The sequence below is a fragment of the Sphaerodactylus townsendi genome, linkage group LG07 (genome assembly GCF_021028975.2).
Source record: "Sphaerodactylus townsendi isolate TG3544 linkage group LG07, MPM_Stown_v2.3, whole genome shotgun sequence".
In the NCBI taxonomy this organism is placed as follows: Eukaryota; Metazoa; Chordata; class Lepidosauria; order Squamata; family Sphaerodactylidae; genus Sphaerodactylus; species Sphaerodactylus townsendi.
Genome location: NC_059431.1, coordinates 22,113,697 through 22,185,785, shown reverse-complemented (window position 1 = coordinate 22,185,785; position 72,089 = coordinate 22,113,697). Strand labels below are relative to the sequence as shown.

The window sequence follows — 72,089 nt, the reverse complement described above, 5'->3', positions numbered from 1 at the left end:
AATGTACTGTGTGCTGAATATTCGAACTAGTGATTTTACTTAGTGAGAGCTAGATTTATGTGTCTGATTTCCCATACAGCGTCAAATCATCCATGTATAGCAAAATGTGAGATTTTTTTTTCGAGTCTCTTTGGCCATTTGATAGCCCAACTTTGTTTTCTTTAAAAATTACTGTTAGTGGGATCATGGCACTGATAAACGAGTAAAGTAGGTGATAGTGAATCACCTTGGAAAATTCCTAAACAATGTTGACTGTTCCAAAGTTTTCATTTCCAACTGTCAGTTCAGTTTTCCACTGTCTCCATAAGCTTTTTTCAGTGAATACTTTCGAATGTTTTGTGGTTGATGCCAATTGTTTCCAAGCACTTCATGATCCAACTATGGGGCAGTGAGTCAAATGCCTTCTTGTAATCAATCCAGACCATATGCAAATTCGTTCTTCGATTCTTGCAATTCTCCATTATCATTTTATCTATCAGGAGTTGATCTTTTGTACCCCTGCTCCTTCTTTTGTTCCCTTTTTGCTCCACTGGCAGGATGCTATTTGCTTCCAAGTATTATCATCATCATCATCATCAATAATAATAATAATAATAATAATAATAATAATAATAATAATAATAATAATAATAATAATAATAATAATAATAATAATAATAATAATAATAATAATAATAGAAGGTGACAACCAGAAGGCTATATCTAATGGATGGGGGAAGATGGTCCTTCAAATATGTGTGTCTGACCATGAAAAATGAAGAAGAGTTTGGATTTATGCCCCACTTCTCTCAACCAAAAGGAGTTTCAAAGTGGCTTGCAAATTCCTTCCCTTCCCCTCCCCACAACAGACACCTTGTGAGGTACGTGGGGTGAAGAGAGTTCTGGGAGAACTGTGACCAGCTCAAGGTCACTCAGCAGGCTTCATGTTAAGGAGTGGGGAATCGAACTTCGTTCTCCAGATTAGAGTCCACTGCTCTTAATCACTACACCACACTGGCTCAGATGATCTTGAAGATCTGTGTACAGATCTGCAGACATGGTATAGCTGAGCTGTGAAAAGCAGATCGAAGATGGGACAAGGCAGAGTATAGGTCCAAGAAAAATGCTGTGGAAGGTGATGTTCACTGTAACCCTATGCTGTTTCCCTCAAAAAGTCAGACATAATATGCCTGTTTTGTTTCCCATTCCAGGGCTTAAAGCAATCCAGGGAGGGACATTTCTGAATAAAAGAAATGTCACAGTGCAAGAGTTACTCTTCTTTTCCCCAGAGTCCCAACTGCATTATGGATCATTTCCCCTCATGTTATTACATTGCTGGGGATTTAAACATAGACCTCCAAGTACCAAATCTGCTTTGGTCCTGAGCACCTTTTTCAAAAAAGGTCACTGCCTCTCAGTTTATTCCAGTTCCTTCATGTGTTTAGCTGTAGCCAGCAAAAATGATGGATACTTAAAAAAAATGTAATTGCTCAATTTTAGATAACCCTCAGCCCTCTGGGCGAATCCGATCTGAATGTGATTAAATTGAAAGGGGGTGGAGTTAGAGTTGCATATGGTTTCCATTTCCAATCAGTTTAAGATACAGCAGAGACCTTCAGTAACACTGGAAGTCTCCTTTCAAATCTTATTTAGTTCATTACCAAGAAAGCAGTCCTTAATTACTAAAGAAATGCTTGTTTCAGATTTCTTGGCATTTGGAGGCACTGGGCCTGTAGGCATTTTATTAGCATCCAAAGCTGATTTGCACCAGTGATAAGGTTGATCTTGGCCATACCAACTTGTGCTCAAATGTTTTCAGTTTACCAACATTTTTAAAAATGAAATTTATTATGTAGTTCCAATGTCAGTTTTTCTTTGTTGATTTTCCCAAGTAACTTCTCTGTGTTTAAATAGTGATAGTCTCTTGAGGTTTCAACTGTTCCTCACAGAGATCGTTTCTGCACAGGCGGAATATGGCGCCCTGGGGACGGCAAAAACGCCGTCCCCAGGGACCGATTCCGCGACAGGGGGGCATACAGCTGCTTCGCGAGTCAGCACGCCCTCAGCGCCCATCCACGACCCGGACATCAAGCAAGAGTCAGCTCGCCGTTTCCCAACCTCACTTGGCAAACGAGGTTTATGGAAAATGGCAGCTTGGAGCCACTGCCATTCACAGGGCAGCGGCTTCCAAGCGCCTTCCCTCCCCCCACGACCGGGCAACTTACCTGTCCTGCGGCCACTGGCGTAATGCCCATTGGGCAAGGTGGGCAGCTGCCCAGGGCATCACCTTGTGGGGGCATCAAAATGCTGAGTTTGTTTTTGGCGCAGTTTTTAGGCTAGCGGCACCAAAGTGTCAGCGTATCATCAGGAGACTGTCCTTATGCTACCCCCCAAGTTTGGTGAGGTTTGGTTCAGGGAGTCCAAAGTTATGGACTCCCAAAAGGGGTGCCCCTATCCCCCATTGTTTCCAATGGGAGCTGATAGGAGATGGGGGCTACAGTTTTGAGGGTCCATAACTTTGGCCCCCCTGAACCAAACTGCACCAAACTTTGGGGGTACCATAAGGACAATTTCCAGATGATACCCTGAAATTTTGGTGCTGATACATCCAAAAATGCGTCCCCTACAGGAACATCCAAGAAATTTGCCCAAGAATCTTTGTTCTGCATTGAGTTTTTTGTATTGCTGTCCATGGGGGTTGCAGGCTGGGAGGGGGGGACATTTCTGAAGGCACAGTCTCAAAGCTTTCAGGGTCTCATCAGAGGCGTACCGGGAGAAAAGGATGCCAGGAGCAACATTCTCCTCAAACACCTTCCCTCACCATTCCCTGCGTGCCCCCAGCATCCCCCTCACCCCCTGTAGGCACCAATATCCTGGTGCAAAAAAAAATTTGGTCGTGGTGGAGTGGCCGCCCGGGGGGGCATCCAACTCAGGTTTTGCCCAGGGCTACAGTTTGCCCAGGGCTGCCTCATTACGCCCCTGCCTGCGGCCCTCCAGCGCGTCGCCGAGGCCTGGGGACACGCCCCCTCTGCCCTGCGACTCCGGAGCGGTCGCGCAGGGCAGGGGGCATGTCCCCTGGCCTCGGCGACGTGCCGGAGGGCCGCAGGACTGGTAAGTTGTTCTGACGACGGCGCAGCTCTGCGCCATCGTCTCGGCCGATTCTGGGACCGTTCATGCAAACGGTCCCAGAGGGGTCGAGTCAGCGTGGACTACACCGACCCGACCCCTTCTGCCTCCGTGCAGAAGCGGCCAGAGATACCTCAGATGTCAACACCTCTGTTCGCCACATCTCAATAAACTGGCCTGGTATTGGCTCTGAGAGCTAGCATGTCTTATGACCAAAGACCTCAAGTAAAGTAAAAACCACTGACAAGATTCTGCAAGAGCCATTCACTGAGGGTCCAGATGTGAAAAACATCAGCATGCTTCCAAGGACATTTAAAACTGCCTATGCTTTGAAATATCTGTAATATTTTTGTTCATTTTGCTCTTGAAAATGAGACAGAAATGTTGACTTCAGCACTACCAGAAAAATACAGTCACTGGATCAAAATACCAGTACTCATGAAAGCAAATTAAATGTGCTGTGTGTTTTGTTCAGAGCTATTTGTTTCTTTAGATTCAGAATAGATATAGAGACATGAATAATAGGAATATTTAACTTTTACAGCTATCATGTAGCACTGCATTAGATGATAATAACCTTCCCCCAGCAGGAGTTATGAGAAATTGGAGGTGTTCTGTTTGTTGAGCAAGTATTTAATATATTTGATTTTGGTACACCAGATGCACATAATGGAAGCACACGAACCTCCTATATGCAAGGTCACCATTTTGTATAAAATAGAGTAATGTACATATTTTTCCATGAGTACAGGCCAATGGACATGGTCCTATTCACACAGTGGCAACCATGCATCTCAGGAGGATCACAGGTTGTGCACACTCCCTTTATGTGTAGTCAGAGGACTGAATTCAAACATCTGCAAAAGACTTATCTGAAGAGAACATCCAAAAAACTCTGCCCCCCACTTGCAGCCTGCAGTGGACCGATGATATAACTTGCTCCCCAGAAGCAGTGAATAAACAGCAATAAATAAATATTGCATAATGTCTGTGGATTCTTGAATATTTCCTACCTGGTGCTAATAACACAAACGAGGATCATACTAGTGCAGCTGGCCTGTTGAGGTCTGTCTGTTTTTAAATTCCTAATTTGAAGCTGCAAGTTTGTGGCAAACCTCCGGGATCAAATACATGACAGAAAAGAACAGATACAAGGAGATCATCCAATATTTGCACTCGACCCACTGTGCTACATGAACCAAGTGGCTCAGAAAAAAAAACACCTGCTGATCTAAAACCTACAAGGTGGGACTGAGTGTTTTAGCAAAGGAGACAAGAAGTCTGTGATTGAAGCTGCCATCACTACAAAGAAAAACACTGAGAGAGAACAAAGACGGAGGATAGCAAAAGATCAGAAACTTTGCCCTGGAGTGCAACCGTTGTGGAACAATAGAGTAAACTCATTTCCCATGATTATTGGAAGGATCTCCAAAAGTGTGAATGAGCAGCTAAGGAATGTGGATCAAAGCCCAAGATTATGATGACTGATAAGGACAAGAATTCTGTGACCATCCAAAGACAAATGAGAAAAATTTGATAGCCAAGAGAAGCAAAGATCCTGGGCTTATGACCAGGAATTAGGGTTGCCAACTCGAGGTTAGGAAATTCCTGGAGATTTAGAGGTGGAATCTGTGGAGGGTGGAGTTTAAGCAGGAGAAGGACCTCATATAATCAGAGTCTACCCTCCAAAGCAGCAATTTTCTCAAGGAGAACTGATCTACGTCATCTGGGTGTACTTCCAGGGTATCTACAGGCCCCACCTGGGCTAGTGTTCAGGCAGGTTGAGGAAGGGTTATGGACCCAAATCATTTGAGGGTTGCCTCAAATATACATGTTACCAAAAACAGCTGCTGTTTCCTTATCCCTGTCCTTGGTCAGTCATTTCCTTGAAACTTGATTTACTCTAGAAGAGACAATCCACGGGCTGAGGTTTTATAGAGTCTGAGATACCTGACTAGTTCAATTGTTGATTTCCACCAGATGCATTTCACAGGGTTTGAGATGCTAGGGACCCCAGACCCTACTTGTGAACCCCATCACAGCCATAGGTTACTTGAAAGTTGTCTTCTGTTCCTGGTAATGGAGGAGGAGGATTTATCCATCCCTTCTCCAACCTGGTACAGTTTGCCCAAAACAGAATGGGGGAATTATTTGCCCCATTACAGAAGATCACATGGCTGGATCAACTTTCCTTCCTACATGCAGTCGAAGAGGGCAATGATTATAATGATTAATAATTAAGTGCCGTCAAGTCACAGCTATCTTATGATGACCTTCCCATGGGGTTTTCAAGGCAAGAGACTAAGGCTCATTCCGCACATGCAGAATAATGCACTTTCAAACTGCTTTCAGTGCTCTTTGAAGCTGGTTGGAATGGCAAAATCCACATGCAAACAGTTGTGAAAGTGGTTTGAAAACGCATTATTTTGCGTGTGCGGAAGGAGCCTAACAGAGGTGGTTTGTCATTGCCTGCCTCTGTATAGCAGCTTCAGTCTTCCTTGTTGGCCTCCGATCCAAGTTCTAGCCAGGGCCAACCCTACTTAGCTTTTGAAGCTCAGGCTAGTCTGGACTATTCTGGTTGCCAGTGGCGTATCTGCCTAGGGACAAGGGGTACCCCTTGTCCCCGGGCGCCACTCTTCTGGTCACGTGGGGGGGCGCAAAATCGGCCCCCCACGTGACCAGGAAGTCCTGCTGTCTCGTCATTTTCGCGAGCTTCGACCCCATCCGAGGCACACAAAAATGACAAGACAGCAGGACTTCCTTCTGCTTCCAAGCCCCCTCAACCCCGCCAAGGTGGGCAGGGCAGGGGCAGAGCCTGGGGGGGGCGTCCTGGAGACAATTTGTCTCCGGGCGCCATTTACCCCTGGTACGCCTCTGCTGGTTGCAGTAATTAAAGCTCAGTGGAAATCATGGAAATTAACCGCTTGCCTTAAATTTAAACCCAGCAAACCATGAGATCAACGTGGCTGCATCATAGCACTGAAGAGCTACAGAAGCAGCAGCTGTAAGAAAAATACTTAATGTAAGCACGTGCTGTACAAAATGTAAAATCCAGTCATTCCAAACGTAGCCAATCTCATGCAACTGCCAGTCATCCGGAACGGGGATACGCATCTTTATGCAATCAGTTTAATAGAATCTGGATGAGCCTTGCAATATGTCTCCAATTGTACATCCACACCTGCATCACCTGTGCATACAGAAGGCTTCTTGCAAATGCAAATCTTTCTTGCTCAATTGCAGCTCACGTGCTTTGAATATCCAGCTTTTCATCAGAAGGAGAGCTCTTCTTTTTTCGAATGAAACCCACCCACAATCCAGTTCTAGCTGCACTTTAAAAAGATATGTATATCATAGGTTGCAAAAAAGCCTCTTGCTAGCAGACTCTTTGGAATGGAGGAAGGCATTGCCACAAGCAGAGCAGAGCTGCAGAATACAACCCAGTATTTAGATATCTGAGAAACACAAACATCACTAACTGCACCCGTGTTTCTGTATGAAAGAAGAAGAAGAGGAGTTTGGAGTTATATCCCCCCTTTCTTTCCTGTAGGAGACTCAAAGGGGCTTACAATCTCCTTTCCCTTCCCCCACCCCCACAACAAACTCCCTGTGAGGTGGGTGGGGCTGAGAGAGCTCCGAGAAGCTGTGACTAGCCCAAGGTCACCCAGCTGGCGTGTGTGGGAGTGCACAGGCTAATCTGAATTCCCCAGATAAGCCTCCACAGCTCAAGCCGCAGAGCTGGGAATCAAACCCAGTTCCTCCAGATTAGAATGCACCTGCTCTTAACCATTACGCCACTGCTACTCTTAAAAAGCACATTTTCCAGAAGGAAAACGTACAACGAAGATTTCACATTACATGCTAAAAGAAAAAGTGAAAAACCATGCTCAGCCATGCAATATGGGAGCAGCAGTGGCAAAGTGGTTAAGAGCAGGCGTACTCTAATCTGGAGGAACCGGGTTTGATTTATGCAAAGACATACACAATAGCTTGTACAAAGTCTTGCGTAGGGTGGGTGGGTGTTTGTGTGTGTGTGCGTGCCAGTGCTGAGTACCAGCACTGTTCTGGGGCACTCTCCTAAGTCATTAGAGGAGAATTGGTGGAAATGGGCACAACGTTATATGAGTACCAGCACCTTTTTTCCCCAAAAAATAAAAATAAACACTGTCTTGCACTAATTGAAGGTGATTTCCCCGATATGGAGGAAAAACACACACACAAGCAATCCAATAGTCTTTTTTAAAAGATTCAGAGTTTTTTAAATTAAATGTATATACCACCCTTCCCAACCAAAGTTGGCTCAGGACGGCATACATACTAATTAAAAACATTCAATAGTACAATAAAATTGTCCATAACACTAATATCAGGATCTAAACTTTAAATTCATAGATGGTGGACAATCAGCAGCAACTCCCCAATTCTATGATATAGATTCTCTCCCTCTCGGCATAAGGAAAGAAAGAGGGAAGGTGCACAATTAAATGTGTGATGTTGCCTCCCCGTCAAATTAGAGAGGCCGACAAGATGGAATCAGACAAGCAGGTGACATTAACCCAAAAGCCCCGTGGAACATCTCTGTCTTGCAGGCCCTGTGGAACTGGTTAAGGTCCTCCAGGGCCCTGGTGTCAGCTGACAGAGAGTTCCACCAGGCTGGTGCCAGGAAAAAAAGTTTCAACTTCTGGGTCAGTCTCAAGGGCAGGCCCATGCAGAGTGAGTGACAGTAATCCAACCTGGAGGTGACCATTGCCCAGAACACTGTGGCCAAGTCAGAATGGGATAAGTACAGAGCCAATTACCTAGCCCAGTGGTGGCGAACCTTTGGCACTCCAGATGTTATGGACTACAATTCCTGGCATGGCCAATTCCAGCATGGCCCATGGAAGCTGATAAGTGTAGTCCATAACATCTGGATGCCAAAATTCTCCCCACTGGAAACCTAAGGTGGGAAAAAGTCACTCTGCTGTTTGTGTGACCTGGGCCTCCATACACAAGGAGGAATCCAAGGTCACACCCAGGCTCTTGATGGATGAAGCAGGTTGTAAAGTTGCTCCATCTAAAAATGGCAGTTGAAAACCCTCCACCAGTACCCCTGACCCAGCCACAAGACCTCCCTCTTTGATGAATTCAACCTTAGTCTCCTCCTCCTCAACCATCCAGCCATAGCCTCCACACCCTGGGCCAGAACTTCTCAGAGCATCTGATTGGTGAAGAAAAAACAAGAGCAGCAATACAAACAGCTGTAATCTGGCAAATGTCCCAAGAAAATGTCCACCCCCAAAACAGAAAATAATATGATTTTAAAAGCTCAGTTGCCCACTACATTAATAACCATAAAAGCCAGAAGAATCAAGAAAGGTTGCAAAGAATAATTCCCTTCCTGAAAGAACCTACAGATCGATGCAGCTGATCTAGTGGATAAAATGCCTATGAAATATTTCAGATTCTTAGATTTCTTTTTGCTATTGACTATGTTTATATTTGTTTTTGAATTTTCATTTAACTGTAAAAGTGTTTCAATCTGTGTTTCAGTGTAGGACTTTCAAAGCATTTGATTCATATTACAAACATAAATAAATGACATCCTAACATATTTTATTAATTTTTGCCACAAAGACATACATACTCTATCAATCCAGTCTCCAGTAAATGGAATTTGTGTTGGTTTCTAATATCCAAGAAAAGTAAGAGATCATATTATAACTCACATCCCACAGTTCTTTCCATTTCATTTTTTATGTTACTGTTCATGTCCTCAGAATAACCCTCCACTTTTTAACGTTTCCAGCAGTAAGAAAGCAATCCTAAACTGGTCTAGTCAGAATTCTATTCAAGCCTGTTCAGTGGGGCTTACTTCTGGTAACAAATTCTTAGGATTGCATTGTTAGGATTATAATATTTATTTTACTTGATATGGATAGGGTAATCAGCTTTCTGGGAGGGAAGACAACATGGTATACCCCATGGGTGTCCAACGCAGGCCCTCTAAATGTTCGTGGATGAAGATTCCCATTAGCTGATGGGAATCGTCATCCATGAACATCTGGAGGGCCAGAGTTGGACACCTCTGGTATACCCCAATCTTGTCAGATCTCCAAAGCTAAGCAGGGCTGGCACTTGATTTGGAGAACACCACCAATGAAGGCTCTGCAAAGGAAGACAATGGCAAACTTGCTGCTTCTCACTTCCCATGAAAGCTCCTTGCCGGGGTAACCACAAGTCAATGACTGGACAGTACATACATACGTAATCATCTTCCCTACTGTTGTAGGTTCCCTGTGATATTTCCACTTGGATCATATCTACAATGCAGGTTTATCATCATTCGAAGTCAACTGAAATTAGCAGGTTTAGAAAGATGTATCACTGCCTGTGATGTACTCTTAAATTCGTGCCCATGAGAACTCCAGTCTGCTGGAGGAGAACAACAGAATCTCTGCAACTTCAATGACTTCAATTGATTTCTTTTAGGTATAAATCCGCTAAGGACAATCTCCTTTCATATATTCCTGTTATTTACAATCATCAGGTAGCTATTTTGTTGACTATCCCATCACTTAGGGTGGCCTGTCTGGCATCGACCAAAACCAGGACCTCTTCCATCATGGCTCCAGAAGAAGAATTTTGGATGTATACCCTGCCTTTATATATCTCTTTTTAATAATAATAATAATAATAATAATAATAATAATAATAATAATAATAATAATAATTTTTACTAGAATTACATAGTTAAAATCTTTACAATTTCCACATTTCATAATTTCAACTTAGCTTTACATTTTATCTCAGTTATAAAGAGAAGAAGAAATCACAGAGTTTGAAGAACTGTAGCAGATAGGAAGTGAAAATGAATAAGACAAAAACAACCCCCCATAACCTATTTGTGAAGTTAAAGAGAGGGGAAAAGAAAAAAATAATTAAAAGAAAATGTATATAAGACTCAGAAGAAGAAAGAAAAGAAAAAAAGAAAAGAAAAGATTACTTAGGAAAACCTCCACTTAGCATCATTCTATTCTTTAGTTAATTTCCCCATATTTCTTGGCATCGTATTCCTGCCTTTATATATCTCAGATACAAGCATCTGTTGCTGTAACATTCCTGGGACTGTGAGTCTTCACAGAATCTGTAAAACAAAAGAAGATATTGTGGGATGTTCTGTGGTTTCCAGGCTGGCATCTTCAGAGGATCTGATGGCAGTAAAGCAAGTGGAGTATATGTGGAATGTCCAGGGTGGGAGAAAGAACCATTTGCCCATTAACAAGTGTAAAGGGTGCAATTAGCAAGCTTGGTTTGCATGTGTTGGGTGGGATCCACCCATTTAGCTTGTGAGAAACCATGAAGAAAGCATAATCAGTGAGGGCATCTGCATTGTAGTAGCCTGGCCTTTTGATCCCTTTGCTTACTGCCTAGAGCGCTGGTTAAATGCTGGATAAGCAATCAAAGGGATCAAAAGGCCAGGCTAAATGGGTGGATCCCACCCAACACATGCAAATCAAGCTTGCTAATGGCACCCTTTACACTTGTTAACAGGCAAATGGTTCTTTCTCCCACCCTGGACATTCCACAGGTATATATACTCCACTTGCTTTACTACCATCAGACCCTCTGGAGATACCAGCCACAGATGCAGGCAAAACGTCAGGAGAAAATGCTACTAGAACACGGCCATACAGCCCAGAAACCACACAACACCCCAGTGATTCCGGCTGCAAAAGCCTTCGACAATACATTGAAGATATTGTGGTTTAGTACTTAGATAGGTTCCTCGGCTGTATTGTATTACTATTTTGTATATTTCAAACTACACAGGTGTATCCAATTTAACATATATATTGCGACTACTTACTACATGTAGTGCACAGTAATTGACAAGAAGATATTACTGCTGCCCAGCTCTTTTCCTTACTTCTCTGGGGAAACTTTTGCAAGTCTCTTTACACTGCAAGTTTATCATGTTATTTTTCATATAATTGTATTTTTTTCATGAATTATTTATGTATATGCTTGAAACATTATTCATAACTGTCTAACATTGGTTAGTTTTGCTACTTATTTATTTATCTATTATTAACTGATCTGTTACTATTTAATCCCATTTATATTTATTACATAAAGACTTCTTTATGACATTTTACGTAAGAATTATTATATAATAAATATGAAATATTGTACAAAATATGAAATATTGTACAAAATGTTACAAATATTGTAACATTTTAAATATGGTGTTTAACATGTATATAAAATATTGGAGCTTTTGTGAAATATTTAATATTTATTATATAATAATTCTTACATAAAATATATTTGTAGCTACATTAGCTTGAATGCGCAAATCCCTGCATGGGCAAAGCATAAGACTACAGAATACTGACAAAGCTGTACGGGTGAGCTCCGGATTTTTCTGTCTACCCCTTACTCGAGACTTACCTGCTCCTTGTGCACTTCAGAGCAATGTACATATCCTGCTTTGAGACTGTTATGACAGGACTTGTGCATTCCTTCGCACCTCATATTTTTCCTGTGCTGGCCAGCTGGCTTGCACATGTGTTATACATTGTTTTCTTCTTGTTGTATGTAACATGTTTGTTTGATGTTCTAGATATGCTGCACATCTCACTTTTATATGCTAAGAAATGCCAAAATATCAATTTATTTTGTTTGCTGTGCTGGTTTTCTTTGTAGCCTGCAGTCTGGTATAATAGGTTCTTGGTTTATTTCCTGTACCATAATTGCACCACATTCCTCAAACCAAAGGAAGATAAGCCAGGCATAGCTGCATTCTCACCCTGAGACACATTTGCCTCCTCTGCCTTTTCTTCCTAGTGCCCTTCCCTCATATCTTCGGGACCGCATCTCCCCATATTGCCTGACAAGGCAATATGCAATCCCTGGCCCAAGGGATATATGGCTGGCTTCGACAAGAACTGATTGTCTGAACTTACTATAACATCTTTCAGTCTCTGGGGAGAGGAAAGGAGGGTTGGCAGGAAGGAGATACCATCTTAGCATGATTTTAAATTATTTTAAATTATTTTAAGATTTAATTGGTTAATTTTAGATGTGGATTTATATTTTAATATGCAGTGTCTGATTTATGCAATGTCCTTCGGGGATTGGGCAGGATATAAATCCAAAGTAAGTAAGTAAGTAAGTAAGTAAGTCGGTCAGTCGGTCGGTCGGTCGGTCAGTCGGTCAGTGACAGACAGACAGACAGACAGACAGATGATATGTCCTCCTTGTCCTATTAAATTATAAACTTAAGGGCAAGGCCCTTTTCTTTGTTGATGTGGCCACTTTGGGAGATGATTAACAAAAAAAATGGTTGATAGCTACCTAACAAATATATTGTCCAGATTTACCATGTTCTCTACTCAGGTTGGGAACCAAAATTCTGAATGTGAAATTTTACCTTTCAAATGGGTAGCTTTTTGATCGGTGTCTGCCAAAACACGAATCCGCAATCTCATAAGCTATCCAATACTAATTACCTTTCCTTTATCAAATTCCCCACTGCACATCAAGGGTTTGAATGCTGCCAAATAACAAATATTGAAATTAAGCACCATCCAGGGCAGATATCAAATACAGAGCAAAAATTCAATAGAGGATATTCAACAATAAAATATGCAGAGAGGAATTTCTAAGAACTCAATGGGAGGCATTACATTCCTCTGGGTCTTAGGAGATGAATTGGAGACAGCCCAGTAACGTTTCTATTTGGATTTAAGTTATTTGTCAAACATCAAGTTTCTGTCCATTTTTTTAGGATGAGAAAGACAAGATAATGGTGCCAGGAACAATAGACTATTCCACCTTTTACTCTGCCTTTTGTTTGACTTGTCTGTATGCATCCACTGTCCTAAACAGCTTAAATTGTATTTCAGCTTCCTCAATTCAAGTGCCATGCAACTTTCACCCAGCGGGACCAGAAATGAATCATCACTATAATATTACAGCAGCTGTCTATCTGTCACATTTTTCCCACCCTTCCTCCAAGAGGCAAAGAGATATGTGGTTCTTCCCTCCTTCATTTTACTCTCACAACAGCCTGTGAAGTACAGTGAGCGATCCTGGCCCAAGATCACCCAGCATGCCCCATGGCTAAGGGAGAATTGCATCTTATTTCTCCTCAGTTGTTGCCCAGTACATTACAGTAGCTCCCAGTAGAGAGAATCTGAGAGAACCCATCACTTTTTGAAGTATTAGAGCTAGATAAAGACAACAACGTTCCTGAGATCAGGCGCGTCCCAATCCCCACGGGCGTTAAAATTCCTCACCCAAGATGGCGGCTTCTTGTACTCATTGTTGGCAATTAGCCTAGTGTGTGAAAAACATACTAGAAAAAAGGTTCATAACCTGTTGCCTCACTGTACTCATCCCTGCCAGCTCACACAGTTGACATAAATTAGCTCTAAATTGGCATGCACTGTGCTGCCAAACTGGGCAACTCCCTGCAGAAAGGCATTAAGTACCCAACCTTTTTTCTGATACATTTCCCATGCAATAGGCGAAGAGCCAACAGGGAGCTGCTATCTGGAAATGTGGGCATGGCTAAGGGACAGGCAAGGGGGTCATTACTCCCATAATGAATTGGCTATGAACCGATCGGTGATGCCATGATTGTGAAAAGATCAAATGAGAAATGGCATTAAGATCCTTTAATTTCAGTGAATTTGCACTTCAATTGTTTAAAAACTCTATGGGCATTGCAGGGGATAAGGGAGTAAGATAAAGCATGTTTAATGGGAGTCACTGAAATCAATGGAAATCATTTGAGATGGTGGCCCAGAAGGGGTGGGAAGACAGGGTACAACTTTGTAAACAAACAAAAGGCTTTTGAGATTTGGAGATCAGCATGACGTGGTCATGCATACAAGTCCAGATTAGCAATATAAGTAATAATAGTGTCCAATAGCCAATGGACACGTCCAAATTTAGATCACCTCCAATGGAATTCTAAGCAGTTGATGTTGCCATCAAGTTGCAGCTGACTTATGATGACCCCAAAGGGTTTTCAAACCAAGAGGTGAACAGAGGTGATTTGCCATTGCCTTCCTCTTCATAGCAAGAGCCTGCTGGATCAGACCAGAGTCCATCTAGTCCAGCACTCTGCTACTCGCAGTGGCCCACCAGATGCCTTTAGGAGCTCATACACAGGATGTGAAAGCAATGGCCTTCTGCTGCTGCTGCTTCTGAGCACCTGGTCTGCTAAGGCATTTGCAATCTCAGATCAACATTGGTAGCCATACATCGACTTCTGCTCCATAAATCTGTCCAAGCCCCTTTTAAAGCTATCCAGGTTAGTGGCCATCACCACCTCCTGTGGCAGCATGTTCCAAACACCAATCACGCGTTGTGTGAAGAATTTTTTCTATTTATTGGTCCTAATTCTTCCGCCCAGCATTTTCAATGTATGCCCCCTGGTTCTAGTATTGTGAGAAAGAGAGAAAAATTTCTTAAACCATGGTTATGTCCAATAAAAGTGGGTGGCAGGGATTCATTTTGTGAAAGGGAACAGGAACCTGCAAGCTCAGTCACAAATTCTTAATCCTGGTTTCTTTCCTGCTCAAGGCTTCAAGTTATGCAAGGTCCTCCCAAATGGGCATTGTTCCCTACCCCCCACCCCCCACCCCCCACTGTCTGGGGAATAGTGTGTGGCCTTTCTAAGAAATGTAAAGCCATTTTTTCCATTTCTGTGGTTGACACTTGCCCAACCATAATCTTACTCTATTATTTCAGCTTTCAGAGAAATAAAGGGCTTGTATTCTCTTCTCTGAAAAGAGGACAAAAGTTTTCAGCTAAATAACTGAATCCCTGTTAGAGCCAAGGGAGTAGCGGGATCAGGTCAGGATGGAAACAGCTTTTTGCAGAAACGTATGCTCTGGGATATTTCGAGGCAATTCAGGAAGGTTTGGGATTCACAGGGTGAATAGCAAGAAATGTAAAGGCCAGGACTCAGAACAGGAAGAAACACTAAAGACAGGACTGATACGGAAAGGCCAGCATCACTGGAGAGTAACCACTGACCAAGTGCAGGTTAGGATGATAAACCTACCTGGGAACAAGTTGAGTCCAAATGGTTACAGTGCAGGCCCATTCAGTTTGGACCTGACCAGAAAGAAACAACAATGAGCATCAACTTGTCCCATCTCAAGCTAAGGTTGGTAGCACCACTTTAGCACATGATGGGAGATTTTGAGGAAGAAGAAGAAGAAGAAGAAGAAGAAGAAGAAGAAGAAGAAGAAGAAGAAGAAGAAGAAGAAGAAGAAGAAGAAGAAGAAGAAGAAGAAGAAGAAGAAGAAGGAGAAGAAGAAGAAGGAGAAGGAGGAGGAGGAGGAGGAGGAGGAGGAGGAGGAGGAGGAGGAGGAGGAGGAGAAGGAGAAGGAGAAGGAGGACAAGGAGAAGGAGGAGGAGGAGGAGGAGGAGGAGAAGGAGAAGGAGAAGGAGAAGGAGAAGGAGAAGAAGGAGAAGAATTAGTTTATATTCCTTGCTTTTTCACTACCTTTAAGGAGTCTCAAAGCAGCTTATAATCACCTTCTGCTCCCTACAACAGACACCATGTGAGGTAGGTGGGGCTGAGAGAGCTCTGAAAGAACTGTGGCCAGCCCAAGGTCACACAGCTGACTTCTTACAGAACAGCAGGAAAAACAAACCTGGTTCACCAGATCAAAGTCCACTGCTCAAATGGAGGAGTGGGGAATCAAACCTGGTTCTCTAAATAGAGTCCACCTCTCATAACCACTATGCCATATTGGCTTTCAGTGTCTGAGGAGGGTGGAGTTGTGGAAAAATGCTACCACCTTCCTCTGCAGAGCCTTCTTTGGTGTTCTTCCATCAATGTACCGACTATCTAGCTTCTGAGAGTGGACAAGATCAGACTGTAACCAGGCTGCCTGTCCCTCCTACAGCTAATACACAGCTGCAAAGCTGTTCAGCGCACTGTTCAAGTCAGATGGCTATAAGACAAGGAGACCTGAGGCTTAACTCATGTTCTCAACAAAGTTCTTAGCATCCCTAGGGAACCAATTGCCTTCAGCCTATGGAACCATCTGTGTTATGGTTTCTGTTTCACTTAGTGGGAGCAAAGGACATGGTCATTTATTCAGAGCCTCTAATTTGTCAGGTAGCTTGTCCACCCGGTAGCAACCACCCTTAGTAAAAACCAAACAATGTCTCCATTCATAGCCCATAGCCCTTAATTATTTGCAGAATTCAGAACTTGTCTGGATACCAACAGTAATTCTTTTCAGACCGTTGAAAGTGGTATGATAGAGTCATTATTGCTCATAATGTGTCAAACAAGTGCCCTGATTCAAGACATTCTCTAATGGTTTTGCATCTATTACTATGTCAGACTCTACTGTTTTTCAGAATATACTCGGAATATTGTAAGGACACATCTAAAATGCAAAAAGCAACTAGGTCAACCTATGTATCGCAGAGGTGTGGCTAAAGTGGTGCAGGTTAACTGCAGAGACTCAGGTTCAAATTTTTGTGGAGTCTCCAAACTCACCTTACCTTGTCTCATTAGGGTTGTTGTGAGGATAAAATGGCTACAGGGAGCCACATAGGAACTCTGTGGAACTCCTGGGAACTCAGGATTGTGTCCATAGTGGAAGAGCAAATTTTGAGTCTAGTAGCAAATTAACCAACAACAAAATGTACAGGGAAACACAAACAAAACTTCCGGAAGGGAGATTTGACTTTTGAAAGCTTACACTTGGGGAATCTGTTGGCCTCTCAGGTGCTACTGGTATCAAAACTTGTTCTTCTACCAAAGACCAACATGGCTTCCCACCTAAAACTACATAGAGAAAGACTCCTATCCATGACCACTTGTTACCCTATAGACAGTCTCCACTTTGGTTGGGGGAATTAGCTGGAAACAGACAGTGAGAGGGGGTAACCAGGATTGCTAACCTATGTATACAAGGATAGTCCTGGTGAAAACTCTTCATGAGCTGGTAGTTGTACAGTTGAAAGTGTTTTTATGAAAGAATTGGGTAATAAAAACAAGAAATGTATCTCAAGCAATGAGCATGAAGCATGCAAGAGCGGACTCTGACCCCTTCCGCACATGCAGAATAATGCACTTTCAATGCACTTTGAAGCTGGATTTTACTGTGCAGAATAGCAAAATCCACTTGCAAACAATTGTGAAACTGGATTGAAAGTGAATTATTTTGCATGTGCGGAAGGGGCCTAAGAGAAAAAAGAGGAAGTTGGATAGGGTTGCAGGGATGGATGGGTGATAGTTGCCAGTCTTGAAGGGATGTCCAGGAAAAATAGGGCTGAAAAGGAAAATGACCAGTGGTTCTAAGAGCAAAGAAAAGAGACCACAAGTGTGGATATGTGCATGGATCCAGAACATACACACACTATCAATGGCCAAAAGACCAATATTAATACCTCAAAATGGGCCCTGAGGCAGTATGTCAAGTTGGCAGAAAAGACAGAGACAAAGGTCCCTTGCACACATACAGAATAATGCACTTTCAATCCACTTTCACAATTGTTTGAAAGTGGATTTTGCTATTCCGCACAGTAAAATCCAGCTTCAAAGTGGATTGAAAGTGCCTCATTCTGCATGTGTGGAAGGGCCCAAAGAATTGATTGCTTTTCCTGGGTTCCTACAAAAATATAGAAGACTTGATAAATTGTCAGGACCCAAGAGATTGCCTGAGCTATTCTCCTGAATAGTGACTGATTGCTGGGATGAGTGCAGATAGGTTTTTCTATCGATCGTATTTTAAATGTTTAATATTGAAATGTTGCAATGTTTTGATGTTGGTTGCCTAGGGGCTGTTGTCTGGGTGGAAAGGCGGCACAAAAATGTTTTGCATACAGTAAATTAAAATATGCATGCATCCCAATATAAATGATAAGTAGTGGAAAAGGCAAAAAAAAACTGTGGCAGAAGCAAATGCCAATTAGAACAGTAGCAACATGTTGCAGCTGTTCACAATTACATTCAATTTGCAACTTTCAAACATTCCCTTAGTAGGAAGTTCATTGAAGTGAAAGAATGAGCTGCCTGATTCGGCAACCTTCTTTCTTAGAGCATGCCAACTAGTACAGCGTGTTTAAACAGAGGGAAAGTACAAGGATTTCCAGTGGTTTGAGGATTGTGGCAAAAGTTATTTGCTTTTGCTGAGCCATCACCCTTCTAAATCCATTGAAGTCAATGGGCTTAGAAGGCTGGAACTCTGCTTTACATATCCTTGCTCAGCTGCTGGTAGCTGTTCCCATTGGAAGGGAAGATGTGCGGATGACATTTGTTGTATGAGAAGAAGAAGAAGAAGAAGAAGAAGAAGAAGAAGAAGAAGAAGAAGAAGAGGAGGAGGAGGAGGAGGAGGAGGAGGAGGAGGAGGAGGAGGAGGATGGATTTATATCCCCCCTTTATCTCCTGTAGGAGACTCAAAGGGGTTTACAATGAGGTAGGTGGGGCTGAGAGAGCTCCGAGAAGCTGTGACTAGCCCAAGGTCACCCAGCTGGCATGTGTGGTAGAGCACAGGCTAATCTGAATTCCCCAGATAAGCCTCCACAGCTCACAGGTGGCACAATGGGGAATCAAACCCGGTTCCTCCAGATTAGAATACACCTGCTCTTAACCACTACGCCACTACTACTCAATTTGAAATTTCACCCCAAAAATAGCATCCCTGCTACTTGGTTGATGTAGGATGAGCTGGTAGGGTAGAGTACTTACAGCAGGGGTGTCCAACTCTGGTGCCCCAGATGTTCATGGACTACGATTCCCATCAGTCCCTGTCAGCATGGCCAATTGGCCATGCTGGCAGGGGCTGATGGCAATCATAGTCCATGAACATCCTGGGCACCAGAGTTGGACACCCCTGACTTACAGGGTCTGGCTAGTACAGGGAAGATCCAATTAAAATCCCCATGCAACCATGAAGCTCACAAGGTAACTTTGGGTTAGTCAGCTTTTGTAGGCTTAACTACTTCTCACGGTTGTTGTGAAAACAAAGGAGGGGGGATGCTAGATGGAGTCCAAACACTCCACCCCCACCCCCAAATTGTGGTTCAAGCTAAAAGAAAATACATTTCTCAGCATCTGGAGAGCAAAATACTGCTTGGAAAACATAGGTCTATTCTGCACAACCCAAACAAAAAAGTTTGAGGGAGGAAATAAAACGTTTCCCCCACGGAGTTCCGCAACATTTTCAGCCCAAATATTTCATTTCCACCTTCAAAATGTTTTATTCACGTGCTGTTCCCTGGCCATTATTTTTCTGAAAACGTTTTCACTTGCTGTGCGATCACTTCAAGACATTTCCCATGCCTCCCAGACTTCCTCGTCAGTGCCATTTTCTGAGCCCGTGCCAACCCCAGCGCTGTAATAAGATAACAAAACCATATTTTACGTGATAATTTACAAATCTAATTAAAGTCCTGAGTAAATTTAACATCTCTTTATAAAAGAAATCAGGAGAAATTAGAGTTATTAGGGACAAAAGGAATCACAAGTAACCATAGATATTTAGGGATACTGCGCTGTTATTCTTCAATAGTATAGATGAACTAACAGGAGATAATATAGAAGAAGAGCTGGTTTTTATACCCGGCTTTTCTCTCTCTTGAAGGAGTCTCAGAGCACCTTCTCTTCCACTCCTCACAACAGACACCTTGTGAGGTAGGAGGTGAGGCTGAGAGAGTTCAGAGAGAACTGTGCCTAGCCCAAGGTCGCCCAGCAGGTTTCATGTGGAGGATTGGGGAATCAAACCCTGTTCACCGGATCAAAACTCTCAACCACTACACCATTCACATTGGTGAATCAAATAAAACTAGGTCTGAAGTGTTAAAACAAAATCACAACTTCCTTGGCTTGGTAAGGTAGCCATAATTAAGATGAATATCCATATAAGGCTATTATTTTTTGCAGCAAACTTAGTAGTTGTTATCTTCGTGATCCTTCTGAATAAATTACAGTGACAGATAACATAGTTCATTGGGAATAATAAACCAAAATGATGTCAAACTTCTATACTGCAAAAACAAAGCAAATTATGGGATGGTTTGACCACGCCTAATAGTAGGAAGCATTAATTGTAATTGTACCTCTCTATTCTGCATTGGTTAGACCTCACCTGGAATATTGTGTACAGTTCTGGGCATGGCAATTCAAGAAGGATATTGACAAGATGGAATGGGTCCAGAGATGGGCAGCCAAAATGGTAAAAGGTCTGGAATCCATGCCCCACGAGGAGAGATTTAGGGAAGCTGGGTATGTTTAGTTTGGTGAAGACGAGGTTAAGAGGCAACATGATAGCCATGTTTAGATATTTGAAGGGATGTCATGTTGGTGAGGGAGCAAGCATGTTTTCTGCTGCTCCAGAGACTAGGACCAGGAGTAATGGGTTCAAGGTGAAGGAAAAGACATCCCACCTAAACATCAAGAAAAACTTCCTGACAGTAAGGGCTGTTCAACAGTGGAATGCACTACTTTGGAGTGTGGTGGAGTCTCCTTCTTTGGAGGTGTTTAAAGAGAGGCTGGATGGCCATACGTCAGGAGTGCTTTGATTGTGTGTTCCTGTATTGCAGGGGGCTGGACTTGATGGCCCTTGGGGTCTCTTCCAACTCTATGGTTCTATTATTCTATACTATGCAGCCATGTTAGCTATGCTACAGTGGTTTTTAAAATGTTATGCACAGAAGAACAATATGAAACTGATTTTTTTTTTAATCAGCCTGGATCCTCCTTGACAAGAACGTTAGGAAGTCAATGTAACAGCAGGATCAGGAATTTGGGATAAATATAATATTGTATCTGTCAGTCTCACCACTGTCTTCAGCTATTTATAGCCCAGACTTTCAAGATATCTGCAGATTTTGATGTAGGGCTAAAAAATAACTTTTATAACAGACCTTAGGTTTAAGAATAGCACATATACTTTCTTCATCAGAAATAAGGCCACGACTCACCAGAAAGATTTTTCCTCTTTACGGCCCATGCAAATAAGAAGTCTTGTTCAGAAAGTCTCAAGGGAATCACTGATTTAAGGAAAACAAATGGATTTTAAAAAACTAAATCTTTTTAAAAGTTATAAGTTGGATTTGAACTATAAGATAGGTCAAGGGTGTTGATTTCCGTTTCACGGGGACACTTGAGTCACATAAACACCTTATGGCGCTGGACCTCAGAAAGTACGCTTCCAAGAACAACTTACACTAAAAGAAGTTTTATTGTATCTTCTTCCGAGTGTTGTCCCACTAATGCAAGATCCGCTGCTTGGATTTTTAAACGCCACTTCTCTCGATCCAGTGGGTTGTCTGGTTGCAGGCATGTAACTTTCAGATCCACACTGATGGTATCTTGCCCTGGTTGCTTATCAAAAGACCTTCCTAAGACTTTGAGAAGCGCCTCAGATGACATGAGGGCTGCTAAGATTGGGGGTGGGACTTAGTTCCCGTGGGTGCGGCTTAGGCAATCTTGCACTTTTGGGGGTTAAAATATTTCACTGTTTCTGCCAGTCTCTAGAATTTCGGTCCTGACTTTGAAGAGGAGTCCAGTGGCTAACAGCTTGGGGCACCCTGCTCTGCCCCTGGTGGCAGCTGGGCTCCCAGATCCCCGGGGCCTGCCCCTCCAGCAAAGATGCCCACTTGGGGCGCCCTACCCTGCCACCACCCTGGTGGCAGCTAGGCTCCCCGGGACCTGCCTCTTCAGCAGTGATGCCCGCTTCAGCCCTACCCTGCCGTGGCAGCTGAGCTAGGCTCCCTGATCCCCAGGACCTGCCCCTCCAGCAAAGATGCCCGCTTGGGGCGCCCTATCCTACCGCCACCCTGGTGGCAGCTGAGCTAGGCTCCCAGATCCCCGGGGACCTGCCCTCCAGCAAAGATGCCAGCGCTGGGGGACCGGCAGCAGGGAGCGGGGCGCTCCAGCAGGGCCTGCGGGCGGCTCGCACCAAAGCGCGGGGCTCGGGTTACGCCAGCCAGCCCAAGGACGCCCCAGATGCCGGGCCAACTTCAGCCGCCTTCTCGGTTGCTCGCCTTGTAATACATGATATGCCGAGCCGCTGACTTCAGCCGCCAGCTATTTGGACGCGGCTGCCGGCTCTGCAGCGGGGCTTCGGCTGGCGGGGGGGTGCGCGACAGGCGAGCGTGTGTGAGTGTGCGTGTGTGCGTGTGTGCAAACGCGGCGGTGTGTGTTTGGGTCCGCGGGCGAATCAGCGGCGGCGGGGGAGGGCGCGTCAGCCAGCAGGCACCCTATAAAGCCCTCTCCGGCGCCGCGTCCCCCCGGCACAAGAGAGCGCACCCGAGCGCGCCTGCTGGACGGCGGACTTGGCTCCCTGGGGCTTCGCGGGGCTGCGGCCCCCTCGAGCCCTCCCGGCGGATTTGCACCGACCTGCCTGACCCCCGAGGAGAGGAGCGCCCCGGCCGGCCGCGTGGATTTGCAGGGCCCGCCGAGCGACCCTCGGGGCGCCACGTGGATGTAGCTGCCCGTCGAGTGGCCCCCGGCGGTCCTGTCTGCTGCCGAAGGGAGGCTGCCTCGCTTCTGAATCGCCCTCCCCGGCTCATCGGGGGGACCCTCCTTCCTTCCCTCTTGCCCGCCCGGCCCGGCCCGGCCCGGCCCCACCCCGCGGTGCCCCCTGGACCAGCGGGCGCCGCAGGGACCCCCACATGCCTTCTGTGGCGCGGCCGCGGATGGGGTGCCTTTCTCCGCGTTCCCTGCAGGGCCACTCCGGGCGGCCAGGCGGCCAGGCGGGCTCGGGCGCTCGCCTCCCCTGAGCCCCGGGGGGGCGTCCCCGCGACCGGGCGCCGCCGAGGAAGGGCGCCCCGCTTGCTTGCACCTGCGGACGAGCCGCGCCAAGGGAGGGCGCGGAGCGGAGGGGGCGGCGGCGGCAGCTCCCTCTCCCGCCTGGATTGCGCACTCGACCGAGCCGTCTGGCCGCCCCAACCCCTCGGAGGATCGCTGCGCCCCTCTCTAGCGGGAGACCGGGGGGCCCGCCTCGGCGTTCATGTCACCCTTGGGTCTGACCAGACCAGGTCGAAGGTAAGGAGGAGGGGGCTGCCCGGGGAAGGGACGGGGGGGGGGGATCCAGGAGGGAAACCTGGCGCAAGACTGCGCAAGAAAGCCGACCAGGTGGCCACTGGACTCTGTCCTACCCCATCGCCCGGGCGAAGCCTTCGCAGCCACGGGAGCTTCCCCGGAGAACCATCACTGCGTTGGAAAAAACCCATTTCTTTATTCTCTTTTTTTGGAAACTCTGGCAGTTGGGGGGGGGGGGAATATAGGGGTGCCTTTCCGGCTCTTGGCTTCCCAAGACGATATCCCGCGTTAGCTGACTCGGGTCGAAGAAACGAAAGGGGGGGCCAGTGCAGTCCTGGGGGGTGGGAATATGCGTGATCGTGGGGCGCACGAAGGGAGATCCAAGGCATAGTTTCCTAACCCGCCTACCCTGTCTCCGGCTGCCTGTGATCGAGTCCTTTAGCAAGCTGGTGCATGACCTCCCCTCCGCGCCGGCTCTCCCTGGGGCGTTTTGCCCGCCGCCCGTCCCCCCCGACGGCCCTGGGAAGCCGCGCTTTTCGCCCCCGGCAGGGCAAACTCGCCGCTTCCCTGGAAAGGAACCGGGCGACTGACGGCCGCGGGTGCGCGCGAGAGAGGCGCTTCCAGCCTTCCTGGAAACCCGCTGCTTCCAAGGATCCTTGGAAGGAATCATCACAGCACCGGCTTCGCCTGCCGCTGCTGCTGCTGCAAAAATAAAGAAGCGTTTTGTAGCACTTTGCAGGCGAGCGCGTTTTTCTGCAGCCCCCCCCCCCCCCCCCCGTATCAGGCGTCTTCTTCCCGCTTAGGTTAGTGGCTTAGTTCCGAGGTGTCGCCAGATTTTTGCTTGTTTCTGATCTTTCCACCCCCACCCCCCCGTCCCTTCCCTGGCAATGGGGTGGGGGGGTCATGTGGATTCCAGTCGCTTTTTAAAAAAAAACCTGAGCCCCGGGCAAGGGGGGTTCGAGGCGGGCCACGACCAAGCCTGGAGGCGAGAAAAGGCGGGGCGCAAAGTTCGCAGCCCCGGGCCGTCTGGAAAAAGTTTTAGGTCCGCCTTTGCAGCGCGCGGGCCTGTCAGAGACCTTCAAGGGGGTCTCGTAGAGGAAGGCTAACGGGTCCGGGGAGTTCCCCTGAAACTTTTGCCTGGCGCGGGCAGCCGTCGATGAAACCAGCGGCTCGGCCTGGAGACCCCCGGCAGGTATCCAGCGCTCCGGGCGGGGAGGACGATGGCGCTTCTGCCTCTTCCGCACGTGTTGGGTAACGCGCTTTAGCGGGCCCCTTGTTGGATTTCCCTGCCCCACAGCGGGGGAACCCCGGGCCCCAGATTCGCCCAGGCGCATCCAAAGCGCATTACCCCACGTGTGCGAAAACAGCCTGGAGCGTGGGGAGAGAGGAAGGGGTTTTTCCAAAGCACCTCTTGCCTCCGATTCAAGACGCCTCCTGCGATCCTTCGCCTTCTTAGGCACGGCTTCCTCTGCGCCAATGAGCCAGGAGATGAAGTGGGAGGGGGGGGGTTGTGCTTGTGAGGTGTCTCCCCCCACCCCTCCCTCGGAATCCAAAGCGTGCTAGAAGGACCCAGTGGAGCTTTCCCGGAGGCGCCGTCTGGTAACGTTTTCCTGCATGCAAATCGGTGTCAGCCCGAAGGGCAGGCGAAGCCGGCATCGTGAGCCCAAGTGAGCTGCGGATCGCGTCCACAGGGCAGTTGGGGCAGCTCAGGAAGGCGAGAGCCTCCCTAGGCCGTGCATTTATGCGGAAATGCATCCAACTGGAGCTCCATGGCTGTGGGGAGCCTTCCGTGTGGGGGAATAAAGAATGAAGCCTTGAGTCTCACAGAGAGGAGGATAGATGAAGGCGTAGGAAGCCTGCATAGGATTGCACCTTGCAAGGGAGCGATGCTTGGGCGCGGAGTAACCGTCCAACCCCAAGGTAGAGTTACACCCTCTGGAGTCAGCGGAGTTGGAACGGGTTCCCTGCTCTGTGCATCTGCCAGGACAAGTTGTGGTGGAATTTCATCTGCTTGACTTTGGCTTCCGGCGCTGGGCACGGACGCCTCTTGACAGATTTGCATGTGCAAAGGAGCCGTGTAATAATTTGGTTAGCAGTTGAAAGCCGGTATCCATGGCGATGATGCTCCGCGGCTTCCCAAAGTTATCCAGGGCAAGGGCCGACCCACCCAAAAGAATAGGAGTGGGGAGGAACCAGATGCTGTCAGCCGAGCAAGCGGTTGGATTGTGCTGCCCTCTAGCGGCAGGTTCAATATAGTAGCTTCTCAAGGGCGCTAGTCCAGATTCTAAGGCAGGGGCCTGCAACCTGTGGCTCTCCAGATGTTCATGGACTACAATTCCCACCAGCCCCTGCCAGCATGGCCAATTGTTCTAAGCCTAGGCATGCTGTTCTTGGAGTTTAACTGAGTGGGGCTACCGTGCTGGATTCTATAGTGTAAAGAAGATAGGAATTTTGACCATGCGCAGAGTGTTTTTCCCTTGTGTGACCATTCCCAGCTCTTACATGCCAGCAGTAGCAGACAGTGGTTTTTGAAAATACAGCATCTGCATTTCTTTCTTTATAAGTTTATAACTTTTCTACCCACCCGTTCTTCCATCATAACATTTAAGGAATCATTGGCAGGGATTCTAAGGTGGTCTTCTATTCAGCCGCTGATCAATCGAGACATTCTTAGGTTCAGTGGGCCTACTATATTATATGCCCTTAGAGTCTAGACCATAGATATTCAATGTGTTGTTGACAGTTTTCATGGCTGGAATTAACTGGCTGTGGGTATGGCCGTGGTCTTGTAGTTTTAGTTCCTAACGTTTCACCCACATCTATGGCTAGCATCTTCAGAGGCACGACACAGTAAAATGTGTTTCTCTCTGTGTCACAGTGTGACATGCCTCTGAAGAGACCAGCCATAGATGCAGGCAAAACGTTAGCAGATTAAACTACCAGACTGTAGCCACACAGCCCGAAAAACCCTCAACAACAGCCATATAAACTCACATGCTACTGTAACTATCTTTCTTGGAAAAGTTAAAGTATAACCTGATCCCTTCCAAGGAAAGAGCTGCGGCTCAGCACGGCGGCATCTGTTTTGCATGTGGAAGGTCCCATGTTCAATCCTCAGAACCTCCAGTTAAAAAGATGAAAAACAATGATGAGGAAAACCTCAGACTATGAACCTGGAGAGCCACTTCTGGTCAAAGTACAGAGTGCTGACCTAGACAGACCAATGGTCTGGCTCAGTAGAAGGCACCTTAATGTATTCAGTAGTCTTTTCCTAGAACTGTGGAACTCAGATGTTACTAATCAGCTCCCTTCTGTGATATGCTGCTCATGAATAGCCTTAGCTTTCCTTTGACTTTGTGTGTTTGCATCTTCTACAGTTGCTTGCAATGTGCTGCTGGTGGATAGGCATCCCCATCCAATGGGTTAGGCGGGCGGCTGCACCACCACAGCTGCGACGCCCCCATAGAGACTCCCATAGAGCAGAGGAACAGCAGTGGCATAGTGGTTAAGAGCAGGTGTACCCTAACCTGGAGGAACCGGGTTTGATTCCCCACTCTGCCTCCTGAGCTGTGGAGGCTTATCTGGGGAACTAGATTAGCCTGTGCACTCCAACACACACCAGCTGGGTGACCTTGGGCTAGTCACAGTTCTCAGCCCTCTCAGCCCTACGTACTTCACAGGGTGTTTGTTGTGAGGGGGGAAGGGAAAGGAAATTGTAAGCCCCTTTGAGTCTCCTATAGGAGAGACAGGGGGATATAAATCCAACTCATCTTCTTCATGACGCCTTGGGGAGGCCTTGAAATCGAGAAAGCCTCCCTGCTGCCAAGAGGCCTCCATTTGGCTTAATAGTCTCATGCCACCTTTTTGGCAGTGTAAGTCTAAAGCCCTGGTTGCCAGCATAACTACCCAGCACCCTAGTGTTGGGGAGGGCGGCTGCCTCTGCATGCTGGTAAAATCACCCCTTCACCAGGGTAAGTGCCCCAGGAAGGACAAATCCACCAGTGAGACACTGTTCCCACAGATGGATTCGCCCCGTCCTTTGGAGGGGTCTGTTAGAGGTACATCACACATCGTGAAATGGCAGGGATTCCGTTTCCCACATACAAAAGACTTCAGTGGAAGAGACTTTGCTTTGCATGCGGAAGGTTACAGGTTCAATCGCTAGCAGGTGAGATCAGACTGGTCCTTTTTAACTGGACTAAGGCCCTGGAGAGCTGCTGCCAGTCAGATTCTGACCTTAATGGACTCATGGTCCAATTCAGTATAAGGCAGTTCCGTGTGTGTTTATAGGCCAGGCTGTCCTGATTTCAGAAACTAAGCAGGGTCAGCCCTGGTTAGTTTTTGGATGGGAGACCACCACGGAAGTTGAAGATTTGGAACTCTTTAGTTTGGAGAGAAGACGTCTGAGGGGGGATATGATTGAAGTCTATAAAATTATGCATGGGGTAGAAAATGTTGACAGAGAGAAATTTTTCTCTCTTTCTCACAATACTAGAACCAGGGGGCATTCATTGAAAATGCTGGGGGGAAGAATTAGGACTAATAAAGGAAACACTTCTTCACGCAACGTGTGATTGGTGTTTGGAATATGCTGCCACAGGAGGTGGTGATGGCCACTAACCTGGATAGCTTTAAAAGGGGCTTGGACAGATTTATGGAGGAGAAGTCGATCTATGGCTACCAATCTTGATCCTCCTTGATCTCAGATTGCAAATGCCTTAGCAGACCAGGTGCTCAGGAGCAGCAGCCGCAGAAGGCCATTGCTTTCACATCCTGCATGTGAGCTCCCAAAGCCACCTGGTGGGCCACTGCGAGTAGCAGAGTGCTGGACTAGATGGACTCTGGTCTGATCCAGCAGGCTAGTTCTTATGTTCTTAAGGTTATTATGCAGAAGGAGGCAATGGCAAACCATCTCTGAACTTCTGACCTTGACAACCCTACAGGGTTGCCGTAAGTCAGCTGCGACTTCACACTTTCCAGCTGGAAAACATATTTGTCATGTGAAGATTATATTTTTTAAGAATTTGATGTGTGCAACCTTTACTTCCAACAGAGATTCATCCTTCCAGATGAAATGGCCTCCCCTTTGAGAGGGTCCGCTGGTAACCTTGTCATCCGGCTAAGATGGGCTTCTGTTTTATTTGGTGAAACAGCCAGATAGTTCACTTTTAAACACATATATCAGGAAAAATTGCACAGAGGTTCTTGTCGGGAAGTTTTGTCATGCAAGAGGAATGGACGGAAGCGGAGCCCATGAGCTCTGATTAAATGTTGGCCCCTCGCTCATCTGTGGGTGGCAAAACTAGATCAAGTGTCTTAGGTGGACCTTAATAGAACCAGTTGCCCAGGGAATCTGTGGCATTGCTGCCTGGTTGACGTTTAAAGCTAAGAAATCCTAACAGGGCAACAAACTGAGCTAGTTTATCATCAAGGTTTGTCTTCTGAACTTTCTGACATCTAAGACACGGACCAGTTAGACAGGGGTACATAGTTTAAATAAACTCTTTCATGCTTTGATACTAAAAGTTAACGCCAAGTTGTTTTATTTTAAAATCCATACCCCACTTTCCCAAAATCTTCAGAGACTTACAATGAACAAAATCACAGTAAGCATTAGAACTATGGCTTCCCTAACTTTTATAACAGGTCTATCGTAATATTTCTAAATGAGCACTTAAAACGAATCTACCTGTATTCTCTCCTATGTGTGGTTCTTCCAAATGGGATTTTGCTGTAAATATTTGAATGAATACAATAAAGCTGTTCACTTTGCATGCAGATTATATGACATGGAAGTATCTTTCAAAGAAGCGTAGTGTGATGAAGACATCTTAGATCCTTTCAATCCAAAGTTTCCTGGGGGTGTAGAACTTTCTTCCCCTCCCTCTTATAACTGCTAATAGCAGATCCAGGTTTCTTTGAGGGATGGGTTAAAGCTCCCTTCCAATCATAGCTCTATGGCTCCAGTCCAACCTCTCACTGTTGTTTAATCCTAGTAGATACAGGGCCTTTCCCCACTTACCTTAAGCCCCGCGCTACTCGAGGAGAGTAGCGCCGGGTCCCTCAGCACTCCCCACTGAGAGGGGCGGCGACAGCGCAGCCGCCCCGAAGCTGCTGCTGTCGCGCCCCTCAGCGCGCAGCATCCCAGGCGCTCTTCTTAACGGCGCCTTTTGACGGCCCCACGCAGATCGCGGGGTCGTGGGGACGGCCGGGCACGCGCCTGGGATGCTGCACGCTGAGAGCAGCGCGCGGCATAGAGGGGAACGACGAGAGTGGGGAAAGGCCCCCAGTCACAGATCTCCAGCATAATTAGTTTGCTCATAAACAGTTAAGAATGTAAACTTGGTCCTGGATGCTGCCGTTTCAGATTGTAGATGGGGCTTCTTATGATAACATACTCCCGTATAAAATGTCCCTTACTGATCAATAACTAGCATGCCAGAGAGAAAGGCATGCCAGTTTCCGGTGGCTAGAAAACTTTTCTGTTGGGAGGTGAAAGCCAGCAGAGTAAACGTTTCCTCTACCACCTGCACTGGTACAGACTTTTTAATCTGCTTTTTAGGAGAACTCCACTGCAAACTAATCTGTTTCAATTGCCAGGGAAGTACCCCTGCCCTGTGTTTTGCACTTATGTGAATAACTCTTAAAGCTACCCTCCAAATGCTTTTCAGAAACCAAATGGCTTGTATCCACAGGCAGATTTCCACCAACAGAAGGGATTTCCATCAACTGAGTGTGACTTCTTATTCCTCCTCTTGCCAAAGCCCAGACTGCCCTCTGAATTTCTGGTCCTGGGAGGCAAGACACTCAGGGTCAGCATGAAAGGGTGGTGGGTGTCAGGAATCTGCAGTGGGAATGAAGAATCAGTGAAGATTGTCCACCCCCAGCTTCCATAGAAAATATTTGGTTGATCTAAGCTAATAGGTGCTTCCTTTGAATAGTATGTGGGAGACTTTAAAGTAGGGGTGGTCAACCTATGGTGCTCCAGATGTTCATGGACTACAATTCCCATCAACCCTTGCCAGCATGGCTAATTGGCCACCCCTGCTTTAAAGTCATCTCAGCAAGCCCCAAGTCTTTTTTCATTTGTTTCCTTCATTTCCTGGTTTAACTGGCTGGTGGAATAATTGATTACTCCAAAAAATATGTCCTCCAAAGATATCTGGCCATTGAAGTTTGGAGGCTATACTAGGAATTATTTATTCAAGATTACTAACTGCTCTCAAGAACTGTATTTCCCTGGGTTCCCGGCAGTAAGGGAATAACTACCTTAATCTGGTCTGCATTGTACATCTGCTTTATCAAAAGAAAACTTTTTTTCCAATCAAGTGCATTTTTACCTTACTAAGAGGTGCAGTGATAGGGGGCACTGTAACTGCTGAATTCTAACCTGTCAGCAGAAGATGGGCTGTATTTTTCCCCATTGTAGCTGCTTCCAGTCCCAATTACACCCACACACAGCTCACCAGGGGTAGGGAACCTGCGGCTCTCCAGATGTTCAGGAACTACAATTCCCATCAGCCCCTGCCAGCATGGCCGATTGGCCATGCTGACAGGGGCTGCTGGGAATTGTAGTTCCTGAACATCTGGAGAGCCGCAGGTTCCCTACCCCTGGCTCAGACTGTGGCTACATTTTCACATTAGCTGAAACAGTGAAACACAGCTACTTTCTAAAGTTTTGGCCCTAAGTTGTTAAAGTGATAGAGAGATTGTTTTCACCTGCTTGTCGGTACATTGTTCTGGCTTGTGAATGCAAACATTGGATTGGATAGACTATGGATTTGGATTCTTTTATTCAGTTTATTTCCCACTAGCAGTAACACTCCTGGCAAACCCAGCAAAAAAGTCTAACCTAGGCACTTGTAAAAACTGTCACAGTTGAGGTTGTCAACTGCCTGGGGGGGTCATGGTGGTGAATGCCCTGTACCTTTAATAGAGACTTATTTACCAGGTTGCTGTTATTTACCTCCTAGCCATGAGAAGCAACAACCCATGTCCACTCATTAAGACCCCTTCCGCACATGCAGAATAATGCACTTTCAATCCACTTTCACAATTGTCTGCGAGCGGAATTTGCTATTCCGCACAGTAGAATCCAGCTGCAAAGTGCATTGAAAGTGAATTGAAAATGCATTATTCTCCATGTGCGGAAAGGGCCTCTGCCAAAGGAGCAGCCTATTTTTCCCCAGGGCTTGTTGGCAACACTGAACACAGTGTGAAAAAATCCCTTATCAGTTTTGTCTAAATACTGAGTCCAGCTAAAGACTGGATACTTGGAGAAGAGCAGAAAGGAGGATGTAGACATTAGTAACTCCCGTGCAATGACTTTTGAGGGAAAGAGCAGGCTCCAAGAGAGCGAACACCTATCCTGCTTGCATCTGCCCTGCCTGGCTGGCTTCCAGTAGAACCAGTTGCTCCTGTCACCCACCAGCGTGGTGGCAGCAGTGATTTTGGGGCCCATCTTGGACTTGTGCTAGGGTTGCCAGCTCTGAGTTGGGAAATACCTGTAGATTTTAGGGGTGGAGCCTGGAGGCAGGGTGGAGCTAAGGATGGGGCTAAATGGGGTACAATGCCATACAGAGGCGTATCTAGGAAAAATGGAGCCCAGGGGCAAAATCTGACCCACCCACCCCCGGGCTCCCAGGTCTACCGCCCAGAGCCGGTGAACAAGGCCTGGGCCCAGTGCCCCCCCACACACACACACACATATGATTAGATGGCGTGCTCCTGGGGACATGTGATACTCCATGTCCCTCTGGCAGATACGCCTCTGATGTCATATAGTCCACCTCTCATATAGAGGCCATTTTCTCTGGGTGAAGTGATCTCTGTCACCTGGAGATGAGTTGTAATAGCAGGAGGTTAGTAACCCCGACTGTTTCTCAGAGCCCCCAAATCAGACATCCCCTGCAGCATGGATGTCTTGGCAGTGACCCAGAAAGGGCTTCCCTGTTTGCAGTCTCCTTGCTAGCATTAAGATCATGTGGAACAGAGACCCAAACGTGAAGCAGCAGTATCAGACTGGAAACTGAGGGACACTTAGCCAAGGCAGGCCCTCTGGATCTTGTACAATTAATGACCCATTTGTCATGCCACAAACATCCTGCAAAGGGGCCCTTTGGAAGTCAAGGGGAGTTACTACCAAGTAAAGCATACAGGATTTAGAGAGCCTGTCATATGAGTTTATGTGAGAGGGGAAGGTGGATTTGTATGTGCAAACAATAGCTGTCTCTTGTCACAGATGCTCAGGTAACAAGTGGGAGTCTTGTGGCATTTTAAAGACAAAGAAGTTTGTGCTGTTCTTTAAGCTTGCCCAAATGTGTAAGGATTTACATGCACATATTTCTTACAACAATCTTAAAAAAAAACTCTATACCAATAGCAAGCCTGAAAGGGTAGTGAAACGCCACCAAATATTTAACAGGTCTCATGAGGACAAATGAGCATTAGAAACCGCTAAAATGAAAAGTTGTATTTATATACAGCCCTGTAATTTGGAGCAGTCTAATGGATTTGGACTGTGGTGCCAGTCATCTTAAACAGGAATGTCTTACCTGAAATGAGTTGTTCTTATTTGTATTCCATCTTTCTCCCTAGAGTTCTCTTGTTCCCCATTTCATCCTCATAGCAACCTTGTGAAGTAAGTTAGGTTGAGAGTGCGTAACTGCTATGAAATCACCTAGCAAGCATCCTGGCAGGGTCGGGATTTAAACCTGGGTCCACCCTGGTTGTTACATCACACTCGCAATCTAGTTGCAGAATCCCAGCTGCTTCGAGAAGACGTGATCTAAAGTTAGTTTTAGTCACCGAAGGGTCTTGCACTTTGCTTTTCCTGTGTTTGAGGCAACAGGCAACATCAATAAAAAAATACAAATTCCTTAAATAAAAATTAAAATAGAGTAATCCCCCCCACCCCATTTCTAAACTTTTCAAAAAGAAATCTAATTCTAGATCATACGTTAAAACCCAGTTTAAAAAGGAACCCAACATTGAGGTTTCTTTCTGATTTTTTCTGGGAGGGTGCTCCTTAAAGGAGGTGCAGCCACTGAAAGAAACCGTTCCATGATGTTAAAGATCTAACTTAGCAGCAAAAGGAAACAGTCTGCATGGATTTGTTGGTTGGCAGCTCAGTGCAAAAGCGAAGACACTCTGCGCAGGTACTCAAATACTCCTGAAGGACTATGCTTTGGCACGGAACGTAGGTGCTGAGGTTGTTACTAAGGTCTGTGTTCTGGTTTGTTTGGCCCTAGGATCTGTTTGCTGGGTCCAGAGACAGCGAAGCCTTCCAAGAAAGGGATAAATGAAACAGAAATCCATCTCTGGTGGAATAGTCTTCTGAGATATTTACAATAGATTCTAACGCAGTACACACACCAGCCTGTTCTCGTGAACAAGCTGAAAGGCTGGGAAATGCCTGATTGGTCCCAGATTGCCTGTTTGCAAGCGGATAACAGTTTTAACTTGGGGGTGGGAGGGAATGCAGCCAGAAAGAATTTTGCAGATGCCTCTTTTTCTCTCTCTCCTCTCCCCTCCGACCCTCGCTCCTCCCCCACTTTTGCCAGGCACGACTGGTACCCATATAATGTTTTATGACTGAAAGTTGCCAAATTGCTGCTGCTTTGATGTGAAAGCCAAGCCGTCCTCCTTTCTGTAAATATATCCAAGGCCCAATCTGAATTCCCTTAAAACACACACATACACACACAGAGACGGATACAAAACTAGAGGCTAATTTTGAAAAACTGTTCTGGATGCCAGCACTGAGACACGGGATGCAGTGATAAAAGATGTGTCTTGAGCATATGCAGAGGGCCTGTCCCCTAGGCAACACACATCTGGTTCACATAACATAACATCCGGGTTCACTTGAGATCTGTAATCCCTGTTTTGGGGGAGTTTGCTACAGAAGCAGATGACTTGCTGTGAATTGCTAAGAACGGTTTATCGGGCAAGATATATGAAAAGTGATGGGGCAGGTTTGTCCAGAACAGATTTGGCTTTTTTGCAACGTATTCAGGGTAAATTGCAAAAGGCCATACTGTGGCACATGTGCTCATACATAAATGGTATAGAGCGTGGCTATGGAGCTTGGAAGTTTTTTGATTAGCAAACAATACAATTCCATCCATCATTTGTACTTGGATGGGAGACCACCAAGGAAGGCCGAGTTTGCTATATGGAGGAAAGCAGTTGCAAACCAACACTGTTTGTCCCTTGCCTGGAATGTTGCAAGGATGGGGTCACTGTGAGTCGGTTGTAACTCAGTGGCATACTTCCTCCTTCTCCAAGGAGCTTTAGCATTTATGTATTTTATTCATCTTTCCTCCAGCTGAGCCTTAACAGCTTTGCTCTCTTGAACTCCCCATTGGGGAGAAAAGTGCTGTGGTGTAACAGCACAAGAGGGCTGGAGCCCCAGGTGCCACTCGAGAAGGTAATGTGGTGGGCAGTGGTGGGATCCAAAAATTTTAGTAACAGGTTCCCATGGTGGGATTCAAACTGTGGCATAGCGCCAATGAGGCTGGGTGGGGCATGACGGGGGTGTGGCCGGGCATTACAGGGGCGGGGCATTCCTGGGCAGGGCTGTGGCAAGGACGCAGCCGCTGCACCGGTCCTTGGGCGGGAAACGAATGCACACAGGGGCAGGCTGCCACGCACGCCGGTGCACCTCCTGCTAGACTGCTTCAAGCTCTGCGCGCTACTGCTGAAAGGAGGGGTGTAACTAAGGCAAAAATCACGTGGGAAAATCACCAATTAGTAACCCCCTCTCGGCACACACAAATAATTAGTAACCTACTCTCGGAAACCTGTGAGTACCTGCTGGATCCCACCTCTGGTGGTGGGCATGTTCAGCAGGGCACCTCCCTCCCCCCTGAGTAGCCATACCCCTCCCCAAACTCCATATGGATTCAGGACCAGGTGTGCAGTTGAATACTGAACCCAGTAGTATTCAGCTGGGTCACCCAGTCCTGCACTTCACATGGAGTTCTGGAGAGAGGCAGACCTGTTTGATGCTGGCCTCAACTTGGCCAGGTCCAAAACTTCAGGTTTCAATCTAGGCTCCACCCAGCATCAAACAGAGCAGTCAGTTTGACCGGCTCCAGCTTTGTACTGCTGGCTCTGCCCTCCAAGCTCCACCTCTCATCAGTAGTAAATAGCTGGAGCAAGGCAGACCCAACACTCATTTTCATTCTGGGTGCAGCGTCCATCATGAAATAGATGCACCCTGACCTGTTGTGCTTGCCCGGGGTGCCATTTTAGGCAGCTACATCTCTGGAAAAGCAGGAAAGATATCTAAATCATGGGCCAACACCTTTCTGGGTACCCACCAGGTGTTTTAGAAAATGGGCGGGACCAGGTGGGGCTTTTTACCCAGCAAAGTTTCTGATTGGCCATTGCAGATTTTGATTGGCTCTGCTGGTTAAAAAAAAAGGTTGGGGAATCCTGATCTAAATACATAAATTAAGCAAAAAGACCAATTTACATTATAAAATCAGAAAGACTATTAGTAACTAGCAATTCTACCAGGTGTGTCAAGTTTTGTCAAAATGTAGCCAACTTAACAGCAGCCCAGCAAGGTTTTCAAGGCCCGTGCCTATCAGAAATGATTTGCCATTGCCCTCCTCTGCATAGCAACCCTCGTGTTGATTGGTGGTGTCTCATGCAGGTACTAGCCAGGACCAACCCTATCAGCTTCTGGGATCTGATGCGATCAAGCTAGTCTGGGCCATCCAATTGAGGGCATGCTACTGAGCAACAGCAGAATAATAAAAACATTTTCCTAAAAGTAAGCCCCACTGAGTAGACCTGAACAGAATTCCTCTCTTAATAGCCTAAAACTACTAATCAGTATTCCAAGTGGCCATGCTCCTTTGTTTAAAAAAAAGTAGAAGCAATTGTAGAATAGCATATTTTATTATGACAAAATAAAGAGCAACAAACAGTGACAAAGCAATGAATGAATGTTCATTTGCAGTTAACAATCAGTAATACAATAATTCATAAAAGGCCAAATTCCAATTTTTTACAAAGAGGTAAAAAGTTAAAATATAAAATAAAACTTATTTTAACCTTCCTCTAAAAGATCTGATGGTCTCCTGTCCACCTGCTTTCCTGTATTTATTTACCAAAACACAAAACCGAGCTACATTACTAGAAATTCTTTGGCAAAGTAATGTGTGAACTCTCAAGTTTCCTGGCCTAGAACTCTTCTTCATGTTCCATTTTTTTTAAGTCGGGGGGTTGGGGGGGGAATGTTTCACAGCATTAGGTAAAAGTCCATTCTGTGATTTGTAGCAGTCTTAACATAGTGTACAGATGATGCTATGCAGGTTAAATTCGGTCAGGCAATGCAAAATAGGTCTCCGTTTGTACCTATGTCTAGTGGATGACAGAAGAATTAATCCATCTGCATCCTAATAGAATTCCCCTTTCAGGCACCTTGCTTTCGGAACCCCCTTTTATACACCTCGTTTTCTATTTTTGAATATAGAAACTCCAGCCGCAAGTTGTATCTGCTTCCTACGAGTAGGAGGACACGTAAGGAAACTGCCAAAAGGAAATTGCATCCCTATTACTAAAGGGCAGAAGTTCCAGTACATAGATGAATAGTACACAGCTGGACTGTATCCCAAATGGATCACCTACATTTCTAAATGTAGTGATTATTCTATGCTTCTATTGTTGAATTCCAAATCGCCAGTTTTCTGGACTGTGTGGCCAAGGTCTGGTAGTTTTTGATCCTAACGTTTCACCTGCATCTGTGGCTGGCATCCTACTGTGACATTCCTCTGAAGATGCCAGGCCACGGCCACACTGCCTAGAAGATCCACAACAGCCTATTCTGTTTTTCTGCGTGTTTGCAATCCAGAGACATGGGTGAGTCACGTGAGGCGAGAGGCAGATCAAAGTTGCTGGCGGCTTGTATATTTTCAGAAGGACTGACCTTGCTGTGTTTTCCTGGCATGCTTTAAGGTCTTTCTGCTTTGAGATCTTTCTACAGAAAGTGTGAGATAGGATCCACCAGAACATTTCTGCTGACTGAAGGGACTTTTGTTAATGGATCACAACTTCCTTCCCTCATTGTAGCACAATATGCCTTCCATTCTGGTCCTTTTGGGGGCAGATGGCACCCTCCCACACAAACAGCATGACCGGGTTGCTGGAGGTTGACAGATGGAGGGCAGAAATCAATGGCAGAGATTTTCTGGTGCATCTCGGTCATTGGGTTACCTAATTAAGACCTCCATTCAATTTTAAGACTTATTTCAAACTGCAAAGTAGGATTTCTCAGTCATGTGCAGCAACAACCCCATCCCCTTTGTCTCTCGGGCCCCTTCCGCACACGCAAAATAATGCGTTTTCAAACCACTTTCACAACTGTTTGCAAGTGGATTTTGCTATTCCGCACAGCTTCAAAGAGCACTGAAAGCAGTTTGAAAGTGCATTATTCTGCATGTGCGGAATGAGCCTTGGTTTGGGAGTTTTGTTTTTGTTTTCTTTAACACCAGTCTTACAATTAGCTCATCGTTTTCTGATGCTTTCCTTCGTCCTAATAAAGGTATTCCACTATGGTTGGTTTTATCAGTTTCATAGCAGTTTTAAGACTGCTTCCAGCACCAAGCAGTGGCGTGAGCTTATTCCCTTGAGAAGAAAGTCAAAAAATGTGACAAATAAGCATAGCCTGTTTGGAATGTATTGTGGGAATGGTTGGCAGTGAACCCTGGTTAAATGGGTCAACACCCACAGTTCAATAGAAACCACCTGAGAGGGAGAAAGAGAAAAGCTGGATAGAGAATGAAAACCAGTAGCAGTGGTGGGATCCAAACATTTTAGTGACAGGTTCCCTCGCCAGCCCCACCTCAGCAAAGGGGGCAGAGGTGTACCTAGGTAAACCTGAGCCCTGGGCAAAACCTGAGTTGGATGCCCCCCCCCAATGGGCAGCCACCCCACCACGACCCCAAAAAATTTTTTTGCACCAGGTCATTTCTAAATCATCATCACATTATAGAAAATGCCCCAACTCACAAATCTGAACACAACAATGGTGAAACACACAGGTTCTTTGATAGAGACTGGTGAGATAAAAGGTACGAAAGGCTGAGAATCCATGAATTGCAGTACCTGAAAGGGATTAACCCAGTTCAGGGAGTTACATTATTAGTCGCAATTGCTATATGGAACCTTCACGTACAAAGGCAGTATGCCTCTCGGGGAGGTGAGGGCGTGGAGATGGAAAAGCGGACCCAATTAGTAACCCCCTCTCGGCACACACAAATAATTAGTAACCCACTCTCGGTGGGTTAATGGATCCTTCTGGATCCCACCTCTGACCAGTAGGATGGGTTGAAACCTATTTGTGAGGGTTAACCTAAATCAGACGCGATTGGAGGGGGGGCCAGGGTCAAGTGTGGCTCAGTATAGAAGAAAAAAATGAGGAACTGTGGTTCAGTGGTAGAGTATCTTCTTGGCATGTAGAAGGTACTGGGTTCAATCTACCACATCTCTAGTTAAAAGATCTGGCAGTAGGTGATATGAAAGACCTCTCTGCCCAATTTATTTATTAGATTATATTTCTATCCCACCAGAAGCCGGGCTCAGGGCATCTTACAAAAATTAAAACATTAAAATTCTAATAAACAAAACCTTAGTTCTAAAAAATTACATAAAATCTCAAGAGGGCTATTTCATTAGGGGTCCTAGATACCCAAACCCAATAATCTACACAACCCCACATCCCGATTTAATCTCTTTTTTCTTTAAAAAAAATTCCAGATGAGGGGAAAAGATATAGGGTTGCACAGTACAAGTGCCAGCTGAAAACTGAAAATTGTGGTCTGGTTGTGTGATTCAGTATATGGGAACTTCATGTGTTCTTGTGCTCAGATCTTGAAGTTACGGTATATTGGAAAGACAGGTGAGATGCTCAAATAACCAGTATGTGAAGGAATGTGGGGCAAAGATTGTTTTTATGGGACTGAGATGCTTTGCAGAAAGGGAATTGGAGGTGTTACCAGCATTGTAAGTGTGAACCGTGTACAGATTTATCCAGCGCGCTGAAACAATCACTCCATGGCGTTTTCCGGACGGACAAAATATCCCAGGGGAAAACCGGGATCATACATACTGGGATGTTTCTATCTCAGTTTCTCCCTTCGCACGGCAGCCCACCAGCATGTTCAGGCCGGGAGGAAGAACTCCAGGTGATTATGCCCGGTTTAGTTTCATTTTCTTCGCCAACATTGCTGCGCATGCGCAAACATTCCTGTTTTTCTGACGTTCTGATTGGCTGCAGGTGGTGAAGCGGGAAAAATAAACCTGTCCGTCTCTCACGGTGTTTGCATGGGAGTGGGAGCAGTGTGGTTTTTTTCAGAACCGCCAATTTATCGTTTTTTGAAAGCCACCGGATAAGGGAAATCTTGCAGGACGGGTCTGAGTTAGACCCGGAAGCCATGTGGAAGTTGTGCCCAAACTGGGATGTTTCATCTCTTTATCGCAGGATATATGTGCAGAAAACGCCCATGTCCATTACTTATTGTTAGAACGTATTTGTGCCATTTCATAATGAAGGACTTGCAACAACCAGTTTTTGGGCTGAAACTTGATAGATTCTTAATTGGCATGTCAACTGGTTGTAATGCTAATCTGCATATTTGCAATTATGCAAAATGGCCTTTCTTATACCAGCTCTTTGTTGGTCTTTTTCTCTGAATGTTGACGCTGTTTGGCTCCTGAATTGTAAAACATTTCAGACCCCCGCACTAAGAGATCCATGGAGGGATCTCTCCATTTTTTTGTTATTTTGGAAGGGAATATATAGCCATTGATTCAGATTCAGATGTTTAAACCATTCATCCCAGCAATATTTCACCTACCGCTCTTTTCATTTTGTTTGTTTCCAGGGCTGATAGCAGTATGAGAGAAGGGTACAGATAGGTCAAACTATATGGTAGGAAATCTTGCCTTCTCCATGCGGTTGCAATTTAGCTTTCAAGAAGACGGGAAGAGCCAGTCACAGATCTCCCAATAGCTCTTTGAGTTTCACTCTGAGAACTGCAGTAGGGGAAAGTATTCCTCATTCCTTGGAGAAGACATTCTTGAGTCTGTTCTCCAGATTTTATTGACATAACCCACCAACCACCCCTCTTGATTACTTCCTTAGCTGTGACTGAATCACAGAGAGAGAGAGCTCAAGTTCTGACTGCTGGTAACAAACATAAAGTTGGGTCCACAAGCGGAAGAAGAGAGTATACATAGCACAGTTTCTGTTACGCTAGCAGTAGCCCAACAGCTGCATCATTGCCCAGTTCTTCCAGTGTAATTTTTAACAAAATAAAAGCTTACATGTAAACGTGCAACTGATGGTTTGCAAGATTTCGTTTCGCTTAACTTTGAAATTGTATCAGCAGAAATACCTTGGGCCAGTGGTGGGATCCAAAAAATTTAGTAACAGGTTCCCATGCTGGTGGGATTCAAACTGTAGCGTAGCACCAATGGGGCTGGGCGGGGCACGATGGGGGCGTGGTCGGGCATTCCGGGGGCATGGCATTTCTGGGCAGGGCTGTGGCAAGGACGCAGCCGCTGCGCTGGTCCTTGGGCGGGAAATGAACGCACGCAGGCGCAGGCTGCCACGCACGCTGGTGCACCTCCTGCTAGACTGCTTCAAGTTCTGCACGCTACTGCTGAGAGGAGGGGCGTAACTAAGGCAAAAATCACGTGGCAAAATCACCAATTAGTAACCTACTCTCGGGAACCTGTGAGAACCTGCTGGATCCCACCTCTGCCTTGGGCTGTGTCAGAAAAGATAGTGAGGTAGACGATCCTGTTTTACTTAGTGCAAGCAGACAGCAAGGAGTCATTTTTGTGCTATCAGCTGCGTAAGGACGGTTGGGCATACTGCAGTCATCTGTAGACCCCAGCTAAGAGACTTACCTCCCATTCTGTGTTTGGTATTGCGCAGGTGTAAAAAAAGAGAAATGGCCGGTCCCCAGATGACTTGCTGTTCACAACAGACTTCTGAGGGCCTTTCCCCACTTACCTTAATCCCCCCTATGCCACGCGCTGCTCTCAGCGCGCAGCATCCCTGGTGCGCGCCCGGGTGTCCCTAGGACCCGTGCTCTGTGTGGGGTCATCACAAGGTGCCGTTTAAAAGAGCGCCAGGGATGCCGCGCGCTGAGGGGGCGCGGCAGCGTCGGGTCGGCTGCGCTGTCGCCCCCCTGTCATGGGGAGTGCCGGGGGACCCCGCGCTATTTTCGGAGAGTAGCGTGGGGCTTAAGGTAAGTGGGGAAAGGCCCTGAGAGAGGGCCCGTGGCTCAGTGGTAGAGCACCTGGTTGGCATGCAAAAGGTCCCAGGTTCAATCACCAGCATCTCCAATTAAAAGAACCAGCATTAGGTAATGTTAACGGTGTCTACCTGAAATCAAGGAGAGCAACGGCCCATCTGAATATAGACAGTACTGAGCTTGAAGGACCGTGGGTCGGATCCAGTATGAGTCAGCTTTGTGTGTTCACAAGACAGGGATGGGTGACCAGCACATAACTAGAACACCTGGAGGAAAAGGCAGAAGCTAATGTCATGTCTCCTTTGCCAGGGTCCTGTGCTGGAAGGAAATCTAAGATGAAGTTATGGGATGTGGTGGCTGTCTTCGTGGTGCTACTCAACACTGTCTCCACCTTTCCTCTTCCTGCTGGTAAGACACCTCCTGAGAAGGCCCGCTCAGTGCCAGGAGGGACTGAAGACGAGCACTCCTCCAACAAGCTGCTGACTCCTTTTGCTGGCCCAATGGACTGTAAGACAAAGTTCCCTTTCCTCATTGCCGCTTGCTTCATCTAACCACTAAGACATACTGTCTGTTGTCCCACTATGAAGGCTGGGTGTCCAGTAATCCAGTGCAACTTCCTGCTTCCCCAGCCTCAGGGCAAAGAGAGTGCTAATGCAAAGATGCAGGTCTGCAGCGTCAATGAGAGCCCAAATCTACTGGGATTCAAGAGAACTAGCTTGTCCTGTTCTCACTGGCATCAGTGGGGCTGAGGGTCAGTGGTTTACACCTATCCAAACTACATTTGATGTTGGAGTTCCATGAGGAAACTCCTGATGCATAAGTTTTGGCCTTACAAGGAGCCATGGGAGTCCCCCATATGGATTAAGGCTGCAATACTGGGGAATGGGGAGGGGTTAATCTTTCCCCTTTCCATAATGTTTCTCCTGCTGAATATGTCTTCCATGTTAGCTTTAATTTCCAGTATAGAAAAGAAACACAATACGCACACCAGTCTGCCCCTTCCCTGGGCTAGGGCTAAAAACAGTTCCATTCAGTTGGCAAACCATCGTTGGGGGGAGGTTAGTCAATTGCTCTCCTTCTCCCTGTGGTGAGTTAGAGTACTGCACTCAAAGCTCTGCTCATGACCTGAGTTCTTTCCCGACAGAAGTCGGTTTCAAATAGCCGGTTCAAGGTTGACTCAGTCTTCCATCCTTACCAGGTCAGTAAAATGAGTACCCAGCTTGCTGAGGGTAAAGTGTAGACAACTGGGGAAGACAGTGGCAAACCACCCCAGAAACATAGTTTGCCTAGTAAATGTTGTGATATGATGTCACCCAGTGGGTCACGAACCCTTCATGGCCATTTTTAGGGCCGAATTACACATCTAGAGTTCCAGGCACTGAACTTGAGTCTCACGTGTAATTTGATCCTAACCTGTGTAGGATCCCAGGAAACAATAATTCTCTGATGGGGACCTACACAGGTTCTGGAATACAAAATGTTCAGCAGCCTTACTTGACTATCATTCCTGGGCTCTTTGGATGAAACCGTGAGAGTTTAAGAAGTTTAAAACAGATATTGATTTTGTATTGGTTTGGATTTTCTCCCTGCGGGCCTTAGATATTTGTGATTTTATCTGACTTCTGGAATTTCAACAAATATTTGAACTTTCATGGTGCTAGCCCGCTACCTCTGTATTTCCAGCATATGTGAACATGGGCACACACAAGTCTGGCTATGTTTGTTGGAAATGTGGTGCCACCGCTGCATGTGTAAACTATCCCGGACAGTATTGCTGGTGCTTCTGTTCATGGAGGATGAGTCAGAGCCTTCCCAAGGGCAAGGATCAGTTGTAGGCCAAGGAGAAAAAGACCAACTGCAGTGATTTAAAATCCTCATAAATCACAGTAGATCAACTTGGCTTAGTTGGGCTGCGCATCACATCACACAGAATAAAAATATTGTAGCAGCAGCAAAATTGCTGCAGTTCTAGGACTAGACTGGGAGAATCTTTGCAGCTCGAGGACCAATAAATGGCATACTTGGCACATTACAAGAATTTGTTAAAATCCAGTGAAGTTGATGAGCAGTAGATTCGGGACAGATTTTTATTGTCGTGCAGGGGCGTATCTAGGAAAAATGGAGCCTGGAGACAAAATCTGAATCTTCCACCCCCCACCCCCGGCAGGCACCCAGAGCCCAGGTCTACCGTCTGGAGCTTGCGTCGACATCCAGGTCTACTGCCTGGAGCTTACGTTGGCGTTCAGGTCTACTGCTTGGGGCTGATGCCGGTGTCCAGGTCTACTGCTTGGAGCCGCTGTCAGCATCCAGGTCTACCGCCCGGAGCTGGTGCCAGTGCCCAGGTCTATGTGCTCCCGGGCACATGGGTTACCCCATGTCCCCATAGGTGATACACCCATTCTGTCATGCCCCTGGACTGTTCAATAATGAGACTTCATGCCCAATTGTTTCTTTTATTGAAAACATCATCAAAATTAAGCATTTCGACTTCCATTGACAGAACCAAGAATTAAGCATCAAAACGGCTTCCAATACCCTCACTCCATTTACCCCCTATCTACTTGTAAAGAAGGAAGCTTTTACTAACACATTTGTCTGCAGGGGCTTCAGATGTCAGGCTTGATAAACATTAGGGTTGGCTAAAATGGTAGACTACTTATGGATTGTCTTCCCTACAACCCAATATTTCTGTCGTTTGTCCTGTGGTACATTGGTACTGTTGTTCTACAGATGGATTCCGGGGACTTCTAATCAAAAATGGTTGCACCATAGGGGTGGCAGAAGGTCCTCCTGTCTCCCTTTGCCTGTCAGGAGAAACAGTGTAGGACCGTGGTGGCGAACCTATGGCACTCCAGATGTTCATGGAATACAATTCCCATCAGCCCCTGCTGGCAGGGACTGATGGGAATTGTAGTCCGTGATCATCTGGAGTGCCATAGGTTCGCCACCACTGGTGTGGGAGAATGATATCAGGCTACATGCCAATGTCACACCTAGGTTTGCAATGTCAGGTGTCAGCCAGTGCTGTTTTGAGGAAACTTGGATGTGATGTCAGCAACTCTACTGACATGTCAATCGATCAAGTCAAGTAGTATTTATTGTTTGAGCCATTGGCTATAACATCCAAAAATACATACAGTTAAAACATGTGTCAATAGGTAATATCAGAATTTTTAGTGTCAGTCAGTGGTGTAGCGCCAATGGGGCTGAGGGGGGCACAATTATCCAGGTGGCACCTTGGCGGGGGTGTGGCCAGGGCGTTCTGGGGCAGGGTGGGCGCCACCGCAGGAGGGGTGCAGGGCATGCGCGTGCCCTGGGCACTGTTCCCCCTCTCTCCACCTCTGGTGTCAGTCGATATGCTGACATCACATCTAGGTTTCTCCCAAAACATGATGTTGCCCACATGTAATTCCTCCCCTTTGAACCACCCACAAGCTTCCTGAAATGCCAGGCTGCCACTTGACAGTTATATTTAAGTGACATTACTGGGTGAATCTTAGCCCCTTCCCCCATGCAGAATAATGCACTTTCAATCCACTTTCACAATGGTTTGCAAGTGGGATTTTGCTATTTTGCACAGTAAAATCCAGCTGCAAAGTGGATTGAAAGTGCCTCATTCTGCATGTGTGGAAGGGCCCAAATAGAAGTACCCATCAAGATTATCTTAGGGAGAAAAGTCGTTTAAAACATTGTCATTAAGAAAAAGAAGAAGAGTTTGGATTTATATCCCCCCTTTCTCTCCTGCAGGAGACTCAAAGGGGCTTACAATCTCCTTGCCCTTCCCCCCTCACAACAAACACCCTGTGAGGTAGGTGGGGCTGTGACTAGCCCAAGGTCACCCTGCTGGCGTTTGTGGGAGTGCACAGGCTAATCTGAATTCCCCAGATAAGCCTCCACAGCTCAGGCGGCAGAGCTGGGAATCAAACCCAGTTCCTCCAGATTAGATACACGAGCTCTTAACCGCCTACGCCACTGCTGCTCAGGATTTCTAGAAAATGACAGGATTTCTAGAAAAACTAACAGGGTTGATAGCCAAGTCCACATACCACACATTTTGGACTATTGTGACTATAAAGGCTGCTGAAATCCACTATGGTATTCCAAGATTTCTCCATTCCAAATGATTTGTGATTTAGAAGACTTTCTGAAACCAGTTTACCAACTACAAAGGCCGAAATATTGTGCTCCAGTTTACTGGATTTAAGGCAGGCCTTGAGCCTACAGATTTTGCTGGGCTGAAATCCAAGAACTTCGGTTTTTGACTGGGTGGTTTACTTAGCTGACAGAGGCTTGAAGTAGTTTAGAGCTTTCAGCCGCAGTGTCTTTTGCTCCGACTTTTTTGTAAACTGACAAGTGCTGTATTACAGCATACTAAATCAAAGTATGAAAAGGAAAATAACGGAGCAAGGATCAAACTAGACAAGGCACTTGGAGTTCCGTGAACTGAATTCCAGCATTTTAAAAGTCTGATAGAAGCTGCACAGATGCTTGCCATAGATTTGTATGGAGAAAGGTGGAGTTCCTGCCCCTGAGTAGTTTTACCAATGGAAACCAACTGCCCCCCCCCCCGCACTATTATTAGCCTTCAGCTTTTTAAAATGAAAATTGGCAGCTGATCCTTTGCCAGTCTTTTCCGCCCCTCTTATGACGGATAATAACAGTGTGGGGGAGGTTGGTTTTGATCAGTGAAACCACACGGAGGAAGAAGTTAAGCCTTCTCTTTCCTTCTGAGAGGATTTAACCGATGCGAACTGGGCTTCTGTGTGGCTTTTATTAGCGTTTTTAAAATGTTTTTAACCTCGGGGGGGGTGGGGGGGATCCAGTCCCAGACATCCCAGTGTCTCATCTGGTGTGTGTTTTTTTAACTCTTAAAACAGTTTGGTTCAGAACAACAATTGTTTGAGAGAAAAGTTGTCCTATTCTATCCTATAAAAAGGTCATGACCGAGGTTACAGGCCATGTTGTACATCTGGTTTCTCCTGGGCTGTTTAAATGGCCCCACTGAGTCCAGCAGTCTCTCTTCAGACGTGGGTTGCCAATCTCCAGGCGGGACCTAGAGACCTCCTGGAATTACTGTTGGTCTCCAGACGACAGTGCTGAGTTCCCCTGGACAAAATGGCTGATTTGGAGGGTGAATTCTGTGGCACTATATTCCACTGAGGACCCTCCCCAGCCCAAATCACACCTTCCCCAGGACTCCAGCCCCATTTATCCAGGAATTTCCTAATCCATTGGGAAATTGGCAACCATAAGAAACGGAGATGAGAGAGGCCTTATAGCAGTGATGGCGAACCTTTTCGAGACTGAGTGCCCAAATTGCAACCCAAAACCCACTTATTTATCACAAAGTGCCAACACAGCAATTTAACCTGAATACTGAGGTTTTAGTTTAGTTTAGTTTAGTTTTGGTTCCGAGGCGGTGGTAGTTGGTGGCTTTGCTTTGAAGCAACCGTGCAACAATTCCAATGGGTGAATCACGACCCATTGCCAGCAACTGAGCTTACTCTCAGGTAAAGGATCGCGCTTTAGTTCTTCACATGAAAATCAGTGGAGTTTAACAGTGCTTAACAGGGTTACCTACGCTGCTTCCCCAAAATTAGGTTTAATGCTAATAATCGAGTCCAGCGGCCCAGGCCAGCCTAGATGTGGGAGGGACAACTCTGTTTGTGGGTGCCCACAGAGAGGGCTCTGAGCGCCACCTCTGGCACCCGTGCCATAGGTTCACCACCATTGCCTTATAGCCGTGGTGGCGAACCTTTGGCACTCCAGATGTTATGGACTACAATTCCCATCAGCCCCTGCCAGCATGGTCAACTGGCCATGCTGGCAGGGGCTGATGGGAATTGTAGTCCATAACATCTGGAGTGCCAAAGGTTCGCCACCACTGCCTTATAGGCTCACATGACAATTTCTTTATTTTGCTGCTCCGCTGACAGATGTGATCAGGAAGGCTGTTTCTGTGATCTCACCACTCCCTGGGTCCAAGCCAAATGGTCTCTCTGCCACTGCTAGTAACCTTGATTCATAGGGCTGCCAACCTCCAGGGGGCCCCTGGAGATTTCCTGGTAACCGCAACTGATCTCCAGATGACAGAGATGGATCATTTCCCCTGGGGAGAATGACAGCTTTGGCAGGTCATCTCTGTGGCTTTATCCCTCCCCTCTCCTTTCTCCTCCCTCAAAAATCTCCAGGTATCTTCTGCAGACGGAAGGATATGCTCACACCTCTCTCACCCCAGCAGCCTGAAATGGCCCCCGAGGCAATTCCTCGCAGTCCAAGAACATTTTAGGCTGCCGTTGAAGGGAAAGAGGAGAGAAAGTTGTGCTCCATCACTAAACATCCCTCTGCCTGCAGAAATGCTCCAGTGGATCTGAGCCGGTCTCCGTGCCTGCACTGGTTTCAACCATTACTACAAATGAGTCATTGAGTCAATTTGATGCTAAATATGTGAGTATTGGCGTCTTAAGATCATACATCCATGATTACCTTATAAAGCAGGGGTCTGCAAACTATGGCCCTCCAGATGTTCATGGACTACAATTCCCATCAGCCCCTGCCAGCATGGTCAAGTGGTAGGGCTCATGGGAATTGTAGTCTATGAACATCTGGAGGGCCATAGTTTGAAGACCCCTGTTATAAAGCATCGGACAATTGGTCCACTTGCTTCAGTAAGGTTGCTTCTGACAACAGCTGTCAAGGATATCAGGCACAGAAATGCTTTTTCCCACACCTGTTACCTAAGATCCTTTAACTAAAGGTGACAGAGGTTGAGCTGGGCTTAAGACCTTATACATACTGGCTGTATGGCTACCAAAGGAGCCATAGCCTCTTTCCTGGCCTGATAGTGTCCGATAGAAGTCACTGTGCCTAGGTTGGTTGTGTTTCCATTCTGTGCAGCTGGGGAGAAGGCATGTACAGAGCACAAGAGATGGAGGAAGGAACGTGTAGGATTTCTTTGTCATAGCCGGGACCGTGGGCTCTCCTGCAGTTTTGCATCAGGGTCACTGGTCCCCCACGACCTATTTTCAGAGAAGATTTAGCTTTTTGCAAATAATGCTGTGGTCTCCCGTGTGAGAGAATGGTTCTCGGGCCTCACTCTTTTCCTCTTCAGCATCTTCCCAGCAGATGCAAAACCACATCTGCATTCTTCCTGTTTCTGTCTCTTTCTGTCTTCCCACTGGAATCTTTCCTAGGCTTTCCTCTTCGCATTTTGGAGAGAAGCCACATTTTCTTTCTGGAATGATGCTGCTTGGCCAGAAAGATTTAACTGTCCTCATTCCTTCTCCCTCTAGCCTGCTTGGGGTGTCTGGGGTGGGTTGAAGGAAGAATTTGGCTCCCAAATTCTGGGGAAAAGACAAACTTGTAAATTTTTATAATCAGTACACTGGAGTGGTTACCTGAGGATATGGTTGCTGAGGGAGATTTTACATAATCCCAGGATTCTCCTGTGGAGCTACTTTTGTGAAGATTGACAGCTTTGAGGAAACATAGAAGGCAATACAATGTTTTAGGTATAAGAGGAGTTTGTACTAATATTAGCCTCAGGTTTGCAGGGGTTTACTGCTCCAGTTGATATAGCCAAGGCCTGATAGTGGTTCTCTGTCTTTCATGTAGACTTTTCAGCAAATCTTGGTATTATTTTCTATCGTAAAGAGTTTCTTTCCTATTCTTTCCCCTGTTTCTCCACACCTGTCTTGTTGTAGAAGTTGTAGATGTGCCATGGATGAATTGGAGAGTGGCTGCATGAACAGAGAGCAACTCGGGAAAACTTTATTTTGTGCATGCACAAACAATGTTTGTGCAGGGCTGTATAATAAGTATAAATATTAAAGATGGGGTTTTTTTAGGTGCGACTGATTCTGCACGGGCCGAATAGAATGGGTTGAGGCCCTTTTTAAAAGCGTTATGGGGGGAAAGTTCCCACAGAACTCACACACACACATCCCCAAACACTTCCAACACATTCTATTTGGCAGAACCCGGATTAAATTAAAGTCGCTAAATTAGTGACTTTTCCCCTTTAACCCTGGTTTTGAATTCTTCCTGCTGGCCTGTGCGAACTGTGGCAAGCAGCAAGCATTGAATCCCCCCCCCCCCTTCCATTCACCATTATGGTGGCTTTCCCAGGCGGCCGCCATTAGAGGGGATTCTCTAATAGGCAGCCACCATGCTGTACACGTAAGTGTGTAGGGGGGATTCTCGGTTGTGCAGTTCTCACGGAAACATTTCCTGTGCGAGCCGTGCTGCCTACCAGCTATCCCAGCTGACTCCTGCAGCCGCTGTGCAAACGGCAGCACAGGCAACAGAAACGGGTTCCATGAGCCTGTGTTGCCTGTGCAGAATCAGCCTGAATTTGGTAAAATCTGAGATGTATGAAGAATATCAAACATGACATTATTTTCTTACTCAAGTTTGAATTTGAACTGCTAAAAACTTCTGTTGCCAAACTTTCCTTTGCAGCAGCGTCAAACTATTTCAAATTGCACAAGATACATTGGGCCCTTTTTTTCCCCGCAGTGGCGAACCTGACAAGGCGCTGCGCTTTTGCAGAATTGACCCTTCTCCATACCATTAACTCTGGATACAGAATGTTGGTTTTTAGTGCAGCAGAATGTGGTTATTCATAGCAAGAAGTGTAAGTAGCCTTGAATGCAGCTGTGGGCAACTTTTTTAGGCTGCAACCTTTTTTGGAGCCACGTGCCATGTGAAGAAATGAGGAAGACAGTTGACAGCGTCTCCTCTGGTGCTTTGGCTGAACTCTAGTGATTGTCGCTCTGGTAGGATTTATTTATTTATTTAGGGCCGTGGTGGTGAACCTTTGGCACTCCAGATGTTATGGACTACAATTCCCATCAGCCCCTGCTAGCATGGCCAATTGGCCATGCTGGCAGGGGCTGATGGGAGTTGCAGTCCATAACATCTGGAGTGCCAAAGGTTCACCACCACTGATTTAGGGCATTTATTGTCCAGCTTTTCTTACCAAAGTTGCTCTTTTTTTTTTCTCTTTTCCTTTCCCTTTTTTTTGTTTTGGCTGTCAAGTCAAAGTCCAGATCAGACCTACCATGTAATAGGAGCCAGTTATACAGTCTACAGTCTCTAGTTTTTTAAATGGAAAATTTTAGTCTGAGAGATTAATTATTGGCTGAGGAGATAGCTGAGCTTGTCTTGCAGTTCAACATAACCCCATCCAGGTTATGTGAAAATATTAATTATGTATGAAAGGCAGAGTTTTTCTACACATTTTGAACTCCTCTCGCCTGAAAACCTCAGCGGCTTCCAGAAAAATAAAGAGATCTTTTTGGAGGTGTGATAGGACAAGAAGCCACGTTTAGGTTTCTTCCAATTCTGGCTTTTTTCTAGAGCTGTCATTTTTGTAAATGGATCTGTAATCAGTTATATGGAGATATTTAACATTTCACCACCCAATAAGCATGAAAGGTCACAATTGGCAATGTTAATTTTGGTGAGGAGTTCTAAATTGGAAAATGGGCTGCCTCCCCTCTGTTGAACTCTGGCATGCCAGCAGGTAAGGTAATGAATCGGCCCCCCATTAATCATTTAAAGATTATTTAACCTCAGTATCTCTGATGTTCTATTTCATTCATGAATGCCATGATCAGGTTTCCGTTCCACCTCGCACGTTCTGCCGCTAAGCCTGTTCTTATTTGCAGGTGTCATTTTAATCCTTCAAATCCTGTTACTGTTGCAGCACAATGACAAGTGAGTTTTGATTCAGCCGTAATAATCTCAGTAATTGGCAAGGACCTGCTTAGTATTAGTGTTATCTGCCACTTGTGCTTTCCTGCTTCAAGGCACGTAAGGGGAGATCAAAGGATGAGAACAGTTCATCATCCAAATTAGCGTTCTCTCTGCTGCTCGGCATGCGCTCAAGAGCATCTAATGGGACGGGCAGGGACGGTCTTTCTAAAGGTAGAATCTACTGTGAAGTTCTCCAGCCCAGACCTCAGCAAAAAGAATGGGAGTTGCATTGTGAGATTACCGCTGGCATCACTTCAATAAGGCCAACTGTGATACTCTGAGGAATATCTTAGGCAGCTTCTCCCCTTCTCCCAATTCAAGGAAAGTTGGGCAGGAAAAATACTGGGAGACAGGTGATTGAATTAATAGGCTTTTATTCAGATCAGAGAGGATTCGATCCATAAAAAGAAGAGCTTGTGAACAAACTAGCTTTTTATAATCCAAAAAGGAGGTGGACTCCAGGTTATGTTATCTGTGCATAATAAAAAAAATCAATTGTACATTTTGTGACAGAATGTATGCTTCCATGTATTTCTTTAATTAGTTACCCAAACTTTCCTTTCCCCCTCCCATCTTTCTAAAATATATCATCTAAGAGTCCAGCTAGGTTCCAATTAGTTCCTTGAAGTTTGAAAGCTCATACAAGGTTCTGGGAAAAATCCCAAATTATATCACTAGCTAGATTTCTAATGCTGCAGGAAACTTATCAATTTTCTATCATGCAAATAATATGATTCTTATGTGTGCTTGTACCCATGTGATTCTTAAATGTGATCATAATCAGTCTTTCTATACTGTTCACTCATATATATGTGTGCATGTGAATAAAATATATTTTATGTTCAAACCTTCATTTCATTCCTATAGGGGCAGTTCTTCACCTTCCCTCTGGTTAACTGATTACCTCAGACTTCATTAAAAGTAACAACTTGCACCTGTTCATTCTGAACTTGTTCTCGTAGAACAGTCATCTATTGGATAGACAACAGCGGGAGGGTTTATCCAGCACTGGTTTCTAGGCTGTGTAATAAGCTAAAAATCTATCCTATGCTAGGATTCACTGGCCTAAGTTGAGACTAGAGAAATAATGTGTTTGGAATATGCTGCCACAGGAGGTGGTGATGGCCACTAACCTGGATAGCTTTAAAAAGGGCTTGGACAGATTTATGGAGGAGAAGTCAATCTATGGCTACCAATCTTGATCCTCCTTGATCTCAGATTGCAAATGCCTTAGCAGACCAGGTGCTCAGGAGCAGCAGCAGCAGCAGAAGGCCATTGCTTTCACATCCTGCATGTGAGCTCCCAAAGGCACCTGGTGGGCCATTGCGAGTAGCAGAATGCTGGACTAGATGGACTCCGGTCTGATCCAGCAGGCTAGTTCTTATGTTCTTATGTTCTTAAGCAAAGGCTTCTGGGAGTGTCTCTTATTCTTGAATTGTGTTGCTTGTCCCGGTCACTACACCTGGACCAGACCTGAGCATGTATGTCTCAATCATTGATCACCATTCAGGGGCAATTGACTGATTCGAGGGTGAAACAGGCAAACGTTACTTCCTGATGCGGTGATCTGGGGAATGCCAAATATGGACAGAAGGTCATAATGAAAAACTTAAGATTGCTTCTGCATTGGGGGGGAGAAGAAAAAGGCCCCCCCCCCAGTCGCTGTGGAAACAGCAGCAAGCTGAGTGGGAAGGGATGGCATCCTCGCGCCCTGTCTTCCACATTGCTCAGGGTTAATGCCAGCTCCCACCCTGCCCCTCCCCCTTTCTCTTTCCACCTATGGTGTTGCTGCACCTTTCTCCCTTTCCAGCTGAGCCAGAGGGCAAGACTGCACTGCAAATCAGTTACAAAGAGGGAGGGACCCTTTAAAATGTTAAAGGGGAAGGGAATGCAGAGTTTAGTGCCACCATTTTGAGACACTTTGTTCTGTCCTCGGCAGATTGTTGTTCGCTTGTTTTAAGCATTTCTATCCTGCCTTTCCTCTTGGTTTAAGGCAGTCTGCAATAACAGTTAAAACACCCCTCGCCAAAACTAAAGATAAAATAACAAGCTCCAAATCCTTTCCCCTTACATAGATGTGTGCTGCTAAACCCCCTCAAAAGCCCTGGCAGACTGGGGGGCCTTGAAGTTACCCCTGAGTTTTTCCGAAAAGGAGGTCTCCCTCGTTTCTTCAGGGAGCCCACACCACAGAACCAGAGCCAGGATGAAAAAGGCCTCAGTTCTGGTTGATGCCAGATGGGAAATCCTAAATGGTGGGATAGCCAACAGATAGATACTGTTGTTGGTTCACAGAGACATATGGAGTACTGTTCCATATGTAAATACTGTTGTTGGTGCACAGGGACATTTGGAGGGAGACAGTCCTTCAAATATGTGGGTTCCATGTTATGAAGGACCTTAAAGGACCAGCACTTTGAATTGAACCTGGAAACAATCTGGCAAACAGACAACAAAGCTGTTTCAAAATGGGCAACATGTTCCCGGCAGCTCGCCCCAACAGCAGTTGGGCTGCTGCATTTTGGACCAGATGTCATTTCTGGATTGTCTTCAAGGGCAGCCCCAAATAGAAGGCATTGCAGTAATCCAGCAGTAGGGTTACAGAAGCATGGATTGGCTTTGCCCTGATGCTGTTGCTAACATGACTTGTGTTCAACGTTTCCAGTGTGTAGGCCTGGTAGGTCACAATTTACACATTTATTTGGGAGTAACTGCAAATGAATTCATTAGGTCTCAGTAAATAGGGACATAAATCGGATTGCTTTGCTGTTCTACCCAAAACAATTGTGAGCTCCATAAAGCTCACCAAGTTTATTCACTGTAGCATAAACATTTGTCAGTGAAATGAGAGTTACTACTTAAGTTAATGTCAATAGGAGGGTTCCATTAGCTGGCTTGGAAACATTTTTGCACATATGAAACACTGTTTGCAACCTTTGGCACATATCAAGGACATAGATGGGGGGGTGGTTTCCCAGGTTTAACCCACACCCATTACATGTCCGAAGCTCCGCCCCCCGTTTGTGGGGCCTCCATTTTCCCTAGCTACTCCTCTGCTTGGAGGGGAGGGCAGAAGGGATTGCTGGCTGCTGGCTGGAAGCCCAGCCGGGGGGGGGGTGGGCAGGGCAGGGGAGTCTGCTGTCCCTGGTCTTGGAGAGCTGCTTTTATAAGCTCTGAGGCCGGGAGGCATGGCCACGCCCCCAGGGGCGGTGGGGGTGGGGTCCCTCCCCTGAACCAACCCCATAAAAAATCTATACCTATGTCCCTGGCACATATACAAAGGAAAGGAAAGAATTGTCTGACCTTGTTATAAGAAAAACTGCCTTTGATCTGAATGCAGGTGTAATCTGGAATTTTGCATCAATAGGACATGTTAAATCTATATTAAATGTGATCAAGGAAAGACTGAATTTTGGTATTTATACAGTTGTTACCCCAGAACTTTACGATGGCCAAAAGGCAAAATTCAAACCAATTTACAAATGTTTAGAGATACTTATTCATCAAACTATTTTCTTTCTCTCTTTTCGAAACAGCTAATATGCCCGAGAATTATCCCAAGCAGTTTGGTGATGTAGTGGATTTTATTCAAGCGACCATCAAAAGACTGAAGAGGTCACCAGATAAACCAGCTCCATTTTTTCCTAAACGGGAGAGAAACCGGCAAAATTCAGCCAAGAACACTAATAATTCCAGCAGCAGAAAGGGACGGAGAGGCCAGAAGGCCAAAAACCGGGATTGTGTCTTAGCCGAGATACACTTAAATGTGACTGACTTGGGTTTGGGATACACCACCAAAGAAGAGCTCATTTTCCGATACTGTAGTGGGACGTGTGAATCCGCTGTAACTTTATATGACCAAATATTAAACAATTTAACTCAAAATAGAAAGTTGGTCAGTGACAAAATCAGACCACAACCTTGCTGCAGACCCATTGCTTTTGATGATGACCTTTCATTTTTGGACGATGACCTAACAACTTACCATATATTAAGAAAACATTCCGCTAAAAAATGTGGATGCGTCTGATGTCCTTTTGTGTCTGGACAGCGCTACGCTCTTGCATTCCTGCTAAAAATGGCAAAGGAGGGACCAGGGCTCCCAAGAAGGTGGAATGATGGCTTAGAAGGAAGGAAGAGGACCAAGCGTACAGGAAATCAGCGGTCGTGGGAGCCTGGTCCGTTAAAACTCCCGTAGAGGAGAATTGGAGAAGAGGCAACAGTCGGGGCTTTTTTGTTTCTACAGGAAGGCAAAACATTAGGCAGCATAGCTCAGGGTTGGAGATCCAAGATGGATGGAGATAATCTACACGGTTTGCTTGAGGTGACCCATCATTGGCAATACTTGGCGAGGCAAGTGCTTAACAACACAACTTCTATTGGATAACTTGCTTCATTCTCATTTTTTCCAGTCCTAGGACTGGGAAGTTACAACCAACTACCCTGATCTTAATTCCAACATATAGGTACAGTTTGACCTTCACATTTAAATGTGGTTGGTTATTTAAGATTTTTGTGGGATATGGGTAGATCGGCCATATGAATACCAGATAATGTAGAAAAAGAAAGTGAAGTTCAAGATAACTCTCAGACACAACTGTATGTTTTATCAGTGGTATTTCAGAAGTGGTGACCTCTTCTTATCCACTCAACCTTGCCAGCTGTCTGTTCCACCAGAGGGCAAGAGGTCATGGTTTAGTACTAAGTCTGTCCACAAGAAATGCAGGTGCACTTACACCTATATGAGGCCCCTGTTCATCACTGCAAGCCACAAAGGTCCTAAATATGTGGGTGGAAGGGAGCAAGAACATGGAAAGAAGTTAAGGCAGAAGGCTGTATGAACTTCAGTAGGGGAGAAAAGCCAATTGGAGAAAGAAGAAACACATGTTTGGGGACAAAATGGGAAAGCTAGCCTAATCTGTTCTTTTTATGATGAATACACATACTTATTTGAAGCACAAATCTAGCTAAATGCACAGGTAGCTGTATGTGCCTATCAATCTACTCTGAAGGTCAGTTTTGACTACTCAAAACCTTCTATATCTGGGTGCATGATTAGGAGGACCTCAGTTCTCCATCTGTTGGCATGAATAATGAACACAGCCTTAGAAATTGAGTGCTACGAGAAAGTGTGCAGAGAGTATCCTTTGTTATATCAAGACAGGATCAGGCACAATAAATTTCCCTTGGTGGCACAGGAGCCACTGAGTTCCCTATTGCCCTGAGTTGCTAGGCAACCATGAGTGGTACCGTGCCTTGTCCCACCAGGATAATATGAGAAAGCCCTGACCACATGGAAGGAGCCCACACTGCAGCTCTTCTCCGTGTTACTTTCAATTTTCAGAAAGTTCTAGAAAGGGGAGGAGGGGCTGCACCGGCTCCTTATAAGGGTGGGGTCCCAGATCACTTAGTAGCATGGGAAAGTATCACTGAGTGAGACATTAACAGAAAGAAATATTTGAATACAGCAAGGGATAGTCATGCACAAGTTAAGTGAGCTAGCTGAAGTTTTAGAATAGCCTCTAAAACCAAATCCAACAAAAAAATTTATGGAAGTATGGCCAATGTTTTAATTGCCTCATTTTTTTTCCCAGCATGCTCATCATTTAGCATTCAGCTCTTCCCATTCTCTGTGAAGAGAAGTTGTGTTTTTAATCACTAGTTCTTGGCCTGGGCTACACCATGAAACCCTGTGGATCTGTTTTGTTGCGTTGTTTACAAAAGGACTAAGATCACTTACTTAATAAACTACATTTCTTTTTGGGGTCGTCACGAGTTAGCAGACTACTTGATGCAATGCATCCAGTCAGAGACAAATCTACAGAAGGATATTTATTGAGATTTTAAGTTATTATGATTATTATTTATTACAGTCATGAGTTTCCTTTCCTTTATTTATTAAAGCTTCTTTCTTCAAAACAGGTGCCAAAGTTATCATGAGATAGTAACGCTGGGAACAAAAAATCCATTCTTTTCTTTTCTTTTTTAAAGTATTAAGAATTATGGACAGGAAAACCATGCAAAAAAAAATCACTTACTTTACCTTTTGAACACAAGCCACAGAAGAATCTCTAACCTGGTAGTCCAGTTCTGCAGTACTTCTGTAATTTCTAAGGCCCCTTCCGCACATGCAAAATAATGCGTTTTCAAACCACTTTCACAACTGTTTGCAAGTGGATTTTGCCATTCCGCACATGCAGAATAATGCACTTTCAAACTGCTTTCAGTGCTCTTTGAAACTGTGTGGAATGGCAAAATCCACTTTGTAATTTCCCTCTGTAATTTCCATGTCCCACCGCTGGACATCCACCAGTTACAAGTTCTTACAAAGTCAGGAACAGCCATGCAACCAGTGAGCTAAAGCAGCCTCGAATACAAGCATTAGACCCTCCTCTTCATCCAGACAACTGAAATCTGTCTGCAAGGGTATGCTCATGTGCATCAGGCTACATGTGTACACGGCATGTTGGTATTGTGATGCTTATCTGTGGCGCACTGGGATCACCAGATGACTTTTGATGGAAATGTCAGTGTGCAATGCCCATCCACATCTACAGGTTGTTTTACACCAGCGGTTCTCAACCTGTGAGTCGTGGCCCCTTTGGGGGTCGAACGACCCTTTCACAGGGGTCGCCTAAGACTCTGCATCTGTGTTCTCCATCTGTAAAATGGATAAATGTTAGGGTCGGGGGTCACCACAACATGAGGAACTGTATTAAACGGTCGCGGCATTAGGAAGGTTGAGAACCACTGTTTTACACAGACGTGGAGCTAAATCAGGGCCCATCTTTTTAATTGTAACCCACAAAAATTGCTAATGTTAAAAAGGAGTAGGTAGAATAAGAAATGAGGGAGACCCCAAAAAAGTTCAGGCAAAATTTAACTCCTTAGCTGAACACCACCCCATAGATATTAACAAGATTTACAAATGTCTGGCTTTGGCCAAACTACACCCCCACCCCACCCACAGTTAGTTTTCAGCAATTTTCTTCAGCTGAAGTGCAAGCATCAAAGCTTATGAAGGAAAATTAGAAGGTTTTCAAAAACCTTTGAAAACCTTAGCATCATTCTAACAACGAATGGTGTTGGAAGAATCCCTGGTCATGTCACAATTTGCAGCGTATACAAAGGTTGGGGGAAGCCCAGTGAAAAAAATATGAGAAATAGGTAGATGCTAAAATTTCACAAAGCAGAAGCAAATCTTGCAATGCAATTCTAAGCAGAGTTATATCCTTCTAAGTGTGGGCTTATAAGGGGATAACCTTAGGTGTACTGCCGCCCTGTAGACTGGTGGTTCAGATACTTATTTTTTGGTTTTTTTCAAATCAGGCTTTCTTGATCAATTTTTTGATTAAATTTGGATTAAAGTTTTTGTGTGCCTGTTTGTTTGGAAGATATTGGTGCATACATTTTCTTTACAAACCTGATCTGTTGGTGCAACCTGTAAAGAAAAACTGAAATTACTTTTAACCAAAGTTGTAGCTTTTTGATTGGCCATTCTTTCCTGATTTGTGAACAGGAGTCCTGTTCCTAGAGATAATAGGAGCTGACTCTAACCCTCTTGTAGACAAAGGGAGTTGGACTTGATGGCCCTTGGCGTCTCTTCCAATTCTATGATTCGAAGTATTGAGTAGATTTAATAGTGTTCTATGGTAATTTGGACTCAGAGCAGAAGAACAGGAGAACTGATCAGCTCTCCCCAGGAATTATAAATATGCAAACAGCATACAAGTACTTAAGCACTTGTACACAAGTAACTAACATTGCCCCCACCCCAAAATTTAAGAATTTGTTCAGCATTTTGCAGTTTCACATGGGTAATAATACCTTTATTCTGAAGTCATATCCCAGAGTATAGTGGAATTCATATCAGTTCCATCCATTCCTCCTTATTCCTGTTAGTTACTGTTAACCCTACAGAAATACTGCAGAACTGGGGCCATAATTAATGTTGGGGGGGGGGGGTAGGTAATAATAATTGAAGTACATTTTCCATTTTTTAATTCTTGCTTTATACTGTGATCTGCTAAAACCAATAAACAGCGGCAGTCGGGAGAAAGTTGGCGATGCCTAGATACCCCTGCAGTCGGGAAGACCAAAATCTCACCGATTGCAGGGATGCTTCGGTCCAGTTAAAAATGACGGCCAGGGGGCTGTGTTGTTGTTGTTTTTTAAAAAAAGCTTATCCATGGGGTGGTAGACCTCTTCTGTGCCATGCAAAATGCAGATTAATTTGACCAGCGGAAGTAGCATACCAAAGATCTGTGGGGCAGTGTTAGTGGGCAGAATTTAAGGCAGCAGTCAAGTTTAAATCCAGTTCTCTGCCTTTGGAAGCCTTGCGTGGGTATGCATTTGTTGTCAAACCTACCCAGTGCCCTATTTCAACTGAGTACCGACCTTTCTCCAGCATGCCCTATACATATTTGCTTTCTCTTGCACTTCTCTTTGAGCCATTTCTTGCCCTACTGCTGCAGAGGTCTTGTGCTAACTAGCCTTGATGCAGGTTTACCTGGCAGTAAATCCCCGTGGTTCCATGGTTTTAGATAAAGCATGTTTAGGATTCTAACTGCCTGGATTAGATATAAAGTGAAGGTAAACAGCTACAATATAGGTAGTCTTTTACCAAGCAATGCATAATCCAACCAGCATTTTTTTAAAAAAAAAATCTAAAAATGGATTATGAGACTATAAGAACAACATCTTTGAACACATGAAGCTGCCTTACGCCGAGCCAGATCAAAGTAGCACTGTCTGGCTGGCAGCTCTCCAGGGTCTTAGGTAGAGGTCTTTCACATCACCTGCTGTCTTTTTAACTGGAAAAAGCAGGGTCTGAACCTGGGGCTTGTTTTATGCAAAGCAGGTGCTCTACCTGTGAGCTATGGCCGCACATCACGCAGATTAAAAAACATGGCACACTTGTGTCCAAATCAACCTTCCTGTTTTTTCTGTTATGTTTCCTATCAGCTTTGTTCCTTTATGCCTTGGATCATAGCTGTGATGTGCAAGTCCCAATGGGTTTCAGTGGATGGGATCTGAGCAGCTGCATAACACTGCTTCTAAAGTCGATTGGAAAATCTCGGCTGGACTGTGCCCAAAGGCTCTGATAGCGAAAGAATAATGCGCCTATAATATCCAGGTAGAGAGACGATGCACAAGACCTCTGTTCAGATCTTGCAAAAACGTTTAGCATATTAATAGGATTTTGCACACAACGCCATACCCAGGAAATGGAGCACAATTAGGGACTGTTGCCATGATGCAAAATGGGCCGCACCCTTTTCTTTGCAGGAATCTTAATGGCAGATTCAACAAGAACTGGTGGTCTGGACTCCACACACGCATTTGGGGGATGTCAGGGCTGTGTTGCTCCTAGAGGGGAAACAGTAGAAAACCCAGCTTTCTGCTCAGTTCTCTTGACACATAAAGGATCAGCTGTGCTTAAGTGCAGGCAACACGCTTGATGGATTTGGTTGCAACCCCAACCAACTCAAGCAACCAGATTACAATTTGGAAGAGAATTCATATATCAGGCAACACTGCAGCTGCACCCTTTAGCCAGTGCTGTGTAAGAAACACTGGTTCCTATGCTTACATGCAGCTGCGTCCTTACTTGCATTACTGATTGCTGGGTATCATCCTGTCCTGACCACATGGAAGTGTCATCTTTTAAGAATGCTGCTTATGTTAGCTTTCTGAACCTTGACTGCAGTGGCATTTCAATAGAGCTTGATGAATTTGCTCTCAGCTTTCTTCCAGATTCGGTCTCAACCTAATGCAACATTCAAAAACTACCAAAAAAAGGGGTAAAGTTTGTGATTTTTTTTAATTTAAAAAAAAATCAAACACAAGATCATTGTTCTCTGGGGATTGTTACCTTACCTACCATTACGTCTCAAATATTTGTGTTAATCAACCAAAGTTCTCTACAGACTTTATTTTTGTACAATATGCATTTTATAAACTTTTTATGAAATAAAGCTCATTTCTATCATTACCTGGAATGTAAGCCGTAGTCTTTGCTCTGCCAGGAAGAGTCACTTGTCATCTTGCCCTTTCCCCCCTACGCTCAGATCTGCATTTCTGACTTGTTTGTTGTTTTGTAAACTTTTGTGGCTGTCTTTCCTCTTTCATACAATTTCAGGCCCAGGACGGCTGATCAGTAATCACATGGGTCCCTTCCGCACATGCAGAGCAATGCACTTTCAATCCATTGTCGAATGCTTTCACGGCCAGAATCACTGGGGTGTTGTGTGGCTTCTGGGCTTTATGGCCGTGTTCTAGTAGCATTTTCTCCTGATGTTTCACCCGCATCTGTGAATCCTTTGAAGATGCCAGCCATAGTTGCTGGTGAAACATCAGGAGAAAATGCTACTATAACACGGCCATACAGCCCGTAAATCCCCCAACACCTCACTCTCAATGCACTTTGCAGCTAGATTTCACTGTGCGGAATAGCAAAATCCACTTGCGAGCAATTGTGAAAGTGGATTGAAAGTGTATTATTTTGCACATGCCAAAGGGGCCATGGTGTACCAATTGGCTAAAGGAGTTTTTCATGTGGCTTCCAAAATAATTGCCAAGTCACTACCATGTTAATACTGATTGCTTTGCAGGAGCACAATCCTTTTCTTTAATGACAGCTACTTCTAGGCAATGGGGGAAAAAAACTCAATCTGCTTTTCCTACCACAGGTTGGATCCAACTTATTGGAGCAGCAGTGGCGTAGGAGGTTAAGAGCTTGTGTATCTAATCTGGAGGAACCGGGTTTGATTCCCAGCTCTGCCGCCTGAGCTGTGGAGGCTTATCTGGGGAATTCAGATTAGCCTGTGCACTCCCACACATGCCAGCTGGGTGACCTTGGGCTAGTCACAGCTTCTCGGAGCTCTCTCAGCCCCACCCACCTCACAGGGTGTTTGTTGTGAGGGAGGAAGGGCAAAAAGATTGTAAGCCCCTTTGAGTCTCCTGCAGGAGAGAAAGGGGGGATATAAATCCAAACTCTTCTTCTTCTTCTTCTTCTTCTTCTTCTTCTTCTTCTTCTTCTTCTCACTCACTCACTCACTCACTCACTTCCCCTCTACATTACAACTCCTGTCCCATGCAGCTTTTGTCTGTCCAGATCCTGTGATCCCCTGGATAGCCTTTGTTAGTGGTCAAAGGAAACCTTGCCTCCATTTTTCAGCAGCAGAAAATCTGGCTGGATCCAACCTATGGACTAGGAATAGCATCTGAAATGCATTTGTCAGTTAAGCATCACAAGGAAAAGCAGAAAAGAGATGATGATGATGATGATGATGATGATGATGATGATGATGATGATGATGATGATGATGATGATGATGATGATGATGATGATGATGATGATGATGATGGAGTGCAACATCAAAAAACCTTGTATGGCACTTGAACCATCTACATAGTGATAAAATCTCCATCTATCAATTACCAAAGGCCACATTGCTTGGATCCATACATACACTATGCCAATACATTATGACATTCTAGGCTCTTGGAAAGAACCCAGTACGTAAGGTCAACACCCGCTAAAGATCTGGTGGCTGTGATCTCACATAATAAGAATACATCTGAAGATGAAACATCTGTGTAAAACTCATGTTAAACCCCAGAAGACAGGTACAACAACAAGAAGCAGGAGACTAGGAGGAACTTTGTTGCCAGCTGTAACATCTCAGCTGAGCTTTCGATGTCCCATTTCATGTTTCTGGGTGTAAAGCTTTGGGGCGGCAAGAAGTGCAAGAAAATGGCTTTAGCCTTGGTAGGAGCTAGCCCCCTGAATCCAGGACTGGGCCAAGATACAGGGGGGAAGAATTAGGACTAATAAAAGGAAACATTTTTTCATGCAACGTGTGATTGGTGTTTGGAATATGCTGCCACGTGAGGTGGTGATGGCCACTAACCTGGATAGCTTTAAAAAGGGCTTGGACAGATTTATGGAGGAGAAGTCAATCTATGGCTACCAATCTTGATCCTCCTTGATCTCAGATTGCAAATGCCTTAGCAGACCAGGTGTTCAGGAGCAGCAGCAGCAGAAGGCCATTGCTTTCACATCTTGCACGTGAGCTCCCAAAGGCACCTGGTGGGCCACTGCGAGTAGCAGAGTGCTGGACTAGATGGACTCTGGTCTGATCCGGCAGGCTAGTTTTTATGTTCTTATGCTTCTCTTTCTATTTTTGCAAGGGTGGAAAACTGCAGAATAAAGATTTAAGGCAGAGCACAATCCTAAACAGAGTTATACTCTTCTTAGTCCACTGACTTTAGTACCCTGTAAGGGAGCTTCTAATAGTTCCATAACTTCAAACCAGCCTAAATGGAGGTACAGAAATGGAGGTAGTGGATTTGGCCTAAGAAACATGAGAAACTCTCCATTAGCCGAAGCCGAAGGTACAAGCCAATTGAGGTTTGATTAAAACACTTCACAGTCCCGGGCTCTTAATACTGACATGATAGATGCCTTCAGTTTGGTTTTCATTTGCCAAACAGTTTGTGTGTGACAGAAAGCAAGGAAAGGGAGACTCTGGAATTCAAAGAGCTGTCAGATTCTCTGAGCTGCATTTTTGAATTCCTTCATATGCAGAGAAGATTGGCCTTTGCAATGGAAATGCCTTCCAAAGCATGCTACGTTCCAGAGAGAGCTGACAACCCGGGATGTTAGCCATGCGAGCAGAGAAGAGCTGTGTTGGCCGCTTGGCAGAGAACTGGCCACACTGACTGTTCAGTAAAATCAACACACAGAGAGGGAGAGAGAAAAATAAGAACTTTCCCAAGATCTAAAGTGCCAGGCAGTTTTAGGACCCTGTTCAAGCCCTTGGATTTTATTAATATGAAATCATTGACCTTCATTGGGCATTACCTTGTGCTGTCCTTCAAAAGACGAGGAAGGGATTAGGTCAATGCCAAACACATCCACATTTGTCCTTAGCTGGAGCAGGCAGAACAGCACGCCTCCCTTATGTAAAGGACTCCTGATGAATGATTTCGAAGCGAACTTCAGACTATTTGGTTCTCTCTTTGCTTGGAGACAGGATAGTTTTTCTATTGAGCGACGAAAGCAGTGCAACAACCAACCAAATGCAAATCTACTGATTACAGTTTGCAGCTGCAAACTACAGATAGTTCCACAGACTTTTCAAAACATAATTCCAAAGTCTGGTTCAAAGACTCTGCAAAGATTCTTTAGCAATGTACAGCAACACCTGCCTCAAAAGTAAAAGTCTTCCCTGCTTGATATCCCTAGAGCTCAGTCAGATTTATTCATCTCCTCCAACAAGTTAACTTAACTCTCTAAGCACTGCTGTGGCATAACTCACACACTGCTAATGGATTGTTTTATAGCCGAGATTGCTCTCTGGTGCTCATTCAATCACTGTTTTATTGCCATCCATTTTTAAGCTGTCAAATGTCATTCCCCAGGAACAGAGAACTGTTTCACTTATTTATTTTGAACTCCCTCTATGTGATTTGGTACCTGTGATCTGTTTCACCCTTCTGTCTGTGTGTGTGCGTGTGTGTGTGTGTGTGTGTGTGTGTGTGTGTGTGTGTGTGTGTGTGTGTGTGTGTGTGTGTACACACGCACAGACACATATACATGATGGATGGATGGATGGATGGATGGATGGATGGATGGATGGATGGATGGATGGATGGATGGATGGATGGATGGATGGATGGATGGATGGATGGATGGATGGATGGATGGATGGATGGATGGATGGATGGATGATAGACTTTTCAATATAGAATTCCAAAGTGTAGTTCAAAACAACTGCATAAAGATTTTTGAGCAATGTACAGCAACACCTGCCTCAAAAGTTAGTCTTGTCCACTTGATATCCCTATATATATACGAGAGAGAGAGAGAGAGAGTTATCTAACTCTTAAGTTATCTAACTCTAAGTACAAAACACAGACACTGTTAATCAAGTATGAGAGATGCATATGCTGGTCTTCTAAATATAAATTTCAAATGAAGTACTACCTGGTTAATTCTCTATTGCAGTTCCTGTGCAAGACTACAAACTTTGATATTTATATTTGTGTGCAAAGTACTGTCAAGACAGCTGATTCACAGTGATCCTTTTGGGGTTTCAAGGCAAGAAATGTTTGGGGTGGTTTGCCATTTCCATGTGGGCTGAGAGAATTGAGACTTGCCCCAATTCATGCAGCGGGCTTCGTGTGGAGGAGTGGGAAATCAAACCTGGTTCTCCAGATAAGAGTCTCCCACTCTTAAGCACCTCACCATGCTGGCATGATATTTATATATTATACTAGCGGGCCCAGCCACGTGTTGCTGTGGTAATTGTCCTTCTCATCACAGTCCACAACCCACACAGATGTCCATGCAGGTCCAATGATCCCCAGCATAGCCTTTTGGGGTGATCAAATGGAATCCCTCTTTCCCTTTTCTTTTTTTTTTTAAATGATATTTTATTGAATTTATAAGAGGGATAGAGGGGGGAAATTATAAACATATTAAGAAGAAAAGAACACTGTATATATGTATACATTGGTACACTAAAGTACAAAAATCAAAATATGGTTATTTGTTCCTTCACAAATTACTTAATTGCGGGTAATTGTTCCATAATCAAGATATATAGAAGACCATTTAATCAAAGTCCATATTTGGTATTACCCATTGTACCTCCCCTCTTATCCCTTCCCCTTGTTACCCCCCCCTCCCCATGCTCCCACCCTTCCCTCCCCTGGCTTCCACTCCAGCTATCACTTTAGTAAAAAGCGCACGATTAATTTCATCTTGTCTCATAACATGCTATAAGATTAAAATTCTTACAATAATAATAATCTTAGGTTAATTTCTACGACTTTAAAAAAAGAAATTTAGGTTCTACTCCTTCTAGTTAGTATCTAAAAGAAAAACTGAAACGTAGTCTGACCAAGGCTGCCAGATTTGCTGGTAGAATTCTGGTGACCGGTTATTTATTAAAAAGGAGAGATTATCCATTTTGTGAAATTGCTGCATCTTGATCATCCATTCGTTTGTCTTTGGGATCACTGCAGACTTCCAATACCTTGCTAAAACGATTCTCGCTGCTGAAATCATATGAAATAAAAGATGTTTAATTTTTTCAGGTATTTTCTCTTTCATTAAAGCAGGTCCTAAAAGGTAAGTAGCCTCAGTTTTCCTAAAATTAATTTTTATTATTTTAGTTATATGGGTATGAATTTCTCCCCAATATCTTTTAACTTCTTTACACGTCCACCAGACATGTTGAAATGTTCCCACAGTCTGGCCACATTTCCAACAGTGTGGTGGTAACCCTCTTTCCCTTTTCAATGCACATCGTTAGATGGTGCTGTCTTGTTTTTTTAGTATAAGGTAACCCTTCCCATTCCACAACGGAACTGTCCAGAGTGCGAATCTTGCTGTCCATGAGGCTGGTTGACACGCACAGTCCTGGCTTGGGTAAGGCAGAACTGGGGCAAGCAGGCTATCCCAGTCAGGCAGCAGAGGCAGGGTGGTGAGGCGCTCAGATCGAGGGCAGCTCCCTGGGTTCGTAAAGGGCCATGTGCAAAAGAAGCGGAGCAGGTAGTGTTGGTTTGCCCCCACCCCGCGGATTTTCTTAGAAGAAAAAGGCAAACTCCAACTCGCTTTTTAGTAAAAGAGAGCTGCGGCGAATATGGGTGAGGAAGTGGGGAAGTGGTGTTTGGATGTGAGGGAGGGCAGAGTGAAGTGTGTGAGCTGGATGTGTGTTGTGTGGTAGCAGTGGGTGAGGCACAGAGAGTGAAAGTTACCTGCGTGTGAGGGGGGGGGAACCCCACCTGACGTCTCACATGGCAAAGTGTGTATGTGTTTCACTTCCACTCGTATTACCTAACAGTATTACCTATTTACTGTTTCCACTGCTCATCTCTGCCCATCTGAGTGAACATTCTAAGCCCTCAGGCCACAGACAGGCTGCACGAACATTCTAAGGGTGACAGTTAAACAGAGGCAGCTTCATGGCCAGGTGCGCCAGGAAAAAGATGTTTTACCTGGCTCAGGTATGGACTTTCGGCGGTTTGAAGGTCCGAGTACCTGCCAGCAACAGGGAGGGACGTCCTGTGAAAATTTTGGGGTGATCCGTCCAGCAGCTTCTGAGGGACACCATCATGGACAAACACACTGTTAGATTTTTATATATATAGATTAAACTAATCTTTGTCCCAGAATTACAACTTTATCTTCAGATGACAGAGATCAGCTTCCCTAGAACAGTGGTGGCGAGCCTATGGCACTCCAGATGTTCATGAACTACAATTCCCAATTGGCCATGCTGGCAGGGGCTGATGGGAATTGTAGTCCATGAACATCTGGAGTGCCATAGGTTCGCCACTATGGCCCTAGAAGAAATAACAGTTTTGGAGGGCAGATGCTATGGCATGACATCCCTGCTAAGCAATTTCCCCTTCCCAAACACATCCTCCATAGGGACCACACCCGCATCTCCTGGCATTTCACAAGCAGTTGTTGTTACATTATTGGACTTGGACTGAGGGGAACTGGGGGCCTTGTGTCCATTATCACTCTTCTAACCTGGGGAAGGAAAGCCACACATGCCATCCAGAGAATGCCTTGGAGAAGAACTAGGATAACGATGTAACATCTTTAGTAAAGGCAAAGGGGCATGCTTTGTAAGTAACATGGGTATTACAAAGGCATTACTATTTCACATTTTCGCTCATTCAAAGGAAACCAAACTGTTAGGCATCTCACAGTTGTAGAAGTGGGGACTCTGTGTCCCACTACTATAGAGTTGTGTTCTAAAGCTTGCAAAAGTGATATATTCAGAGTCTGCATCAAATTCTAAAGTGTTGTGTAAATGACAACATTTCTATGTTGCAAAAAGCTACTCAGACAATGGCAAGGACTCTATCAGGCAAAGATGTATATTTTTAAAGTCATTTACAGTGAAAAGAAATATAGAATTGTCCACTCAACTGTTTCAGAGCTAAAATAAAAAACCTTAAGAGGTGGGAGACTTTTTGGCACCCTGGGATGGAGCTATCGCTGCTCCCGTTAAGTCTTGGCAATCTGTTTGGTTCAACTTAGTTAGGCTATGATTTCATGACTGCTCAATTTGCCCCATTCCCTGACTAAGCCCTATTATAAAGAAGGTCTCAGTCAAGAAGAGTGACATCAGCATCCCAATACTGCAGTTATTCAAACAAGCACCACTGGTCCCTTACATAACCGGCTAATTTTAGGCCCTGAAAGATCACTCTACAATAGCTTGCTGTACTACAAGTCGTGAGTTGCTGACGCTTTTGTTTACTAATTTTCAGTTTTGTACTATTTATATAAAGTATGTGATATTTTGACTGCAAATGCCTTAGGAATCATGAAAAGGTGTCCTTGGCTGTTTCCTAATACCACCAACTGGCTCCAAGTATCATGTGAATTAGATCTTGCTGATGGGGATGTCACTGCTAGAAATGTTGTAGGCAGGGCACAGCCCTTTCTATTTGCAAGAGTTTTTAATGGAGTAATGTGGAAAATGCCACATAAAACACAGTGTTGTTATTATCTGTGTGAATGGCAGTATTTCTCCAGGGCAGAGAATCTTTTTCAGCATCTCCTACTTGAGACTGCAGATGAGAGAGATTGAACTGGAGACCGAATCGTGTGCAAAGTTGATGGTCTGTCACTGAATTACAGCCCTTTCCTTAAGTGTCCTAAATTTTTTTTTAAAAAAAGCTTAGATGAGGAAGTCAGTGGAGTAAATCCTATCCCTGTTCTTCCACTCCACTGAGAAAAATTCCTCCTGGAAGTTAACTCTTCTTTTGGAGGAACACAAGAACATAAGAACTAGCCTGCTGGATCAGATCAGAGTCCATCTAGTCCAGCTCTCTGCTACTCGCAGTGGCCCACCAGGTGCCTTTGGGAGCTCACATGCAGGATGTGAAAGCAATGCCCTTCTGCTGCTGTTGCTCCTGAGCACCTGGTCTGTTAAGGCATTTGCAATCTCAGATCAATGAGGATCAAGATTGGTAGTCATAGATTGACTTCTCCTCCATAAATATGTCCAAGCCCCTTTTAAAGCTATCCAGGTTAGCGGTCATCACCACCTCCTGTGGCAGCATATTCCAAACACCAATCACACATTGCGTGAAGAAGAGTTTTCTTTTATTAGTCCCAATTCTTCCCCCCAGCATTTTCAACGAATGCCCCCTGGTTCTAGTATTGTGAGAAAGAGAGAAAAATTTCTCTCTGTCAACATTTTCTACCCCATGCATAATTTTATAGACTTCAATCATATCCCCCCTCAGCCATCTCCTCTCCAAACTAAAGAGTCCCAAACGCTGCAGCCTCTCCTCATAAGGAAGGTGCTCCAATCCCTCAATCATCCTCGTTGCCCTTCTCTGGACTTTTTCAATCTCCTCGATATCCTTTTTGAGATGTGGCTTTTTAGGGCTGAGCAAGGTTCCTCAGAGGATGGTTGGATCCACCCCAGTGCTCACCAAGTTGTTGTTATCTGCCTCCTCAATCCTATGCTGTTGATAGGCATGCCTGTGGAAATATTTTATTGGGAGCAGGCTGAAGGACCACTTGCTTCCATGTGAACCCACCTAAGATCTGAATCAGAGGACTTTCTCCAGGTGCCCAGGACCTTCAAGATGAGCTGACTAGAGAAAAGCCCTTTGCATGATGGACCACCATCAGGGGTGTAACTGACTAAAATAATACCCAGGGCAAGCACAACAATTCACCCCACCCACCATTTGGCTAGGTCACATGGGGAATATGTTGCCAAGCCCACCCCAACTGCACCCCCACCCCAACTCCACATGGAGTTTGGGAGCAGGGACACTGTTGACTGCTGAGCCAACCAGCGTGGGCTTCCCCCACCCTGAACCCCATGGGGAGTTTGGAGCAGGGGTCCTATTCACTGCTGGACCCAGGCAAGCTGGCTCAGTGTTCAACTGTGTCCCTGCTCCCAAATTCCATACAGAGTTTGGGTGGGGTGCAGTTGGTGGGCTGCTTGGCAATACACCCCATGTAGCCTGGCCAAGTGGTGCCTGGAGCTCCAGTCCCTCCACACCCCTCCATGATTACACTACTGACCGCCATTTATGATTTTCCTCCCCCCAGATGAATTTGGAAGAAGCCTACCTTATTTTCACTTCAGTACCGGGCAAAGATCTGTTTATTGGCCAAGATGGTGTGATGCTGATGCTGTAGTTTGCAGAAAATTCCAAAACTGCAATAACATTGAGAAATTTAAGCAATACATGTAAAGAAACAAAACAACACCCCGCCCCCAGAAACAAGACCTTCTTAGCTGCCTAATGCTCAAGCCGTGATCCATGGATTCAGAGTCCCCTGGCTGAATATCTGGAAGACAGGAGAAACAAATCCAGGCCAGATTTTATTCAGTTGCTGCTAGCAAGCTATTAAGATCTACCTCCAGAGGTGGGATCCAGCAGGTTCTCACATGTTCCCGAGAGTAGGTTACTAATTATTTGTGCATGCCGAGAGGGGGTTACTAATTGGTGATTTTGCCACGTGATTTTTTCCTTAGTTACGCCCCTGCTCTCAGCAGTAGCGCGCAGAATTTGAAGCAGTCTAGCAGGAGGTGCACCAGAATGCGTGGCAGCCTGCGACTGCGTGCATTCGTTTCCCGCCCAAGGACCAGCGCAGCAGCTGCATCCTTGCCACAGCCCCGCCCAGGAATGCCTGGCCATGCCCCCGTCGTGCCCCACCCAGCCCCATTGGCGCTACGCCACAGTTTGAATCCCACCACCATGGGAATCTGTTACTAAATTTTTTGGATCCCACCACTGTCTACCTCCCCTGTCTGAACTGCCTCTGACCACACACAGGCTTAGCACCTGCAAGCAGAGAAGAAACTGAGCCAAGATCTTACAAGCTGCTGCTAGTACTTACTCTCCTGAACCCAATACCATCTTGATTTTGAAGAGCATCTTTTTGGGTAACATGTTTGGGCTGCACTGGGAAGGGGAAAGAAGCAGAGATCCCTTCTAAGAACTTTGCTTTGCATTCAGACCTTTAAATACAGGGTCGGTTACTTTGACACGATTCATTTTCAGAGCCATCTTTTTAAATTATGAACTAATTGTGTCAAAGATCAACATTCCCTGTGTTTTGTTTTGTGAAAATTCTTAAAACACAGATAGACCTCTCTTTTTTTTAAAGCAGGGAGGCAATCAATCAAATTTTCTAGCCCTGAGTTGTTTGGGTAAAAACGTATTTTCCCATAAATGTGCTGAGAGTTAGTTTAACGGAGTTGGCAAGCCAAGTATCTGACCTACCTTTTAAAGTGATTGTATATTTTTTTGTTTGAAAACATCCATGAAATTGTTTATATATTGCAAAGCAAGTGCTTCAAAGAGTACATTTTCAGCTGTGAAAAAACCCACTCTTCAGAAAAACATTCATGGGAAGTTCTGCAATAAATAACATGTGTACATGCACAGGAAAAAAAATGTTTGACTCAGAGGTGAGGACACTAGCCAAGAGTCAATGGGGTTCTGTAATCATTTCCTTTGGTTCCTTAGTTTATCATAGGCGGAGCAACTTCAGAAAAATAAATAGGAATGCTCAGTTCGGCTCATGCCCTGCTTGCCACTAGAGAACAGAGAACTAATATTTCAGTAGCGTGATTCCAATAGACTAACTATTAACTACGAAAAAAACCAAGATTATGTTTTTTTCCAGATCCTTGAAGTTCTACTGGAAATTAAACAACATTCCAATTGAACAGGTTAACTGTCTTAAATATCTTGGCCTTCTCTTCTCCTACAACCTTTCATGGATCCCCCACAAAAAGGAACTTACTTACTTTGTCCTCAAACAGCATCTCTGGAATCCTTTGGGTTTTTTTTTACAGTAGCGGTCATTCCTTTATACCTGCCACATTAAAAATCTTTAATGCAAAGATCGATTCCCAATTACTCTA

The 72,089-nt window shown here is 45.3% G+C and overlaps 1 protein-coding gene across 2 annotated transcripts; it reads left to right on the top strand.

Moving 5' to 3' along the window:
- Positions 1 to 22,537: 22,537 nt before the first annotated feature.
- On the top strand, positions 22,538 to 61,147 carry GDNF (glial cell derived neurotrophic factor). Of its 2 annotated transcripts, XM_048502526.1 has the most exons (3): positions 22,538 to 23,122; positions 41,707 to 41,904; positions 54,690 to 61,147. In XM_048502526.1, the coding sequence occupies exons 2-3, from the start codon at positions 41,733 to 41,735 to the stop codon at positions 55,181 to 55,183; spliced, it is 666 nt and encodes a 221-aa protein (XP_048358483.1). In that variant the 5' UTR covers positions 22,538 to 23,122; positions 41,707 to 41,732; the 3' UTR covers positions 55,184 to 61,147. The 2 variants fall into 2 exon arrangements, with proteins under 2 accessions (XP_048358483.1, XP_048358484.1); XM_048502527.1 differs by lacking the exon at positions 41,707 to 41,904.
- Positions 61,148 to 72,089: the final 10,942 nt, after the last annotated feature.

Excerpts from the sequence above, each read along its gene's own strand:
- GDNF (XM_048502526.1), top strand. The coding sequence starts at position 41,733 with ATGAAGTTATGGGATGTGGTGGCTGTCTTCGTGGTGCTACTCAACACT. Across the intron at positions 41,905-54,689 it reads TTTTGCTGGCCCAATGGACT|CTAATATGCCCGAGAATTAT; the intron begins GTAAGACAAAGT and ends TTTTCGAAACAG.